The sequence below is a fragment of the Benincasa hispida genome, chromosome 10 (genome assembly GCF_009727055.1).
Source record: "Benincasa hispida cultivar B227 chromosome 10, ASM972705v1, whole genome shotgun sequence".
NCBI lineage: Eukaryota > Viridiplantae > Streptophyta > Magnoliopsida > Cucurbitales > Cucurbitaceae > Benincasa > Benincasa hispida.
This window is the reverse complement of record NC_052358.1, coordinates 4011849-4083937: the sequence shown is the minus strand read 5'-3', so window position 1 is coordinate 4083937 and position 72089 is coordinate 4011849. Positions and strand designations below refer to the sequence as shown.

Here is a 72089-nt window from a genome sequence, read left to right as displayed (position 1 = left end):
TTGAAAGGTACACTAAAAAAAATAATAACAAGAAAAGAACAGGAAAATGCTATGGAATTTTGTAAGAGAGAATAATTTAATAAGAAAAAGAGAATGTATCTAGAGAGAAATAAAAAAAAAAAGAAAAAAAAAGTTAATTAAGGATGGTACACAAATTTTAAAATAAAATTTAAATTTATAAAAAAAAAGGGTGGTTGAGATAGATTAGGGAGACAACAAAAGATTGCAATATGAGCAAATTTTATGGAGAGATGAGTTAGAGACATGAGACATATAATTTTGAGATAAATAATAAATAGAAATAGACATATAGTCTATAGGCTCAATTATATCTTAAAATTTTTTACCTAGTAAAATATATTTGTGTGTAATTTCGATATAATTATAAGTTGTTTATTTTACTATACTACCTTTAAAAATTTATGACAACAAAACGATAAAATAATATATATTTATTACATTTATAAAAGTTTGAATTAAACATTCGATTGATGATTAGTTTTCATAAAAGTGATAACCCGTATGATTTCATAATTATCATATGATGAGTAGTAGCTTTTAGCATTGGACGTTGCATGGTTTCATACATATGCATGTGCATACTCTTCCTCAAAACTTCCCTTTTTTTCACTCCCAAGAAATGATATAAATCAACCAACAAATAATTGAATTAAATATAATGGTTTTTTCACACTAATATTTGTTCTTCCAATATCTACTTAAATTATTACTGGAGATGTGTGCGAAAATTTATATATGATACAAATTAAGTTCCCATATGAAATATGAAAGTAAGCAATTAAGTATATATATATATATAAATACATACACATAAAAATATATGGTCCTATACTGACAAGTATATGCTTTTATATATATTTGCAGCGAACCTTTGGGTTGTTCAGGCGACAAAATCCGGCAACAATTGGGCGGCGAACCTTTTGGTGGTTTGCATTTCGACGTGATCATAAGCGGAATGAGGCGGCGGGGCAGCGGGATTGACATCGGAGAAATCAGGTGGTCCGGGATGATGATGATTGGTGATATCAAGCCTTGATGATCTGCCCAAGTGAAGATTTGGGTTGGAGGATAGGTGATGGTAATTTGGTTGGTTGGCTGAAAGAGAGAGATGATCTGAATTATTATTATGAGGAAGGGCAAGAGTAAGAGAGACTCCATTTGCATGAAACCTTGGAGTCAAAAGCTCAGAATTGAAGGTTGAGCCAATTTCACCAACTGGGTATGTGTTTGAATTACCAAAACTACCCCTATGATGATCATGAACAGCATTGCTGTTGTTGTTTGTGGCTGTACTGGTGGTGGTGGCCGCGGTGGTGGTTCTTGGTTTTTTGGGACTTGAGAGGATGTTGTTGCCGGAGGATGGCGGTACGAGGTTGAAGCCGCCGGTTGTTGTTGATCCTATTCCTAAGATTGAGGATGATGAGATTGAAGAATGGGAAGGGTGGTTGTTCATCAAATTTTCTGTCTTGGAATATTGTGGATCATTATTACTATTATTGTTGTTATTGTTCTGATGATGATGATTATCTCCTGATCCTCTAATCATGTCTTGGGAGTCCCCGTTTTGTTCTTGCTCTTTGATTTCCTCCAAGTACATTTCCTCAACCATTGGCTTCCATAGACGAACTCTTGCATTTATAAACCAATTTGATACCTGCCAAAAACAATTAATACACACACACACACACACACATATATATATATATATATATATATATATACACGTTCAAAAATTTATTAAATCTTGCTTTCTAATTATCCATGGATAGAACAACTAAAAAATACTTATGAGTGCATCATTAGTTGCATCTATCTTAGTATAGTTCATTCAAATTTTCAATCACAAGATACAACGTGTCAAACTTTTCTCTAAAAGAAATACTTTTCCATGTGTGAACAAATGAGATGTATGAAGAGGTGCAGCCCTCAATCTGAAATATGTTTTGAAACAATGATTAGGTATTGCCTAAGCATCCCATTTTCTCATACAGTAAAAAAAATCCAATTTTTTTACCCGTGATGAATTTTTATTAGTTTGTAATCTAAGCTACACGGAGATGGGTGCAACATTTCTTTCTATGTTTTGCAAGATATTTGTCGTGCATGGAAGGATATATAACTACAAAACATGTAATTTCTCTCCTGTATCTTTGACCGTATAAATAAACATGATTCACACTCAATTGACAATGATAAAAGGTAATTTGTGTATCGGTTAGAGATTTTGAGATCTTACTTAATTTCCAAAATGTAGTAAGGATCTTCGACAGACCAAGATTTGCTTAATGTTTATAAAAACCCGTACTAATTCTTTGTGAATCGGTGAACAATTGAAAAGAATAAAAACAAAAACAAAAATTGGACATACATACCTGACTCCTAGTGAGTCCAGTTTGTTTAGCGAGAATAATCTTGTCTGAATCTTTGGGATAGCTAAACAAAGAAAATAGTTGGTTAATTAGAATTGTGAAATGCAAATATATATATGAAAGAAAGTATGTTAAATAATTAAAATGAAAAAAAAAAAAAAGAGAGAGAGAGAGAAAGGACTTACGGGTGAAGGAAATGCTCAAAGAGCCAAGCACGAAGAACAGAAACAGCACGTTCAGGCAAACCTCTTTGTGGTCTCCAAGTATTATGTTGAATCATTCCCAATTGTTGCAAAGCTCTTTGCTGCCTTAGATGATGATCAACGTATCTCAATCTTGAAGAGCCTTCAATTTTTGAACCCAACCAATTATCTTCTTCTCCTAAGCTTTTCCCTGTGGCTTTAATTTGTGCACAAATTGCATCTTTTAAGCAACGGAATTGCTTCGAAATAGTTGCAAGTGCAAGTGAAGCATACGACTTGGCTGACCCTAAACCTGCCGCCTGCTCAAAACAACTCACCACTCCTTGCATTTGTTGGTGGTACTGTCTGTACTTTTGTTCTACCTGATCAAAATCAATTGGTAATGTGAGAAATAAACCATCACATCGAAATACCGATCATTTAAATTGAGGGAAAAAATCATAAAAAAAATTCACTTGTATAGTGACATGACTAAGAAAAAGGCCCGAAAACTAGATATTTTGTGGAATTGTAATAGCAACTAGCAGTAAAATGTTATTTAATGAGACAACTACATTTTAGTACTCTCTTCAATTAATTTTAATCATTAATCAAGTTGAAAAGAGAGATTTTCTTTTCAATTACTTTAATTTTTTGGTATAATAATATCGAACACTATGTGGTTTGAATATTCACCTGTGTAAAAATTGAAGATGAGAATGAACATAGTTTAATAAATTGAAACTATGACATGAATGGTTTGTTGTTCGGGATGTAATTGGATGCATGAGAGAAATTAGTTGTTGAACATGAATATAGGAATATAATGTTTAATTCATAAACATGAAGGACTACAAATAAATATGAGAAAGTAATGAAGAAGAAATGAAATCAAAATAAGCTTAATTTCATAATAATTGACATCCTATCATTGTGCTTAAGAAAAAAAAACAAAACAATGTTTAATTTTTCTACCTCATCAAGCATGCCAATAAGCTTAGCTTTTTTCATCTGAAGGTCTTGTCTTTGAGCAGTACTGAGCTCAGAAGCAGCCTTGGAAGTAGTTTCACTGCCGCCGCCGGAAGGGTCTCCACCAATCGTGGCCGTTGATTCTTTCTTCATCTTCATCTTGTCCTTTGTCCCCTCCCCTTTGTCGGTTTTAAAATTTCCTTTACCAACATGAACCACTTCATCCAAAAGTTCTTGAGCCGCTTTCAAGTACTTAGACCCCAATATCACACTTTGAACCCCCGTTATTCCACTTGACACCACCGACACCGACGTCGGCGAATTTCCTGATACCCGAATTTCATCCCCACTCAGAGCACCACCCCCACCGCCACCTCCGCCGCCGCCTTGAATATCCTGCTCAGCCGATAGTGTCCGGTACAACGACTGTTGGGAGGAGAGGCTTAAGGACAAACCTTGTTGCGTGGTGGGGCGGCGGAAGGTCAAATCGGCAGAATCGGCGGAAATTCCGTGGTGGGCGGTTTGTTGGTCCATAGGAGTCCATAGATTGTAGTGGTAGGATGGACGGGGAGCGTCGGTGGTGGGGAGGGGAATTCCGACGAAGTGGTTGTTGGAAGGCGGCGCGTGGGAAAGAGTTGAAGGGTTAAGCGCGTGAGTTGAAGGATTGAGAAAAAGCATATTGGGAGGCGTTTGAGAGTGGGTGTCAGAGTAAGGTACGTAATTTGGGTTCATAAGGTAAAGAGTGTGAATTCCGTCAGAATTCGCTTGGATTTCTGAACCACCGTGAAAGTACGTCGCCATCTTAATCAAAAGCTGCGGCGGCGCTGTCGGCGGCGTTTTCAGAGAATTTGTCAGTTCTTTCTCCGTACACAAGTGGAAAAAAAACAATTTTTTTCTTTCTTTCTTTCTAAAATAAAAAACCCAGAACAGAAACAAAGACCAATCAACCAAAAAACACAAAGAAATAGAGAAAAATCGTCTTTTTTTTTTTTTTTTTTGATGGGGGGTTGTGAGTATCAGAGAATATAATTGACTTTGATGGGCTTTACCCCACGTTGCTTCTTTACAAATTGGGTTCCAATGGATGAGTTGTAACAGTCCTGGAAAACGAAATTAGTTAAATCAATAACACAAAATATATCATAATTAATAATCCCCCAAAACATTTTCATTAACATAACACCCATGAATTTCAATCAATAAAAAGAAAAAGCAGATCAATATATGGTTATAAGAAGAAGAAACGGATCTAATATTATTCTTCAAAAAAGCAAGTCTTTCATTCAAAGAGAAAAGAAGGAAGGAAAGAAAGAAAGAAAGAAGAATATATAGCCTAATGTTATCTGATTATATATAGACAAGAAATTAAATTAAATTTAAAAGAGGAATTAAGAGAAATTACATAAGAGAGAAATTGGAAATTCCAAAGCCATCATACAAATACAATAATATGTATCTTCTCTCCTTACCCTTTGGAAATAATAATAATAAAAAAATAAAAAATAAAAAAAATGAAACCTACTTATATATTCAAACTCTCTTGTCAGAACTCAATCTTTCTCTCTGCTTTAATTTTTCTATATTTAATTTTTTTTTTTTTCCTCCTTTATGAAAACGATGACACTATATATCTTAATTTTTATATACTATTACATCTTTTTAATTAATTTATATGTGAAGACAGATACATGGGGTTCTTTTGCTAAGCCCCACACCCACCATAAAGTAGTGATCGTTAAGAAATTAAGATAACAAAATTAATGATATATATATCATTATCAATATATATTTATATGGGGTTATTATTCACTAATCTTGATTATGGATATGTTCTTAATCTTAACCATAGATATTTTTTATTTTTTATTTTTTTTTTTGAGAGAGAGAGAGAGAAAGAAAGAGAGAGTCCAGGTGACTTGACCTCCATTTCTCAATTGATTTGATGCAAGCACGTTTGATGTAAAAGTATAAAGAAATTTGGGTATTAAGAGAGAGAAAGGGGGAAAAAAAGAATAGTAACAGAGAAACGAGGAAATGTCAATTTCCACTAAGGCCTAATCATGGAGATAAAAAAGAAAAGAGGTCCTCTTGGCTTTAAACAACTTAAAGATATCTCTTTCACTCATTCATTTTTTTTTTATTTTAAAAATAAATTGTGTGGTTGGACAAATGCTAAGAGGTGGCCCTGAGATATACCACTGGAAACAGGCGGCCACAGCCACTCTTACAAAAACCCTTTTATTATTATTATAACTCTTAATACCAACTACCCTTGTACTCAAACATTAATTACATTGTTATTCTTAATCTTTACCTCTCAAAATAAAACCTGATCTTATGGGTATGTTATAACATTAAGAATAATCTTCTTCGGTGACCTTACAATATTTGGATGTCAAAGAAACTGTCGAATCTATGATCTCTTAGCTCTTTACCACTAGATGAATCCATAATGATTTAAGACAGTCCAATAATTTGAATAAACTAAAAGTTTATGCCTACTAGCCTAGCTTCTCCCACAATTTTTAAAAAAAAAAAAAATGAGATGGAAAAAAAAATACTATTTTTACCCAAAACAGGCAATGGGGGTTTCCAAAATTGTACTATGTACTGAAACTCAACCAAATGAAAATGAAAAAACATGAAATAATATAAGCTCTGTTGATAGGGTTTGGATTCTAAGGTCTGACTATGGTTGGACTTTGTAAATTTAAAATCATTCTCATGTGTATGTCTCTCTCTTTTTCAATTACATTATTTTTACAACAACGTTTGAAGACTTTTCCATCCGACAGAGACTAACGGTCAACAGTTAACCATATCTTAATATTAGGAAAGACTGTTATATGTTATGCTATGTTATGTGTCAGCCCCTCATGATTTTTTTCAATTTTCACTATCATAACTCATCACCCTTTTTCTTATAATTTCAAAAGCTGCTGTCTTTTACCATGATCTTATAGAGTTTTTTTTTTTTTTTAAATGCTTTTTGGGATTTTAATGCCTTCTATTTTTCTTAATTTTGATCTTGAATAAATTACAGTGAGAATGTGATTTTTGGATTGGAAAGAGTTACACACAGTCGTTTGTAGTGATATGTTCATGTATTAAAAATGTTTTTTTAAGGTAATATTGAAAAATTATGTAAGGAAGGGAGGAGGATGATTATTTTTAAGGGGGGGGTTTAATTTAAAGATTAAATTTATGATTTAACTCAATAATAATATCCATAATTGAGTTACTTGACATGGCCAAAACAATATTTTGGCTTTAGCTAGTGCAAGAATCTTTAATGGATATGCCTTTTTTAAAGGCCTTTTTTTATGGTTGGAAACAAATCCAACTGAAAGAAAGGTGTTAAAGGATAAGCTAGATTAGGCCTATTTATTAATTGACCAAATTCTTAAAAATCAGACAAAAAAAGTGGTTGTTTTAATTAATTTTCTTTAATTTCCTTTCTCTCATAGATTATTAGCCCTATTTGCTTATAGACAAAATATTTTCTTTCCAAACACTCCAAAAAGAAATTAAATTAAAGTTTTTACCTTTTTGACGCGTTAATAATTAGTTGTTAAATTGTGCGTGGAGTGGCTGAAGCTAAATGATTATTATTAATTAGGTTATCTTATCTCAAATTTCAACTAATTATTTATTATAATTTCAGTACTTCCAAAAAAGCTTATATATTAATTAATAATATAATTGAGGTTATTAAGAAAGATGTGATCACAAGAGGACCCAATCCCATGTAAACTGATGTATTAAAATATGTATGAACAGTAGCCTAAAAGAAATGATATAATTAAGAATGACAAGTATGCATTATGATAGTGTATTTTATAATTAATCTGTATCATTAATAATAATAGAATATTATTAGATAAAAAGAAGATTAAGTGAAAAGGACTTAGTTTGAAAAGTTAATTATGTTGTCGGTCGGCTGATTAAAAAAATAATAATATTTTTAACCTCACCTAGTACTTTGTAGGATCACACGGCAGTGATGATGAAAGAATATGGTCGGAATATTAGTGGTCGGAAGATCTGACGGCTGTTCCAAAACTACAAACACTGCATGTTCATAATATTACCGTTTTTGAGTTTGATTTTGTGAATGACTGATCAAACATCCTACAATCTCTCTTTTTCGAGATTACATATATTTTCATATCACATTGTCAAATGTCACAGCCATATGATTTTCTCCAAAAAAGTGTAGCCACTTTCTTTTATTAATAAACAAATTCGTATGTGACACCATTTTTTTTTTTGTTTGTTTATACTAATTATTTGGTATTCAAAAATTGTTTCTTAACTTCTTTTAAGTACTTTAATTTAAAAATTTTCATGTCTGTGTTTGATATGTCATTGAACTATGTAAAGTTGGCAAATAGTTTTTTTTTCAACTTTCAATTTTGTATATGAACTTATGAAGATGTCAAATAAGCCTATTTGAAGAAAGCTCGATGTTTTATTAAAATAAAACTGAATGTGTGGAGAGTTATTAGTTAATTAGTTCTTAATCATAATCACATTTGTTTTTTTTTTTTCATTCATTTGCATAATAAGTAGTAGACCTGTATGGTGGGCTTCAAATTTAAAGATGTAAGTAGTCGGTAAGGTGTTAAGATTTCCAAGTGGTTTCAATATATTTTTCAATAAAATGATAAATAAGGATTATTATAACCAATATTAAGGGGAAAAATTTTAGGTGCATTCTGGGTTACACCTATTTTTATATATCAAACGATATGTCTAATCATAATTTGACACATGACAAATTTTTCTTACTTCTTGTTTGAAATATATAAATTCATTTTTATGTGAATTGTGAAATCGAAATACATCAAGATTGGTGCATCTAATATTGCTCATATTAAAATATTTTTATATAAAGTTTTAGAATTATAGTTCTTTTTTTAGAAAAGAAAAATCATCTTAAAAGATGCTGTTTTAATATTTTTGGAACTAACAAGAATTTGAACCTAATTTCTTTTATTTTCAGTTCTAATACGACAATATTTGAGGATGAAAAAGAATTTTTAAACAATTACAGCCTATCTATATTGAAAAAAGAAAGAGACTGTTTTTACCATATATGTGGGAGAGAAGTCAAACCTTTGACTTCAAGGTTGATATTATAAACTTTATATTAGTTGATCTATACTCATTCTGATAAATTAATAAAAATATCTAGTTGTATCGTGGATTGCACTCATTTTTTTAGGCAATCTACTTGTCCAATGATTGTTTACTACATGAGAACTTTTCTTTCTTTTTGTAAAAAAAAAAAAAAAAAAATTATCTTCTTTTATATCATATGATTGAAGTGCATTACAAGAGATAGCGATAATGGATTACACTCAAGTATTGCTTTAAAATTAATGTTAAACATCAAATAGAACAATAACAAAAACTATGCATAAATTACAAAGTAGAGAAGTTCAAATGCAACATTGACTTGTGAATAATCGTCAATTTGAATGTTGCTCAATTTTGTTAAAAGCACAACAAATGTCAACCAAATAATTGTCCACCTCACACGTTGAACGTAAAAAAACATGGTTTATATATAACTTTACATTAATCTCTTATCATTTTTTTATAGGTCAATGCATAAATAATTTGTTTGTTGTCCAATCAGCGAGCCGGGGTCCAGGGGTAGCGCGCCCTGGTGGGGATTCGGGGGCAACACCCCCGAAACCTATTCAAAATTCATATTTAACATATTTATTTATTTGTAGTTATTTACGATTATGACCCTAAGGTCTAAAGTAGTGCGCTATATAAACTCTCTAACCCTAGAGGTGCTATTTTTTATGTAATTTTCTAAAAACATTCTCCCTAATAATACTGTTTTTCCTTTGTCCATGGATGTAGCTAACACATCGTTAGTGAACCACGTATATCTGTGTATCGCTTCTCTATCTCTACGTTCCTTTTTGTATTCTTTAATTGTCGATTTCGTAACATTTATAATAAAAAGAAGTGGATATTTGTAAGTTTTAGTCTTTTAAAATCAACCTAACAATATGACTGTGAAAAGCAAACCACTTATAAAAGCATGATGATTTAGAACAATAAAGAATAAATGAATGAAGGTAGACAAATTGGAGGGATATTAAAAAGTGTAATGATAATTTGGGTGGAAAAAAGAAAAAAATGGTAGATGAAGAAGGGTATATATAAATACAAAGGACCACATTTTGGTTACCTCTTTTTATCTATTTAAGGAGTAGATAGGTTTTTTTTTAGTAGAGATAGTGGGAGAGACAATGATGAATAAAATGGTCCACAGAAGACTGAAATCACTCACTCATTCAACATCCTTGTGAGAGTTTCTGAACCTAACTTAGATAGCCAAACGGAACGCAAACAATCAGCAGAAATAAATCGAAAACAGTAAAAAACACCAAGATATATAGTGATTCGACCAGTTTGGTTCACATTCACTTTGAGAACCAACTTGAATTAATTTACTAATGAGCAATAAAGAAATTTTACAAATTACAGATAATCAACGAAATCACCAATATGTAATTTTTGTATCCACTGATACCGAGAGATCTGCACACAATGTCGCCTTTGAAAACTGAGAACAACCCGCTGCAAAATAGCCCAAAACAATGTGCTACCCGCCTCTGACCGGCGAACCACGCGTAGACCCGCGCCTCTCTCTCACCGCCGACAACCGTTGCAGGACTCAGCCTCCACGGCGAACCGCCGAACCGTCGGATCCAAGCCCACGCCGCTGCTCAGATCGGCGAAGTCCAACCAAGCTCAAATCGGCCGCTGCTCCTTCACGCAAGAACTGACCGGCCGCGACTCTTCTACAGACACAGTCGGCCGCCTCTCTCCAGCTGCGGCGATTCAATAACGAGCGGCTCTTCTATCGTCTTCAGCGGCTGCTCCTTCGCAAGAAAAGAATCCCAGGCGGCTATTTCTTCTCCCTTGCGGTTGCCCTGCTCTGTCCAAAAAAGAGTTACACAAATACTGCCCTATTTTTGAAGAAGAAGAGATAATTGCAAAAATACCACTACTCTATAATTACGATAATGCCATTGGGCCTTTAAATTTCCAAAAACCCAATAAAAAACCACTTAAAAAACTTGTTATTTTCTACAAATCTCCCTCATAACAAGAATATTTAAGTGCCAAGTTGATTCCCCAATCTTTCTATCATCTAGATTTAATATTCAGCCTATCTAATAGGCATTTAAACCTATGGGCTGGAAGAACCTTGGTTAACATATCTGACAAATTCTCAACTGTATGAACTTTGACTAGTTCAACATCTTTCTAGGCCACAACTTCTCTGATAAAATGAAATTTGACATCGATATGCTTAGATCATTCGTGATGAGATGGATTCTTCGCAAGATGAATAGCACTCTGGCTATCACAACGGACGATAGGAATGAACTCCTACGACAACAACTCACCAACTATCCTTTTCAACCACACTGCCTCTTTCACAGCTTCACCCACTGAAATATACTCTGACTAGTAGCAGACAAGGCAACAACTTAGTGAAGAGCAACTTTCCAACTGACTATATTACCAAACAAACGAAAAATGTGACCTGATAGAGACCTTCTTTTGTCAAGGTCTGCAGCATAATTTGCATCTATGAAGCCTTCCAATAGTGTTGATTTATCATAATCCATGCTAAAACACAATGATACACTGGCACTACCTTTCAAATATCGAAGCACCCATTTAACTGCATTCCAATGCTCCTTCCCAGGATTTGACATAAACCTACTTCTCATACTCATAGCATAACCCAAGTCAGGCCTAGTACAAATCATCAAATACATAATACTTCCAACAGCATTACAATAGGGAATATTAGCCATCTCTAACCTTTCTTGTTCAATAACAGGACACTGAGACGAAGAAAGCCTAAAATGATATGCTAAGGGTGTCGAAACTATCTTACAACCAGACATATTATACTTCTCAAGCAGTTTATGCACATAACTCTCCTGCGAAATGGTTAACAAACCTTTCTCCCTATCTCTTTTCACATCCATGCCTAGGATCCTTTTCAGTTCACCTAAATCTTTCTTCTCAAATTCACTACTCAATCGTTTCTTGAGATCACAGATTTCAGAATAATCCTTAGACACCAGAATCATATCATCTACATACAGAAGTAGATAAGTATATGTACCTTTCTAAGATAGTTTCCAGTACACGTAGGCATCATATGAGCTCCTGTGAAACCCCTGTTTCAGAATAAAGGTGTCAAACCTGATATACCATTGTCTCGGCGATTGCTTCAGTCCATATATGGACCTGTGAAGACGACAAACCATGTCTTTCTTTCCTTTCACCTCATAGCCCATAGGTTAAGCCATGTAGATCACTTCCTCCAATTCACCATGAAGGAAAGTTGTGGCGACGTCCATCTGTTCAACAAATATATCAAAGTGAACAGCAATAGATAAAATTAATCGAATGGACGAATGTCTCACCACCGGAGAGAAAATCTCATGAAAGTCAACTTCCTTCTTTTGAGTGTAACCCTTGGCTACCAGTCTAGCCTTATACCTAAGCTTGTTGTCACCTCCTGTACCTGGCTTGATTTTATAAATCCACTTTGACTGAATGAGTTTCTAATTAAGAGGCCTTGGAACCAATGACAATGTTTGATTCTTCTGCAATGAGAACAATTCTGCTTCCATAGCATCCTTCCACTGTTCCTTCGAATCAGATACAATAGCCTCCTCAAAAGTACGAGGCTTTGCTTCAATAATGTCAGCTGCACAAGTAAGAGCATAAGCAACTAAATCAGCATAACCATACCTCGTAGGAGCTTGCCTCACCCGCTGAGGCCTGTCACGTGTAAGTTGATAGTTCTGTAGGTCACTACTACTTGAGCTTTCTTCACTAAAAGCTCCCTCATCAATCAAAGTCCTCTACAGTTGAGGTTGTCTACCATCAGAACTGGATGACTGATCACTGGAATCACCTGAACTAACTGATGGTTGTGCTTTAGAATCAATTCTAACTTCTACCTCAACTTGATCAATTATCTATTGTTTCTGCTGCTCTTTGACATGAAATGGCATCTCTGTTTCATTAAATGCCACATCTCTGCTGATAATGCATTTATTTCTGCCCTCTTCCAAGCACCAAAGTTTATATCCTTTAACACCCTGAGAATAACCAATAAACATACATTTCAGTGCCCTCTTATTCAGCTTCCCTTCCTTAACATGAGCATAAGCTGAATATCCAAACACTCTGAGATGATCCAAGTTTGGAGCTTTTCCTGTCCATATCTCCTGAGGAGTCTTTACGCCTAAAGCAGAAGAGGACTTCTATTAATAAGATAACAGGCTGTTTGGGTAGCTTCCCACCAAAACTTCAAAGGTAATTGAAGCATTTGTCAAGAGATATCTTGTTTGCTCTATAATTGTTCTGTTGAACCTCTCAGCTAAACCATTCTGCTGTGAAGTGTACGTAACAGTGAAATGCCTCGTAATTCCCTCAGATTTGTAAAATTTATCAAATTTGTGATTCACAAATTCCAAACCATTGTCTGTCCTCAGATACTTTACCTTTCTGCCTGTCTGGTTCTCAACCTACTTTTTCCATTCAAGAAACTTCCCAAAAGCTTTATCCTTCTGTTTCAGTGGATACATCCACACTTTCCTTGAAAAGTCATCAATGATCGACATAAAGTATCTCGAACCTCCCATAGAAGGTACCTGTGTAGAACCCTACAAATCTAATGAATATAATCCAAAATTCCTTTGGTAGAATGCTTCCCTTTCCCAAACTTCACTCTAGTAGACTTTCCTATTATGCAATGTTCACAAAATGGGAGTTCAATGTCTTTAACTCCTCTAAGCAAACCTTGTTCTGAAAGAGCTTGAAGACCTCTTTCACTGACATGCGCTAGTCTGTTATGCCATAACATAGATTTATCTGTTTCTTTCCCAGATGCAACAGCAGCACTACCTGAAACTGCAGTACCCTCCAATACATAAAGACCATTCCTCAAGATCCCCTTCAGCTTAACCAAAGAGCCCTTGATAACCTTCAGAACTCCATTCTCAGATTTATAAGAATAACCTGCTCTATCTAATTCGCCCAGAGAAATTAGATTTCGTTTGAGTTCTGGAACATACCTTACATTTGTAAGAATTCTGATCATACCATCATGTGTTGTAATTCAAACTGACCCAATTCCTTTTACATCACAAGAACCATTATCACCGAGCAGAACTAATCCCCCATCATTTTCCTGAAAGTCAATCAAGAAATCCCGATTAGAAGTCATGTGAAACGTGCACCCTGAATCCATGATCCAAGCATTCTGAATGTCCCTACTAGACACCATCAAAACCTCTGCTGAATCATACCCATCAGTAATATTTGTTGCACTAGAATCTCCTACATGCTTGCTACTTGATGCTTTCTTGCTCTTATTCAAAGGGTAATTTTTTCTAAAGTGTCCTTCTTTATGACATAGGAAACATTTTTTGCTTTTCCCCTTTGATTTCGACCTGGATCTCGACTCTTTTCCTTTTCCGTTCTTTTTCTCATTTCTGCCTTTGGCCATGAGTAACTCTCCATCCTTGCGTTCCTTTTTAATCTCGAGATCTCTCGTTCTCAAGACATTCAACACTATATCCATGGACAATGAATCCCGTCCATATTTAATAGCTACCTTAACTTCTCGATATGATTCTGGCAAAGAATTCAGAAGAATGACTGCTTGATTTTCATCCGACATCTTCTCACCGATGTTATTGAGATTAATTATAATCTTTTGGAATTCATCTAGGTTCTCTTCTAAGCCTTTACTTGAGTCCATCTTATATCCAAAGAATTTCTCCTTTAGAAATAATTTATTTGGCAAGGACTTAGTCAAATAAAGACTTTCCAGTTTCTTCCACAACTCCGCTGTAGTAGTAGCCTCATCTACTAGCCTAAGCACTCCATCTGACAGATATAAAATTATCGTCGAATAGGCCATCTCCTCCATATCCCTTTTTTCAGCTTCTATAATTGTTGGTGGAATGTTATGATCGTCTAAGATTTTGGCTACTTTTTGTTGTACCAGAATAGCCTTAATCTTTTTCCTCCATAACCCGAAATCACCTTTCCCATCAAATTTAACAACTTCGAACCGTGTAGACATCAAATCCATTTGTCAAATTAATTCCAACAAAAATCCTGAACAAAGAATATGCCAGCACACACTATCACACACCCTCATTGGATCAACTGGAGCTCTTATAACCTAACTTAGATGACCAAACAGAATGCAAACAATCAACAAAAATAAATCGAAAACAGTAAAGAACACTAAGATATATAGTGGTTTGACCAGTTTGGTTTACATCTACTTTGAGAACTAGCTTGAATTAATTTATGAATGAGTAATAAAGAAATTTTACAAATTACAGATAACCAACGAAATGACCATCTACATTATATCTAAATTGAGTTGCATTATATCTATGCTTTTCAATTTGCACTATAAATCTCTTCAAAACTTAACCTAAACAAAACCCATTTACATTATATTTTGAAAGTAATGTTTTATACTTTGAAGAAGAGCGTTAGAGATTTATTTTTACAAAATCATTTATGAATATTAAGGGTTTTTTGTGTTTAGAACATATCTAAATCATAGAAGACATATTTTTCCATGGTGCAATAATTATAGATATGTAGGGAGAGAAAGAAGAAGAATTCCCTATAAGAAAGTTGGTAGCTAGGTAGGAGGGTAGCGGCAAGTTGCAAAATGGAGAAATTTAAAAAGAAGTATACATAAATAAATAAATAAATAATAATACCAAAGTTGTTGTAGGCTCACCCGTTATAGGCTCTGTTTTGTGAGCTACCCGAGCATAATCATAGACTTTCACAAAATGTCTTGCTAATAAAAGTAGCGTATATTATAAAGTTTTATTATTGGGTCAACTCATTATTATATATGTGTATATATATATATACAACATTGGTTTCTAATAAAGAATTATGTTGAAATAGAGTGAACTCTCCAATTTTATTAACTAACGTCTCTAATTCGATAATCTCAATTATTTTCTCTTTATTTATAGATGTATTAATACCAATCACGTAAATAATAACGAGAGATAGAAGAGGGGCTGAGAAGAAAGTGGGTTATGATGGGCATTATTATTAATTTGGAGAGGTAGGGAAAAGAGAACATTGGGGGTCTTAAATTTTATGTCGTTTTGCTAATGGGAAAGTCTCGAGTGTTGATGCTAAAGTTTTGGTTCGTTGGGTTTTTTTTATTTTTATTATTTTTTTTAAAAAAAATTCAATTAATGGAATTGAGGACATTTCCTTTTTCTACTCCAAAACACACCCACACAACACGTAAAATTTTCAAAGCTTTAAAGTTGTTGCCTTCAAAAAGTGGTGCCCAACTTCTAGTTTAAATACACTTGGGTTTGTTTTTTTTTTTTTTTTTCTTTTTTTCTTTAAATTCTCTCTTCTATATATTAAAAAAAAGCCAATCCAATTCCACTTTCTCTCTTTCCCTTTTCATAGTGCATATTATATGCCCTTCGCCTCTAACTCCACTCCATTCCCTCCCTTTTCCTTTGTTTCTACCATGATATGCTTGTTTCTTTTAAAAACGCGTCTAATACGATAATTTTATAAAGAGGTCATCTAATTTAATATTATTTTCGTTCAAATACGTTTAACGTTAGAATTTTGATGGATTTCAACGTATTAATATTTGTATGATTGCATCTGATATAGTTGTCCATTTTACACTATTTAAATTATGAGAGATTATAAAATTTTGTCTCGAATTTATATTCAATATTTATTAGAAGATACAAATTTTAGAATATACATGCATGCTAGTAGACATATTGTGACAATTTCATTGAATAAAGATTCAAACTTTATCTTAAAATTAAAAAAAAAATGAAAAATGGAGTTTAAGATTCCACTCTATGGTCAATATAGTACAATTCTCGCCGTTGTAGAAAAAAAAAGGACAAGTCTTGAACCAATCCATACAATAAGTACAATACTTAAGGCAATATTCATCTTTTTGTAGTCTACATCAACTACGATAAAAATAAAGTCAATATCTATATATATATATGAAAGAAGGAAGAGTTTTGAAAATGTATTTATTGATATACATGCATAAACAATACTAGTTAGATTTTTGGACCGCACAACATTATAATTATAGTCGAAGGGATGAATGGAACTTTGGTTGTGTTTTAGATGGTTTTACATAATTCAACCATCCCGTTTTTATGATGATTTGTTGGGAAGTTGTCTAGTGTTACAACTTGATAGCTACCAACATCAAGGGGCTATATTGGACCACGGAATACATGTTGTTATATATGTAGATATATTATTCAATGGTTCATTTTACCATTTGCTGTTGAGAAGGGGGAAAATGTCACAGTCAATAGATTTAATGCATGGTGAAGTTTCATGAACAGTTTTGTTACAAACTATTAATTATATACGACTAAGAACGTAGTATGTGTTGGTAATTATATTTGGTATGTGTTGAGGTCAAATAATAAATGGATCAAAGTACTACTATGTGAATAATGTTATTTTGTCCCTTGTTATTTTCAACTGTGTCTAAATTAATGATTAATGTTGGGATAAAATGTTTTTTTCTTTTTCATTTAAATTTATTTGGGAGTCTATTCAAAATAATGTAAATCAAAAAAAGTACTTCGATCTGCTTTTAACCACTTCAACCATTGCTATTTACAATCTTTTTATCACACAAACTTAAAAGGACCACAAGCATCATCATGAACAATCAATCCATATGTTTGAGATTACTCTCATCTATCTTTGTCAACTCTCTTTTTAATTTCAAATGCGTTGTCTACTTAATAAAAGTTAGCTTATATGAATCAATCATATAAAATTAAATAATAAGAAAGTTGCATCTATGTAGTTGTCAAATAAAAAATTGTCATGTGGTTGTTTTTTATTTTTTTAAAAAATAATTTTTTTTCGTCGTGGGTAAAAATAAAGAGCATAGAATTAGACGGCATCTAATCATTGCTCTTAAATAATAATGGACCACTAATTTTATTTATTTAGCATATACGATTAATTTCATCGACAGTAAATATATAATTGTATGATTTTATGATGCTAGTCTCTTTTATAACAAGACTAGTTTCTATGATGTGGTATTGTCCAACGTGGGTTTGGCGTGGTTTTCCGTTTTCGTCCGGCGGCGACAATTGTGTTCCAACGTCCAGTAGGTTGTGTTCGACAGTGAGGCTGCACGTATGTTCGCCGATCAGAGGTGGGCAACAGTACACTCAACTTGGGCTGTTTTTCAGCGGGTTGTTCTCGATTTCAGAGACGACGTCGTGTGCGGATCTCTCGGTATCAGTGGGTATCAAAATTACAGATTGGTGATTATTGTTGATTATCTGTAATTGTAAATTCTTCATTGCTCGTAATAAAACTGATTCAAGCTGGTTCTCAAAGTGGATGTAGACCAGATTGGTCGAACCACTATATATCTTGTTGTTCGCTCTTTATTGCTTTCGACTAATTCTGCTGATTGTTTGCGTTCTATTTGGCCATTTAAGTTAGGTTCAAAACTCTCACATATATATTAATATTCATGTTATGGACAATTTTGGACCAAAGAACATGATTGACACATGAGATATATACCGGAGCAATGAACCTATAAAATAACATGAATCAAGAAAGAGATAGCTCCTCAAGACCATAATGGGCCTAGAGTTAACATGGGTCAAGGCCCAAGTCAACATGCTCGGCAACAGGGCGATTAGGAAGGCATGCCCCTCACATCTCTCCCCACACGATGAAATGAAAGATCATCCTAGAGTAGCTCAAAAACCATGCATGAGAGAACGTAGGTCATCTACCTCTAGATATAGATACATCATTATAAATTTTAGGGAAAGTATATCTATTTCGGGAGTCATTATACCAATTTTAATATGGATTAGTAAATAAATCAAAGTAAAGATCATCCAATACTAATTGACATATATTTTTTCTTTTCAGATCGGAGATTCAAATATACATATCTCACTCATTTTACTTAAAAACAAAAAAAATATATATATATATTACCTCAAGTTTAAAGTTCACTCTTTCATATCTCTCCATTTGTTGAGAAGAAAAATTCTCTCTCTCCTTTTTCCAAAATTTGTTTTGTATAATTTCGTGAGAAATTTTAATTACGTCTCAGAAATTAGATTATAGAAATACTTGTACTTCAAGAATTCCAACATTTCCCGAAGATGAGTTAATAAACCATTCAATTATTTGACTACCTATTAAAACCCCTACTTACATTTACGCATCATTAATGACCACTTACAAAGTTTAGCCGATTTAAATTTTCAATTATTTGAATTTAAATTCTCGCCTACTCTTCAATAGGTAAGACGTCCATTATATTTCAAAGATTGATATGGTTCTATCTCATCGTTGAATTAAAGAAAAATTTAGACTGCGTTTGATAATCAGAAAATTAAGTTTATTTTCTTTCAATTTTTTTATCGTGGTTTGCATATTTCTTAAAAAGTTGAATTCTAGACCAAACTAAAAAAAAAAAAATTAAAACTATTCTTTTAATTTTTAAAATTGACTTGATTTTTTAAAATATTGATAAAAATAGATAACAAAACAAAAAAATTTAAAGGTGAAATTAATGTCTACAAACTCAATTTTAAAAAAAAAAAAATTAAAAGTATATTTATCAAATGAAGTCTTAGATACCAAGTATCTATAATTTTAACATAGTTTAATAAGATAAATCATAGCTTCTTTACTAAAAGGATAGAATTTGACTCTCCTCCCATGTTCTTGGACATTATTTTTTGAAAAAAAAAAATACATTTTCATAAACCACTAACTTCACCGTAGCTCAACTAATTTTTGTTTTGTTTTTTTTAATGTATAATTTAATTAGTTAAAATATTAATTCCTACCCCCACATAGTACTTTAAAAAAAAATACTAGCTACCTTCTCAAGGACATGGAAATTCAAGATATTATCTATGGTAACGGATAAGTGTAAGTAATTTCAATGATGTAATAGGTACTCTTTTATTATTATTTATTACTTTATTTTTTTGTAATTAATATAGATGAAAATTCAGATAGGAATCGTAGATATTTATTGGGTGCTTCTCCATTTCCTTCACTTTTGAGTAAAGGAGGGAACACCAAATAAAAACATTTTGAAATTTGAAAGAAAACGACAACATATCAAAATGTGTGATTTTCAAACAAATATTTGTTATTTTTTTCATTAAACGTCAAGGCACAAATCGATGCATCATTAGAAAAGTTTAAGATAAAGATTACAGTTAATATTTCTTTTCTAGATTTTATCCATAAATATGTATGAAAAAAAATTATAATATAGTCTTCGAGATGAAATTCACTTTTTTTTTCTTTCTTTTATTTTTTTTCAAAAATAAAAAATACATCTCATATGCAAGTTGTTGACATGTTTTGAACCTATTATCTGACACTTCAAATTACCAAGTACGGATTCTTGAATTTCAATTGTATTCATATTCATGTTATTTACGCTATTTATGATTTTGACCGTAGAGTCTAAAGAAGTATGATATATAAACTCTTGAGCATGAGAAGCACATTTGTCATGTAATATATACTATTCTTTCTAATAGTAAAAACTATTCTCTCATCCTGTTCATCGACATAATTGATACACTGTTAATGAACCACATGAATCTCTGTATTGATACTTTACTGTTTATGCTTTATTATTTATCTTCATTTATCGATTTAATAACACAAGTTGTGGAGTTGTTGGCTACCCAAGTGAAGAGCCTGATGAGTCAAGGTTCATGGTGCTCCCAGTTCGAACGAATAGAAGTTGAATGTCGACGTTTTTTTAAACTCTTATAAGCAGTAATGTGGGTTGAATTGGGTCATCTATTGCTCCCTTAGATCTCTTATGGTGCTAGGTTCAAGAAGATGTTTTAATAGTGGTAGATTGCTTGAGGCCAGGCCATCATTGAGGGTCTAAAAAACATTTCTTCTCTTAATCTTTCCCTCCCTCCTGTCATACTAGTTGAATCCACAAGGAGGTGGTAAATTTGATTAACAACTACTTTTCAAACTTAACTAAATTGTGAAATGCACTTGATGAGATTGTATATATTATGAAGAGTTTGGGAATCTTCTCTTTCTTATTTTGTCCTCAAACCAAGAATAGTGTGACTTACCTTATTGCTCGATTTGCTGCTAGCTTTGAGATAATTTTATCTTATGGTTTTGGCTCTTCTAGTTTGAAAGATATTTGTGGCTTTTGTATTTCAAATATCTCGGTTGATGTAATTAATTGTAGCTTTACAGTTCCAACACTCTCTAGTTCTTTAATTCTTTTACGAAGTTTTCTTCCCCAACAAAAAAAAAACCTTGAAACTCAAGTTATTTCATTGCTAATTATTTCAACATAATCTTAGTCTAAAGTAAAAATTTTAGGGGAAAAAATATATATTTACTTAAGAGATGAATACATAAGTCAAATTATTATGATTGATCCTGACCTAAAATAGGGTAGCCATGCCCAAACGTGACACAACGGTTTATTAGAATAAAAAATTTTAGTTGGGAGAATTGTAGATATTAATTTTTAAATGTAAAGGAAAATTTTAATATGCACGAGTAGTTAATAAACAGCCACGTCATTCAAGAACTCGGCTAATTTAACATATTAAAAAAAAAAATAAAAGCAAGAAGCGACCTAATTGGGCTGCTTGAAAAGTAGGCCCAAGGACATGCTCACGTGACTCTCTTCACGCAAGGTGCTCCGTACGACTTTTGCCAACTCGCCTTGGACTTTTGCGGAAAATCAGCGGGCCCACATCGTACGAAACCACTATCCCTTGTGGGTCCCACCAGGGTTATCCGTCGGCTCTTACACGCGTCGAGGGTCGCGCATGGTGTCTCCAATGTGGGTCCCACTTCAAGATTCGGCGTATTCGAGGAGCTTATCTCAGGGGGCTGTGGGGCCCACCAGAGTCACCCGAGGGTGGGGGAAAAAAATAAAAACCAAATTTAATTATTGGTTTCGAGCAGGGTGATTTTGCAAATAGATAAAATTGGTATTGTTGTAGATAAAATTATTATTAAAAAACAATGTCTGGAGGGTGTGGGGACCTACAAGTTTCTTGTCAAGACTTTATTGGTCCACGTTGCAGAACCACAAAAACCCTAATTAGTCGTGTCGCTATCGGAAAACGATAGTTTAACCCCTTCATTAGAGCTTTTTAGACTTGTCCATAAGCATACAAATCCACTTTAATAAAGATGATTTGAAAATTTTAATAAAGTTTATTGCTTTTTCTTCATAACACTAAAATTACCCAAATAAAAAGAGCTACCACTGTCAAAATTTTGTATCTCTCTCTATCTCCCATTAAAATAGCCCTTTGATCTTTGTCAAGAGACTCAAATAGAATGATACCTCAAAAAGTCTCTGAAAGTGAAATTCATTTAAATTATCTTCCAAAAATATCACTGTAGCCGTCCCCAACCAAACTCGATTTCATTTAAATATAGGCCACGCTTACCCTTTCAAAATAACACCAAACCTGATTAAATAGGGCTACTTTTATATTACCATTAATTTATTATATTTTACTTAGGAATAAACGTGGCCCTATTTCATTTTCCTCCTATTTTCTAAATTCATATTTAAAACCTCACATATAGCAAATTGGGTATATTACAAAAAGTTTTTTTTTTTTTTTTTTTTGGGGGGGGGGGGGGGGGAAGGGGGGAATTAACATGAGGGGCTGAAATTAAATTTTAAGTGTGTTTTGGGTAACATATATATCTAAAATGATTATGATTCCCAAAAGTAGAATTTGGTGGGAATTCATAACATAGGAATAAATCCAAAGAGGTTGAGGTGGATGAATGATTTGAAACAAAGAAAGAAGATGCATGAACCTCTTGTATTGATTAACTAAGGGAATTGAAGTGTGAGAGGAAAAAACGGACACACCCAATTACAAATTAATTCATTTTATTAATCATATATATATATATGTAAACAACTTTCGTTCTCTCTAAGGTTTTCGTAGTAACATGTTTTTTTAATAATAGAGGGAAAGCTTAATGTGCTCCTAAAAGTGTCGACAAACCATTTGTCAAAAACACCATTTTATGTCCAATACAATGTTATCTTTTTTATTTTATTATCTTTCTTCTAACACATATTTTTAATGTTTCTTTGTTTTTTCTTTCTGCCTTCTAAAATGAAACGTGCAGATTGATTCAAACTTCCACCACCTTTACTTTTCGCTGTTGTTTAAGAGAACCGGGATGCGTGAAGCCTACAAACGGGCCTTCATATTCTATTCGGCCCAGTGAAGCCCAAACAGTTGCCTACTCAGCTTGGACAGGCCCATTAGTTTCTATCCGGTTATTGTGTTTTAAAACAGGAGACATATTTTAGAGTTTGGTTTTGAAAAATGACAAAATCGACAAATAATAAAATTTATAGCAACTCACATGACCTGGCCACAAATTTTTGTTGATGTCTTACTTTTCCACTTTCCCTCTAATCAAACTAAACATAATCGCCTTTCTCAAAATAATCATCATTCTTGATTTTTCAATGCTAATTTTATTATTATTTTAGATTCTGTTTAACCACTTTTTTTAATTAATCTCACTTATTAAATATACAAGTTTTTCTACCAAATTTATATTTTAAATATCCAAATATTATCATAATTCATTTATCTAATCAAATTTTAAATTTATTCAAATGTTTAAATTGTTTTTTATTACCAACAAGAGCGTAGCTCAATTGGCATAATGCTTGTACTAACCTTGAGGTTTGAGGTTTAATTCCCTCATTCCACATTTTAGTTACAATACCTTTCAATATATATATATCATTATTTTATACATATTCTTAATAAATTAACTTGATACTTTTCCATATTTTTGAAAGTTTAAATTGTTTTATATATGTTATTAGATTTAATTGTACATATTTCATATTTAGTCACTATTTTAGCTGACATTTTGATAATATCTGACTTGTCATTAATTGCTTCGTATGACCGGAATATTAAATACAGTATAAGTGTAGAGCTTTATTAATAACCAAGATATAAATACGATGTAGGTGGAGAGCTTGATTAATAATTGGGATATAAATAAAATATAATTTGAGAGCTTAATTAATAACCCAATTAATCATATCATAATCTAACCGATCCAATTGCAAAATTGAAAATGAGCGTCACTCCATAATTTTCGCTCTCTTTTGGAATTTGAATTTATTTTTAATATTCAAATTAGATTTTGATAACTATTTCAGATTCAAATTAGCTATTTGTTTTTATTTGATTTAACCACTTTTAGAACATATTCAGAATTAATCAATCTTTAATTTATTTATCACCATTTTGATTTTAATTTATAATATATCTTTAGATTTTACATTATTTTATTCGTTTTTTAAAATTCGGATTAAGATTTTACTTAATATCTTATAAATATTATCATAACCAACTGTATATTTCATTTAAATTTTATCATTTTTTTGTATTTTTAACCATATTTTATTCATTATCATCGTGTTATATTATTATATCATTAATTTACAAATAAATAAGTATTTACTTTTGCAGTCTTACTATTTTTGCTATGCCTCCACAATGAGTTAGGTTTCTTTTGTAGGTTTATGGTTGATAAAGTTATAAATACGGTGTAAAGCTTAAATGTAAATGAAATTATGATTACCGTGTAATAGTAACAAATGAACTCAATCTTCTCCCCCAAATTATATTTAAATTTATATTTTATTATCAAAACAAATTTTATTTAACTACTTATCGAATTAATCACGATAAAAAAGAACTTTGTAATTTTTCTATCCAATTTATATATGTATATATATATATATATAGCTCGGTTTATTATTAATATTAATATTAATATCATCATCGTCGTCGTCGTCTTTATTATTTATTAAAGTAAGATAACAAAAAAACCTTAAATCTCATTTTTTTCATGTTATTTACTTAGTCGCCCCCCAAAATCTCTTTTTCTCCTTCAATCTCATGTTTCCGATCATTGGTTCTGCAACCATTTCTTGAATTCCATTGTCTTGGCTTAGCTTTTAACGACCACCATTGTCAGATCATCGACATTTTTTTGCTTGCACACATGTTTTCTGCTTTTGTTTATACTTTTAATATCGTTTTCAATACTTTTAATATCATTTTCAACAATGACATTCTGATGGTGTTTAACGTTGATTTTCAAGATCCTATGAGCAAAATGGTCACATGGAATGAAGACGATGAAACTCCCTAAATTGGTTTAATGTCAAACACAATCATATTTTCAATAATCACATCATCCTAAAATTGCGATTCTTTCAAATACTCACTTGTGAACAACAACTTTACTAGTAAAATTAACTTTGCTCTTTTTCACCTTGGAGGAAGTCCATTGTTGTAGAAACTCATAAGTTTCTAATGACCCTCATCGCATGGTTGTCATCTTCCCTCCCATACACACTTTCTATAGGTACCTGGAAGGACCATATTGGGTGATTTTTAATTTTTGCTTTTGGAATGTTTAGATACTATGTATTTATGATTCTAGAATGTCTAGATCGACTGTATTTTTGTTACTCGTATTGTTTTTGAAACAATGTATCTTTGCATCTTTGTTTGTACTTAATTTTATTGTTTTTGGGTAACTTTGTCATTTACTAATTAGTATTTTCTATTATATAAATTCGATTTGTGATTTTTATAATTTTAAAATATTTTTACCATTTTTCCAAATAGAACTTAAATATTTTATATTTCTCCCCCTTTAAAAGATCCAAATGTTTTCAAAAGTTTGTTAGGAACAAATTCATGCTTTTTTTACTTTTTTTCTCTCTTATGTTTTACAAGTTTTGAAAAAAGAAAAAAAGATTTTTACATAAAAATTTATCTTTGAGCCATATTTTTAAGAATGCCTTCCAGTTTGAATTTTTTCCGGGAAGACTTTTAGTATTAATTTTAGACAATTTTATCATTTTATCATTTTTTATCCATTTTTTAATACATTTTTCTATATCTAAAAGCTCCCTTAACGTTGGAGAGAGAATATACATTTATTTGGAGAGAAAAAATGCATTCAATATGAAATTTTTTCTATTTTCAATTGGAGAGAGAAAATACATTTAATATGATTTTATTTTCCATTTCATTTTCCATGTTTGATTTTTGATATTATGTGATGTTTTCCATTGTTTGTTTTGAGTATTATTTGTTTTCATGTAATATGTTTTATTGTTTGTTTGGTATATATACTCTAAGTATTCTAATATGTATGTAATTATAATTAGATAGCGTTTGTGTCTGTAATATATTCCATTGTTTATTTGGTGTATATATCTCAAGTATTCTGATATGTATGCACTTCTAATTAGGAATCATTTGTATCTATAATATATTTCCCGATGTTCTAATATGTATGTCTATTTCATTCTTTATTATTTGGTATATATATCTCAAGTTCTAATTAGGTTTCGCTTGTGTCTGTAGTATATTCCAACCAACATATGAAATATACTATTAAGATTGATTACACGTTCAACATAAGTCGCACTATATATCATAAATTACATTTATATAACCGTGTATATCATAAATTCTATTTAAATAGTCATAATCCCAAATAAATCAATATTTAACGTAAGCTCTCTAATGAAATTTGCTAATTCCCCATCAATGTGAAAATTTCAAATTTACTTTCAAATCACATAATTTTTAAATAAACAAAATTATATATAAATCATGAATGGAATCAATGTTAGTGTATATATCATAAAACAGAGATTACATATATATATATCGAAAAATTTGAAGAAGTACATTATTGCCCAAAATCATTCCATCTTCTCCATATACCTTCTCGGACACATGCAAACGCTTCAAATTTTTTTTTCTTTCCAGCGAAATTTTCTCCATATTCATTCTTCATAACTGATTCTCCAAGCTTTTTGGCGATTTCAACTTTTGTTGAAGCGTTTCAGCAATTTGGGCAAGTTCCAGTAGACGCATAAAAGAATAGACGGATGATCGATTTACTTATGAGGAGGTGGCGGTGGAGCTTTGGTCTGAGACGATGGAGGAAGTGGTCGTGGAAGCATCATTACTAAAGCTTCTGATTCTCCGTATTTTGAAATAAGTAGAAGAATTGTTGAAGGAAGAAAATCTTGTCGTTGACCAGTTGAATGAGGGAATGAAGAAGCACTACAAGAAAAATGAGCTCCCCGATGTCTAAATCGGTCGTCGGAAAACAGAATCTCTCCCAACGCTGTAATGCACCGTCGAGAATTCCTAGGGAACTCCCAACGTTGTAAAGGCCCGTCGGAACTCCCGAGGCCTAAAGCTACCCGTTGGGAGTTCCTTTTAATCGTAGGAAGTTCCTTAGGAACTCCAAACGCCTTATTTAATCGTCGGGAGTTCCTTAGAAACTCTTGATAGATCTCCCGACACCCGTCGTGCGCCTTCTCCTTCATTTTTTCCCTTCTCAATATCAAAACCCTAGCCGCCGCTCTCCCTTCTCTTCCCTTTGCCCGCGCTGTCGCCTTCTCCTTCCCTTCCCTTTTCCCTCTTCCCCCGCGCTCCCCCTTCTCCCTCTTCCCCTGCCGCTCCCCCTTCGCCCACGCTGCTGCCTGCCGCCTTCTCCTTCCCCCTTCGTGCCGTCGTCCGCCGCCGCCTTCCCCCTTCATTGCTTGCGAATTTGTTGTTTATTTTCAAGCTTTCATTAAGGTTCGCGCACATCCATTTCACTTATTTTCTCTTATTTTGTGAATTAATTTAAGCTATTGTGTTTAATTTCTACCATGTTGGTAATGTTTAATTTCTAAAATGTTGGTAATGTTGGTAATATTTAATTTCTAGCATGTTGGTAATGTTTAATTTCTAGCATGTTGGTAATCTAATGTGAATTATAAATTATGGATTGTGAATGTTATTGTGGATTGAGTCTTTTTTTTCCCTTTAATTCTTAAGGTTAGGGATTACTTAATTTACTATAATAGATGTTACAATTTCTGCAATTTTATGGATTATTGTGAATTGTGGATGTTACAATTTATTATGGATGTTACCATTTATGCAATTTGGTGGATTATTGTCATTTAGCATCCATCTCATTTATTGTTTTTACTGTACAATTTTCTGCAATTTGGTGGATTGTGGATGTTATTGTGAATTGTGGAATATGGATGTTACATGTAATTAATATTATGGATGTTATTGTTAATTTACTATGATGTTTGTATCCCTAAACTCTATACCCCTAAAAACACTTTAGTTTTCAAGGGGAAAAAAATGGACCACTTTTACTTATTACTTAATTTTGGACTTAGTTTAGGGGCAAAAAAATTAATAACATTAGGACAAAAAAAGTCAAATCACCTATTAGAAATTATTTAAAATTTTAAATTCTCCGAACAAACTTGGAATTGTTTATTAAATTAATCAAAATTCATGCTTAAAGACTTTGTACTTTGTCCTAATCTAGGTTATTGTTTTGGATTACAAGTTGGTCAGAAAATATTTTTTTTTAAGGATGAATAAAGAATGGATTAAACTAAGGAACAAGTTATCAATGGAGTATAGAAAATGAGTATCCCAGTTTATGAAATATGGTAGCAATTGGAAAGTTGTTCAAGTAGTCTAAAATGAGCGAATATGGAATGTATCAGAAGTGGATGATGTTGAAAATGCATAACTAGATTTACTAAAAATTGTCGATGGAGTCCGAGCGGATGAAACCATTGAGGAGATTACTTTATACAGAGTTGACGTTGATCCTATAGTTGTGGAAAAACCAATTATTCGACATGGCGATGATGACTTCATAAACGATGATGAAGAACAATTATCTCCCAATAACAGTTTAAATGTTGATGAATAATTTGATTTAGATTACAATGATGAGTAATCATATATCTACTCAATTCTCTTTTTCTCTGTTTACACGTATTTCATATTAATTTAATATTGTTTTATCTTTTTTTTGTGTTTGTATAGATACGATGTCAACCCCTAATAGGCAACAGGAGGCTGATGAAGAATTCCAGGAGATATATCTAGGCAACACGGGATCTTTTGTTGGTGACACTTTAGGTTAGTATATTTTGAAATATATTATGTTAACTGAAATACATCATAAACTATTTTAAATTTTTTATTCCTCAGATAGTAGCTCAGCATCAACTCAAAGGAAAGTTTGAGTTTTATGTGTTCGTTCTTGTTTATGAAGTTTGAATATGTTGTGGGGGGTGCGTAGAGTTCGGTTGTAATCGTTTTGGAGTTAAATTTGTAGATTTTTGTGTTTTTTTTTATGTTCGGGAGGTTTCATGTTTGTCATGGGGTGGGTAGAGTTTGATTATACTCGTTTTGTCATTGAACTTGGAGTTTTTGTGTGTTTATGAATGTTTATGAAGTTCTAATGTGTTGTAGATAGTGGGTTGTGATTGGTTGAGATTGTTTTGGGGAGAAAGTTTGAGTTTTATGTGTGTTCGTTTTTGTTTATGAAGTTTGAATATGTTGTGGGGGGTGGGTCGAGTTCGGTTGTGATTGTTTTGAGGAGAAAATTGAGTTTTATGTGTGTTTGTTCTTGTTTATGAAGTTTCGTTTAGATTGTTTATTTATGAAGTTTGGTTGGACGATTATGATATTTGTGGATGTTTTATTTATGAAGTTTGAACGTGTTGTGGATGTTTAAAGATTATGACATTTGAATGTTTTTGTTTTGTTGTAAGATGTTCAGAAATGAGGTTAGACGATTGTTCAAGATGTTGTGTTCCAGACGTTGTTTTCTTTTTTGTATTTATTGACGTTGTTTTCATTTTATTTCTTCTATATATTTGTGAAAACAAATTTGTTTTATTTAGTATCGACTTTGTTTCATTGTTGGATATTGTAACTTTTCATTTATTTGTCATAGTATGGACTTCGTTTTCTTTGTTTTATTTATTATGTGAATCTGTTTGAGTTGGTTAATTATGTTTTACAGGTTATTTAGATCAAATTTAAAAAAATTACAAATTATAAATTAAAAAAATTTAAAAGACAATATTCAACTAATGAAGAAACTCCTCACGCATATTTTACTGGGATGGGAGTTCCTATAACTCCCGACAAATAAAACAAACTGTCGGGAGTTTGCATGAAACAAGGCATCAGGAGTTAGTTGAAGAACTCTTGACGCATATATAGGGCATTGGGAGTTCTTCGACTAACTCTCGACACCTTGTTTCATGCCTCTCGACGGATTTTTCTCATCAAACTCACAATGATCCATTATTCGTCGGGAGAGGTTCTCCCGATGCATTTTCCACCCTTTCCCGACGAGTTGTGACTTTGGGAGAAGGGCGATTTCTTGTAGTGAAGACTGTGGAAGAAAAAAGGAGTGGGAAGAAGGGAAAAAGAAGAGGAAGAAACGTGAGAAACAAGAGAAATTTTAGGGCAAAAGGAGAAAAATGAGGGATTCAAACAATTAATGGGTACATAGATACATGAAATCCTAAGCTATGCATGGATAGGGGAGATTCACAAAACCTTCTCGCTTTTTATTTTATAAAAATAGTAGATGAGGTCTTAATGGTAAATAATAGATGGAGGGTAGAAAACAATATGTAATATAGGCCTATAATTAAGGGCTTCTACGTAGAAAGTAAAAAAAAAAAAAAATCAATTTTGACCATAAACTTGTAAAGTTATACCGGTTTTTATTATAATTTTTTAATTTAGTAAAATTACATCTCAAAGTTAGAAAGCAATTTTAAAACTTAAAAAGTGTTGGGATTTTAACTCTATAAATTTTCATTCTAAATATCTGTTATATGTTGAATGAGATTTCTAGGGCATTATTTTAATCCGTGAACAAATGAATGAAAAATGAATAAATTGTTAAAATACAACACTTAATTTCATTTATGGTTAAGTTAGATGAAATTGACTTTAAAAATGGTGTGATTGATTATTTAGTGTTTAAAACGCAAGTGAAATTTGTGGAGATGAGTAGTCTTTATAAATTGGTTTTAAAAAAGGAAACCAAGGGATTTGGAGAAATAATGTAATAGAATAGAATGAAAGAGGAGAAAGAGAGGGCCATCAACTAGGGTTTGGCATTGGCTGCCGGAGTCAGGTTGGGAGTTGCCATCCAATACTTGTCTGCTCTTCTCATTCAAATTATTTAACTTTCCAACCTTATATTCTCATCTTATTTTTTGCTGCTATTTTATCATTTAATCCCATTTCGATTACTTTATACAATCATAATTGAGAACCACGATGTTATAAATCAAAACATCCTTGGAAATTAAATCAAAACACATCTCAAACAATATATTAAACACAAATATTTAATTATGAAGGCTTGAGGTTTGGCTAATTCTGGATTATCAAACAGTTAACTTCCTCGTCTTGTCCTTTGAATCCATGTCCGTTTCGTTTCCAACACTCACTCCATCAAACCATTCAATAATTTTCATTAATTGGGCCTTTATTTAATTTATTATGTAAACATCTTTCTCTTTAGATTCTCTAATGCTAAAGAATTTTTGCTTCCAAATTTACTTTGTCGTTTTCAAATACTATGTTATAGATATAGAAAATACTTATGACTATTTATCAAATCTTAAAAATTACTTATGACACGATTTTAATCGAATCATAACGAGTACATTCTAATTTTTAACATCATAAGAATTTAATTACAAATCCATAATATGAATACACAATTTCATGTAGTATTTATCCAAGTTCCAGAAGTAAAGGTATAGACAATGTCGTAAATCGAACAAAACTGTCAAAGTAAATTGGTTCAATCTATAATCAATTTGGTTAATTAATGTTCATGAATTTCATTTTGTACAAATTTAAAATTTTTTAAAAAAAAACATTTTAATGAATCAGACATTGGTTCATTTATTGGGTTTGTTCCATTATTTTAAGTCTATGAAACATAAATACTTCATGTGAGATAAAAAATCCGTATCAGATACGTATGATATTTGACACGCGATTTGGTGTATCTGTTTTTAAGTTGATATTATTTTTTTTAAAAAAAAATAAGCAATTCATCTAATATTTTCCAACCCGAAACCAAATAGTCTGTTTAAAAAGCTCACCGCCCCAGTCCAAAACTTAAAGAAAAATAAATAAATAAAAGATCAAACCCTAAAATCATCTAATCTTCATTTTCATATTTGAGTCCCCACAAAATCTAACAAAACATAACTCACTATCTTCAACAATTTAACAATTAAGATCTTCGTTTATCTTCATACCTCTTCCTCTAATCTCATTCTTCTTCTCTAATCAATACGAGTTCCTTTTCTATTGCATTATGTTGACTATTGTACTTCAATATCTCTGATATTGTTTTTTGTATTGTATTTTGTACTATTTTCATTAACTTGACATTTTCTTATCTTCATGGATTTAATGTATCATATTTAGTATCTTATGTTAAATTTACCTATATCCTAAATCTTTTTAAGAGAAAAAACGTATCTCCAACATATCAGTATCCTAATTTTTTTTAGAAATGGACGTATTGTCGTATCCTATCATATTTGAATCTATATCTGTGTTCATATCTGTAGTTCATAGTTTTAAGTCAAATTGTCATTTTCACTTGATGATCGGTCTAATCAAATCAAATCAAGATTCAATAGGAAAATTGGGGTTTACAATCATATTAAACTTTTTTTCAAAATTAATCAGCAATTAAACTTTTTTCAAAATTAATCAGCAGAGTGTTGAATTTGGTTGAGAATGAAAGTGGAATGGACCCACTTGCAAAGCCTTTTATTTTACCATAATGTCGCTTATGATTTGTCCTATTCAAATGTTATTATATCTCTTTTGTATTGTGCTCCCCTTCTCATTATCCAGCACAAATTAAATATATATACAAATAAAACCATATATTTAAGTAATAAACAATTTTACATAGTATTAAATTTCCATATGACATTTTCACAAATGAATCAACATCTCCTGTCATGACGTAAAAAAAAATCAGAAAAGATTAAAAAATAATTAATATAATATAAATAATAAATATGTTAATGGTTAAGAAACATGTTTATTCATAATTCAAATAAATTTTCTGAAGTTTTTATTTTTATAAATTCACAAATATTTATTGAGATAATCGACTTTTGTCAATATTCATATCGACTTTTTTGTATGTCGATACGGACTTGATAAGAAAATGGGCAAGCTACTGCCAATGATATTTAGCCGTCAAAGCAATAATTTATCATGAAAAAAAAAATTAAAATTAAAATAATACTCTCTTTTAATGACCAAATAAATTAATTTCAGGTCAAACCTAACCTATATTAGGTTTGTTAAAAGGTCGTGTTACTATTTCTTTTCAGAACCTAATATTATATAATGTTTTGAAAAAATATAAATTTATGTTCCAAACTTTAAAAATTGTATCAATTTAAAATCTGAGCTACTCAATGTATCAATTTAGATTTTAAATTTTTATAAATGCAACACCTATTTCTTCTATATCTCGTAAACATCTCTACCTTTGAATAGATACAATGTGGTAGGATCTCTATCACTTCCTAAGAAAAAATATATTTTTAAAAGTTTTAATAAATTATGTTTTGTTATGAAAAAATCAGAAGGTAGACAAAAAAAAAAAAAAAAAAAAAAAAAAGTTATAAGCGATTGTCTCCCTCTTTGTTGGTCTTAGATTGGATTTTTTTTAAAAAAAAATTAAAAAAAAATCAAGATTTGATAGTTGTATTTTTAATTTACATCCTGATAAAATTTTCAGAACTGAAAGATTATAGTATCTATAAAAAGACTTGTAGGGTTTAGTTTTGTTAGTGAGTGGCCATCCTGTTCCTTTCCTAATCTCAATTAATTTTCCTCGCATATTAATCTGTAGTTTAAATGAATAATGCTTACAAATAAGAAGATTAAAGGAAATGGGTGTTTTGCACTAATAAAGGTGGACAAATTGAAATGAATTATGTTGGGGGTATGTCCCAAACTCTGAGGTTAATAATTAATGAATAATGTAATGAAGCAAATTTAGGCCAGCTGTGCAGAAATGAGTAACATTGACTAATGAGTTATACATTTTGACCCAAGATTTAATTAAGGGGGACAGGAAACTTAGATAGTGGATTAATATAATAATCACAATAATGATAATTATGAAAAGCCATGTGCGCATCCAGGTGGCAGGCCACCAATTGTGGGCCTCCACGTTTTCTCCAAATTTGCTATTGTAGTAAATTTTTTAATTCTATGTGAAATTCATTGCAATGATAGATATGGAGAAGCATTTAATAATAATACGATGTTTATAAAATAAATGGATGAGAAATTTATCGTTTGTCTCTAAATTTTAAATAATAAGTATATTTGATCCTTACGTTTTCAAAATATACATCTCGAGTCTCTAAATTTTTAAGAATAAGTATTTTTGTGTTGGGATAAACACTATGTTTTTAGGATCGATTATCCTATTTTATTTGAATCTAATAGAAAATTAATCAACTAGAAACAATAGCAATAATCAATCAAGGATACAAACATGCAATTTCAACCTAGAAAAATCCCTTCAAGGCGAGGAGTATAAAACACAAATCGAAGTCAAAATCTCCACTATAATCAATAATAGGTTACAATGAATTCTCTTTAGTCACAATTAGAGGTATACACAATAGATATCTCAAGATTAATAAATCTTGGCAACAAACGACAACAATAAAGAATAATAAACTATAAAAATATTCACTTGAAATGACAACCAACTATATACTCACTGTAATTTGACCGTTGGCAACTTCAAAAGAAGTCTCTACTGTCAAGATTGAAGATTCTCGTGTCAAGAATATATTGTCAAAATTTTAGGTTGATTGAACCACAAATCGATCCGTAAAATACTGAAATACTTGATTCTACAAACTGACTTTCTTTTATGAAATTTCCATCAATTTAGTTTGTAAGTTTTTTAAAATGTGCATTTTTATTCTAAAAATTTTCAACTCGTACTTGTAAGTTACTTTATTAAGGGTGTGGCCCTATAGAAGGGATAATTGGGGGGGAACCTGGGGACCTGGAAACGACGTCGTGTAGTGGTGGGAGTGGGGCCACGTGGGCGGGCATAGGAGAAAAGCATGTGAGGATGCTAGAGAGAGGTGCCAGCGTGGCATGGAGTAGACACAGCACAGAATTCTGAAACCGTAAGGAGGCAAAGCGCATGTGGCCTTTTTGTTGTTTCACTGCGGCTTGTACGCATTGTGAGATATGGAATATGGATATTCCACTACTCACAAAATATGTACGCCAATCAACAAAAACATTTGAATTACTTTACAACATTCTAATATTTCCTTCATTGTTATTATTAAATAAATATGAGTTAACCCATATTTCTTAAATAATTGTGCTAGAAATCACGAGATCTGTGATTGAAATCTCATCCTTCTAATCGTACTTAAAGAAAATAATAAATATAAAGTTATGAGATCTCTCCCTCTTTTTTTTTGCATGGATATTATTATTTTAACATGTTTTGATTAAAAAAATTAATGCTTTAAGAATTTATTGGAAGTAACGTGATCATAACCATATAAAAGTATAAGAATTAAAATGAAATGAAATAGAGATGTTTTAACCTATGTTTTATATATATCACAAAGGAGGAGAAAATTCTTGCATTTTTCTCTATCACTTTACGTTTTTTAATTTTATTTCATCGCATCATCTTAACGTGTAACTTGTAAGTGACGATGTTCTTAATTAATTTATGTCAAAGTGAGCATAGCTCAATGACAATTAACATGTACTATATTCTTTGTAAGTTGAAATAAAGATAGCCACAGTGTATTAGATACATCCACTAGTAGAGAGAGAGCAATTTATTATTGGAGATAAAATAACATAGTGTAGAATGAGAGATACTAGTAGAGTTAGAGAGTTTGTAACGCACTTTTCTAAACCTTATACCTCGTCTTTGGTAATTTGGAGCATCAAATAATAGATTTAAAACATTAAAACATTTTCTAATATGATTATTTTTACACGGTCAATCTGAATTTAGAAAAGGATAGAAAATGCATTTCTTATATGTATCCTTATTTAATTTTTGGAAAAAATTGTTCTCGCACTTTCTTCTTCTATTTTCCACTAAATTCAGATTCAAGAGAAATGAACATGTCTAAAAAAAAAAAAAAAAAAAAAAAAAAAAAAAAAGAACAATTCATTAGGTTAGATATATAAAAGACATCTATGTATTGGAATAAAAGTGAGAAAGACATAGGACTAGGAGTACTAAAAAATTGAATGATATTATAGATAGGATTATTGTGAGGTCCCATAGAGTGTATAATTAAACCAAAAATTTGGAACAATCCACCCCGCAAGTTGGCAACGCATTTGCTAGCCACGTGCTTCCCCAACCAGCCTTCCCTTATTAAAATATTATTACTTCAATAATATTAAACTATATTATTCATGTGTTTTTTGGTACGTCATTTTAATTATTTTTTACCACTATAACATTATCTCCGCGTTTATTATTTTAACCTACCATACCCCAAACTACAATCTCATTCATTAATCTACCGCTTTATTGGTTAGCTTGACATGTATGGTCAAAATCGAAATGTGCCAAATACTATATATATATTTGACATTAACAACTAAACTATAATAATAATAATAATAAACATCTAAATTCCTTCCAAACGGTTGCAACCTATTCATATTATCTTCCTACGATTATTTTTGTTTTGAGTTGAATTTGTGGATAGAAGGATTCCAACTTTCTAACTGTTTAATCAAAAAAATTTATACGTACTTTTATTTCATTTGAATTATATTTTTATTGACCGCTTAATTACACACTTTTAAATGTTTGATTACATAGTTAGATATAATTATACATATACGGTTGTATGAAAATGTATCATTGATTATTAGATACTTACCCATCTATATGTGTGATAATATTAAACGATTTTTTTTAAAAAAAAAATTGTTATTAAATGTTTTGCGTTTAATATAAAATTTATATTTTGGAAGGTAACATGCATTAATTTTCTTCTTGATTGTTGACTATCCTATTAATTAGAACAACTTGGTTGATAATGAATTAATAATCAAGCTAGTATAGAGTCTAGTAGACGTAATACCATACTTTTACTTTTGAATTGGGTAATGTTTAACATATTTATCCTAATAATGTTAAAAACTTTGCGTTACAAAATCAATTAATTTTACTTTTCAGGTCATGTTGTTGATTTGGAACTAACGAAACTCTTGTATTTTTTTTAATTAGTGCAACACGTTCCTTTAAAATTAATATCTTGAAACTTCTCTTTTATTGGAAAAAGAAGTAAATAAGAGTTTTTTTTTTATTGAATCAAATGAACCAAAAAAAAAAAAAAAAACATAGAATATAAAATAAGTTAAAACAGGAGATTTTTTAGATTAAAAAAATAAAGGAAAATATCTACCCATATAACAAAATTTAATTATAGTTGTGATAAATATTGTTATCAATGTCTATCATAGATAAATACTAATAAAAGTCTATCAACGTCCATCAATGATAGAAATCGATACAAGTCTATCACCGATAGACGCTGATAAAAGTTTATAAGTGTCTATCAATGATAGAAATTGAAAGAAATCTATCGACGATAGAAACTAATAGAAATCTATCATTTATACTATTAGTGATAAAAAATGATACAAATCTATCATAGATAGAAGTTGATATCTATAGTTTTTTTTTTTTTTACTATTTCTATAAATAGTTTAACATTTTCCTAGAACATTTCTCTTAAAAATATCTTACGTTCAACCCCTTAATTTTTAATATTCTATTTTTAATTCATGATTTATTTTAGTCCCTTGTATGAAAAAAATACTTATTATTTACATTAACCTTGAGATAGTCTGAAATAATTCTAAATATATTTTAAAGGGGAATTTTCCAGCTTCGAGAAATAACTAGAAAAGTCAAAATATCAACAGTTAGCTTAAAAAGCAATCAAAAGGCTTGTGAGTGGTTAAACTGCAATTTTCTATTCGTCTTTTTTCCTTTTTAAATTACGTTATATGATGACATACATAATCAATTTAGATATTTATTATTTATTTTGTTTGATTCCTTAAACAGAGTTTCCATAATTTAAGGAAAATTAAAAACATAACGAACAGAAAATTTGGGAGCTGACCCAAAAATTAATAAAGAAAAAAAACTTGATAATGTTGTAACCATCGTCAAGTCATGCATTTATTTACTTCCATGTCAATTCAATTCATACATTTTTATAAATCCTTATATTCATTCATATATTTTCAATTCATTTAATTTAAACGGTCACACATATTAATATGTTCAAAGATTTTTAATTAATTATATCCATGCGTTACATCAATTTGTTTTCTTATACTTAATATTGTCGCTCATTTATGACAAAATTGGTTGAGATCCACCCTCTAAAATACAATAATACAATTTTAATTTTAAAAAGAATAGAGACAAAATTAATTTAAATTTTCTTCATTTTTATGGACAGTAAATTAACAATTCACTTTTTTTGTGTTGAGTTGTTGAAGTTGATTGTCATAAAAATTTTAAATTGCATGTTAAATTAAATTTTTTAATTTAACCTACATTTTAGCTTAAAATCAACAAGAAATAACAATTTATTACACCAATTTTGACAAAAGCCAATGTAAAAATTTAAAAGAAAAATCTACTAATTTCAATAAAGGTCAAAGATGGTACAAAACTAATATCAATAAATACACAAAATTGACACTTGAATAAAGGTTTCAAAATACAACCATTTGCAACAAAAATCTAAATCTAGTGAAATCTATTTTTGATTTTATAATAAGAACATGAGAGTCTTTTTAAATATAAAATTATTTAAAAAATTCCAAAAGTATAAAATACTTTTCGAATTTTTTTTTCATAAATTCTAAATATTTTTAGAATTTTTATATTTATAAAAATTTTCCTACAAACTTATTTAATAATTTATTGAATACACACAAAAATATCAGAAAATAATAATTGCAAGACTAATTAAAATTTAAGTAAAGATGATGAGATGCTTAATTGAGTTTTTTTGTAGTGAGATGAAATTAAATACTAAACAGATATATTTTGTATAAAATGGATTTTACTAGAAATACATTAGTGAATAATGTGGAAAATTACTTTAAATGACAAAATCGTTGAAAATATTTATTTATAAGTAAAGTAAAATATCACTGTTTAGTTGTAATAGACTATAGATCACTATTTGGTTATATCATATAAATATTTAGATTATTTTGTTATATTTGATATTATCCAAATATAATTAACAATTAGTAAAATAGTGTCGGCGAAGGAAGATACATTATCCAAATCCAACACCAATTGTAGTTAAATAAATATCCACCAAACAGTAAGCAGTCCCCACACCCAAAATTCAAAACATTCATCGTTTTTTTTTAAAAAAATCTATTTTTTTCTGTGTTCTTTTTCATTTGTGGATGATTCTAATTCCCCGATTGGTTGTATTTAAGGATGTTTAGTTAAAGCTAAGAAAAATACATAGGAAGTAACAATTTAATAACTATAACTTTAAAATTTATAACAACGAGTAAAAGACTAATGAATTTAACTAATTGTAGTTCATGAGCCAAATAACTATTTTAACAGAACTCTATGAGTTAGATATAGGAAGTTTCTTCAAGATTGGGCAGTCAAATTACTAGAAGCTGAAACGATTATTGAGGATTTGACGTATTCATCTCCCCTCCTTCATTTGTTTAAGTTGTACAATCTAATATTTGGAAGGTGGTCAATATGATTAACAATTGTTCTAACAAATTTTATTGAGATAAAGAATGCGGTTAAAAAATGGTCTATTTTTCTTATGGTTCTTGTGTTGGCAATCATGCAACTCATTGTGTAGGTTTTGTTGTCTTTCCAATTGGAAAATGTTCTTTCCTTGCTGGGGTTTTATCTCATTAGGTTGCCAATGAAGTTATTTTTTCTTTTAAAAAAATGTTCTTTAAAATGATTAAGTGAAGGAGCGTTCATGGCATGTGGGGACTGACTGACTGACTGAGGTACACTACACCCTAAAATAATTTTAAAAAGGGAAAAAAAAAATAAAATAAAAGCGTGGCTAGTTTGAAATAATAACTAAAAGAAAAAGTACAAGAAGGGATTGTGTATTTTTGTTAAAAAATTTCTTTATTTGGGGTAACGAAAAAATTACAACTTTTGGTGGTGATGGGAGGTGGATCAAGGGAAAAAAGAACTTGTCATACAGAAATCGCATTTGTGTTTGGCGGGGAAAGCAAGATCCCAGAATGTTTAATCGCCGAATGATTTCCTTCTCTTTTTTGGAGATTGCCTTTTGATTTCCCATAACTCTCACTGTTGCCTTCTTTCACTAAATGGTTTTGGCCTCTTCGATCTCAACTTTCCAGTTTCCTCTTTTGAAACAGCTTCAGTTTTCACCAATGGAGTGGGTAGTAGTGGAATGAACTTGTTCCACTCTGCTTACAGGCTTTGGGTTTCGACTGATCTCGAGTTGGGTTTTTTGCTGGAAGTGATAATTGATTAACCCAAATCGAGGAAATCAAAGGGGGATGGAATCTCGTATGGATCAGTACGAGATCATGGAGCAGATCGGCCGCGGGGCTTTTGGAGCCGCCATTCTTGTCAATCACAAATCCGAAAAGAAGAAGTCCGTCTCTCTTCTTCTTCTTCTTTACTTTTTAGTCCATTGATGTTTTGATTTCGCATTGATCGATTGATTGATTCATTCATTTGGATTCTTCAGATACGTATTGAAGAAGATCAGGCTCGCTCGCCAGACTGAGCGATGTCGAAGATCTGCTCATCAAGAGGTTTGATTAACATTTTCTAATCCCGTCTTCTCGTTCGTATTGTACTTCATCTCATTTCGTTTCGTTTCCCCAATTTGAATAATAAGTTAAAGAGTTGATGTTTCTTTTTCCGTTCCTTGTATAATGGTAGATGGCGTTGATAGCCCGAGTTCAACACCCTTATATAGTTGAATTTAAAGAAGCTTGGGTTGAGAAGGTCAGTATTCATTTCTTCAATCTTCTTTCCCTCCACGGTGCTAAGCTTTCTCCAAGGTTGTTGATAGTTTTTGATCTCCCAATGTAGGGTTGCTATGTTTGTATTGTTACCGGATACTGTGAAGGTGGAGATATGTACGTTAATTTCTCTTTTTCTTTTCAGAGACTTTCCCAATCAATGATTAAGAATTTGAAAGTGCAGTTTGAATCATTATATTTGATAATTTATCTTCTATAACAGGGCAGAGCTGATGAAAAAGTCAAATGGGATGCACTTTCCTGAAGAGGTGCTTTCATTTTGTCTGTGCTTATTCTATCTGCTTTTTTCTTCCTTCGTTTTCACATTTGATTTTTTGATAATATGATGAAAATTGTAAAACTTGGTAGTTGGGTGCTTGTGTTTTATTGTTGACCAGAAACTCTGCAAGTGGTTTACACAGCTTCTATTGGCGGTTGAGTACCTGCATTCAAACTTTGTTCTACATCGCGACCTTAAAGTATGTGAAGATATCATAATTATATAATGCTTGTACAAATTTTAACTTTTAAGACTTATGTCAATCTTTCTTTGCAGTGTTCCAACATCTTTCTCACTAAGGACAAGGATGTCCGTCTTGGTAAGTTGTACAACTTTCTTCAGTCCTAATTACAGTAGTACTTAGGATGAACTTTTGAATTGTCCTGTTGACTTTGTTTGCTATTGCACGACCTTAATGTAGGGGATTTTGGACTTGCCAAGACATTGAAAGCAGATGACTTGGCTTCTTCAGTATGGCCCCTATACTTAAACTTCTTTATTTTGATTCATTGTTTTCCAGAGTGGGAGATTTTGTTGTATGATATGATAGTCCCTTTTTTTTCCTTTTGTTATTTGTTATGTTAGCAATTGGCTGATGTTAACATTATAGTTTTCCGCTTTCTGTTTAGAGCTCTGTTTATAAATTTGATGGTTATATGTATATTGAAGATCAAGCTTTCAATTTTTTAGATAAGAGTTGAAGTAATAAGGAGATGGCTGAACTATTCTTTTGATGCTTAAAGAAAAATAAAATTGCACTGTTATAGTTCCGAATATTTTAGTCAATTGGGTTTCCATCAATCTTATCCGGCTAACACATTTTACAGCCAATAGATGGTGGATAATCATGAGTGGAATACATTATCTGATTATTTTTCTTGTTTAATTTGTAATTCCCTCAAATTATTTTCTAGTTGTTGGACTAGTACAATTTTCATTGCTCAGTTTCAGAGAAATAACTAGATGAAGGATAGTAAGTTGGAGTAATATGTTTGCCGATTATTTCTTGTCTAAAATTCCTTTTCCTAATACCCAGTCATGCTGCTTATGACTTTGATCAGCGTGAAGGTTTGACAAGTGGCCTTAGCCTCCATTTGTAGAGAGATGAAGATACTTAGGTCTTTATTCTAGAAAATTAATTCCATTTCATATTGGAGATGCAATTTCTGAAGTCTTTTTTATGCCAACAAATTCTAATACTGGACCATAGGTCCATGGAGATTATAAGAGTACTTACTCTCATTTGTCAATCAAATTAAAGTGTAAAAAAGAAATTCCGTGTGTGACTGAAGATAATGGTTGTGTTGTGTGCATTTGTGATTAGGTGGTTGGAACTCCCAATTACATGTGTCCTGAACTTCTAGCTGATATTCCTTATGGCTTTAAATCTGACATTTGGTCTCTTGGTAAGCATTTTGCAATCACACTTAAATATATTTGGCTACGATTTCCCATCACTAAGTTGTTCCTTTTTCACCAGGTTGTTGTATGTATGAGATGGCCGCGCATCGCCCAGCTTTTAAAGCTTTTGTAAGAATTAGTGCATTTCCACTAAATATATTGAAAATTTGGATTGACTGGCGTTAAATTCTATCAGGGATTTCTTGGCTTTTATGCATCATCGAAAAGTTGCTTGGCTTTGTGCATATGATGCTCAAACTACATTGATCTTCTTCTTAATAAATGATTAATTTGACACTGGATAACTGTTTTCAGGATATGGCAGGACTCATTAGCAAAATTAATCGTTCATCCATTGGTCCCTTGCCATCCTGCTATTCACCATCCTTGTAAGTCTAAAATTACAGTTTAGTCAAGTTTATTGCATTAACCATCATGGGTTGGCCTAGTGGTAAAAAAGGAGACAATCTCAATAAATGGTTAAGAGGTCGATGGTTCAATCCATGGTGCTACCTACCTAGGAATTAATTTCCTACGAGTTTCCTTAACACTCAAATATTCTAGGGTCAGCCGGTCAGACAGGTTGTCTTGTAAGATTAGTCGAGGTGCACGTGAGGTGGCCTAGACACTCACGGATATCAAAAAAAAAAAAAATCAAGTTGATTGCATTCTGGTATGTGTTGTGCAAAATCAAATATGCCTAGGTATTTACAAAGTTTCATGGAAAAGGATGAAATAATTTACAAAGGCATACAAAAGAAAAACAAACTCGCAAAAGGAGTCCTTCACTAGCTGCAAGAATGGACTCAGCATTGAAATTGAAGATCTGAATTTAAAAAAGGATGCAAATTGAAATATTTCATTGGCACTTTTTGCACTTTAAATCTTTTTTGTTTCTTCTTTAGTTTTTGAGGAACCTGTTCCATTACTCAAGCCCCCTTTAGGTTTCTCATCTTCAGAATTGTGAACAAATTTTATTATCAAGTGGATATGGTTTGCTGTTCTAGATTTCCGAAAGGTTCATTTGTTATTTTGCATTTGTGACATAAACTGCACATTAGCCAGGGTACATGTTTTTTTAATTAAAAGATAATATGCTTGAAGAGCTGACTTCGTAATTTGAGATGTCTTATTCTTGATTTCTTGTGCAGTCTAATGCTGAAATCCTTACTCTCTTCTACATGCAGGAAAACACTCATTAAGGGCATGCTACGAAAGAATCCAGAGCATAGACCAAATGTTAGCTTTTCTCCATATTAACATTTTACCAACTTTAAGAATTTTCTACCAGCAGGATTTGATGTTATCTATTTTTATTCCTCAATTGGTCAGGCTTCTGAGCTCTTAAAGCACCCGTATTTGCAACCTTATGTTGAACAATACCGTCCTTCCATTAGTCCTACTGTAGATTTTTCGCCAGATAAGCCTAGGCCGGCACGTGATTCTCGGAGAAGTATGGCAGAGAGTCAAAACAGTAACAGTTCAAACAGTGATAGGGACAGTTTGTTTTCGAGTGATAAAAATACTCCGGCCACAGCATCGAACTGTGATGATAAAGTCACTGATAGTGATATGGCATCAGTTGACGATCATGATGGATCTGAGCCCCTCCATCCAAGTGAAGAACAAACTCATAATATGTGCTCTCTCAAAGTGAATGATCCAGTGCATTCTAAACCTTCTCAAGAAGACCAATCTAATACGGAATCAAGACGACCAAAGACAATTCGGAATATAATGTTAGCTTTAAAGGAAGGGAAAGCTAGGGAAAATTATTCACCAGTCCGAGGTAACCGTGTCAAATCTGGAGTTGCATCAAACCAAAAAGCATATGCTGAAATGCCACCTAAAGTCATCAAACTTCCCATGGCAGTGCCTGGTGCCAAGTCTAATCCAGATACACCTATCACGGTGTCTACAAAGGCAAATATTGAATCGTCAAGAAGAAACCAGGTTGTAGCTACTCCAAAGCATCAGGTAGAGCAACTAAGCTTCATTTATCCGAGTTTATCTCTATGGTTTATGAGTCATTAACATTTGTTGTTTTCTTGTTATAGCTACCAGTGGCTGATCCCACACCAAAGACTAAACCAAGACACGATAGTTCTCCCCCTCTTTGTTGCCCGGTGAAACCAATGGAAGATGGACTTTCTTCAAAGTCAAGGCAAAGAACCCCTCCTACTTTGCTTAGACGACCTTCATTTCCGGCAAGGACGAGGCAAGTTGGGCAAGATGTTCCAGATGCAGTAAGTTCCACGGAGAGGATCCATCAAAAGGAAACATCTCCGGAGGAGAGGACTTCTAATAAAGTGCACAGTAGCAACCAAGATCATGTTGTGTCTGTGGAGTTAACAAAAGAGACACAACATACCTCTTCAGAACATTGTTCTAAAGGAATGCAAACAGATAGTAGTAATTCTGTTTCATCTTCGGTGTCAATTCAGGGATTTGAAATTCGTGATGATGCAGCAACTCCATTTGCTTATATAGCAGAGCCAGTTTTTGACCATCAAAGTATTGAACATGATGAAATTGAAGAAACACATCCTCCTGTCTGCTCATCTTCATTGCAGTATGAGATGTCCGAACAAAACCTATTAGGGGTCAAGGGAAACCATGAAGTTTATGACAAACCAGCAGAATGCTCCTTTGAAATCTCCAGCGATATTGTTAATCTTCACAATACTGAAGCTGGAGTTGAGAAAGAGAGTCCCAGTGTGGAACTCGATCTTCCACTGAAATCTGAAGGAAGATTCATCTTTAAAGACGATGTACCCATAAACATGGCAAGCAATAGGCCTAATATGGTATCAGAACCATTTACGATCTCTTCACATGGGGACGACAAATTCACAGTACGGGAACTTCTATCATCCGTTGCGGAACCTACTACACCCTTGGTAGCTACTCCAAGTTCAACAACCCACAAGTGTCTGCTGCCAGATAAAGTAACCACTTTGCACAATTCCTCAGCCGAAAAGCTGGCTGCTAGCCATCTTCCTGCAGCTTTTGATGATATAATACATGTTATACGGCATAGTAGTTTTCGAGTCGGAAGTGAGCAGCCAGTAACAGAAAACTTGGAGGTGGGGGTTCAGAGTGTTGATGTGGGTAAATTAGTTACTGTGGTGAAGGATGAACTAGAGTTGAAGAATGGAACCACCACACCTTTGACTCTCAAGTCCAATAGTTGCTCTGATGCCCTGTGTTTGAAGCCAAATACTTCTGATCACTCGGGTGTCAAAGAATCGAGCGGAGGAAACCCTCCGATGGTGCCGACAACAAACTCCGATTCTTCTGAGCATACAAAGCTCATCACTCCTGTGGTTGAAGAGGAAGTGCCAGCAAAAGAAACTTTGGATGTGAAATCTTTTAGGCAAAGGGCTGAGGCACTTGAAGGGCTGCTAGAATTATCTGCAGAGTTGCTGCAACACAATAGATTGGAGGAACTAGCAGTTGTTCTGAAGCCTTTTGGGAAAGACAAGGTTTCTCCAAGAGAGACAGCGATCTGGCTGGCAAAGAGTCTAAAAGGAATGATGATCGAAGACAATGCCAGGAGTTCATGAATCTGCAGTCAGGTTTTTTCTGATTTCGAACTTAATTATTTGGGTGTAGTCTGCACATGGGAGTGCTGTTTGTATTGTAGACCAGTGCCAATTTTTTTTTTTTGCCTTTATCTGTAGTTCCTTTAATGCATCTCATGTTGTACATAGTGACAATACAAATTAATAAACGTGCAATTCTTTTCAAGTAAATAGTAGTTGTTTTCTTAATATTTTAGAATCAGGTGTTGGAGCCAAAAACATGTTTCACAAATTAATGACATAAATGGATGAATGCAAAAGTTCAAATAATTCACCGCAGTAAGAAACCACTAACTCAAGTTAAATTATAACTTTCAAAATGTCTATTTCAATTAGTGAATTTTTCATTTTACATAGAATCTTCTTCCTTGATATTCATGCATCATTGATGAATCTATATAATTTGACTACATAGTATCACATTAATAAACCATCATTAATTGATTGTCATATTAACATCCTTTAACAATGAGGTATGAACTGAGAGAGTAGATAGTACATGAATACTAGAAATATAAAAAATAGAGAGACTTTTATATGGATGACCTATTCTCAATCTCCTTTTGCTTACGTCAAAATGCATTACCAGTTTTAATATAATATTGCACTAGGGATGACGATCATGGTAGCCCTAACGTGATGATTATGTCTATAGTGAGCTTTATTTTTCATTTTGCCGTGCTTTCGCCGTGAATATTGCGATGGAGAAAAATGAAGATTGAGATAGACATGGACATCGCGTTAGGGCGACAATAGAGATTACCATCCCTAAGTATGTTTTGATGTAAGTAGAAGAGAGGCTACGATAGATATGACCATCACTAAGTGTGTTTTGATGTAAGTAGAAGATTAGATTTCATTTGTTTATGAGGGGCAGGTGATGAATCTGGGGGCTAAGAATGGATCATCTGTTAAAAAAAAAAACTTAGGAAATAAAACATGTGACATTTTTTAGGCAGATGGTCCAACAGAGCACAACATAATCTCCATATTTATTCAGTTACGAGCTATCCACTTTAAATCTCTAAACCATAACCAAATCTAGAATTGTATTTAAAGTTTTAGATATGGAGAAACAGAATCCAAAAAATGCACAAAAACAAGGCTGTCCTCCAGAGATGAGATGTAATATTAGTGTTCATAAGAAAGGAGATGTTGGAAGTTAAACAAATCATTGTCCGCTGCACCACCACAGAGGCCGACGCTAAGAACCTAGAATCTTGGAAAGTGCTTCTTGTATTTCTTATGTACTTAGCAGTTATTTTACTTCCAGTAATTCGATTGGAATCGACTACCCCCGACGATGAAATTCGACAACAGCGAACATTTTGAAACTGTGGTCATTATAAATGTGGAATCTATAAAATAAAAACTAGTTACGGGTAGAGTCACAGATTTCGCTCTCTTAAGACATTTTGTGGTTCTTAACTCGATGGGCAAGCAGGTCAAACAATATTGTCACATCGTCCCTATGATAAAACAACCCCAAAAAGATCTCAATCGAAGATGCACCGTCACTGTCACCGATCGGAGAACTCACGATTTAGACTAATTGCTTGAAAAAAAAACGATCAGGAATATATAAACTAGAAAATAGAGTTGAGAGAGGAAAGTACATAGTATTCTGAATGAATGAAATGGTTGAAAGGCTGAAAGGCGCCTTTTATATTTTTATAGGTAGAATCGCAAAAAGAGACATGTAGGACGTTGAAAAATAATAATAAAAAAAAAAATCTCACACGCTCGTCTCGTCCGACCGCATGGCAGTGCATGGGATTTCCACCATACCTACAATGGTCTACCGATGATGTGGGATTCTCAAAAGCGAATTTTCTTTTTTAAAATCCAATTTTCACCGACAAATTCTCACTCTCTTTGATACTGATGGGTTTCCCAAAATGTCCTCCAAAATCAATTCTTTCTTTATCTGCAAAGAAGAACATTGCGTTCTGCAAAACCCTCTCCATGAACATTGCGTTCTAAATAAATTTTGCTATATTTGAATTTCTTTAAAAACATTTGTATGTATAGGGAGTTGGTGGAGAACATGGCTATTTGGCTTGTAAACAAAATGGTCTTGACTTGGGCTGCCCCTTCAGCATGGTCATCCTGGGGACTAGCTAACCCTAGACCTAGTGGAACCCTAGTTTGCGGTCTCTCGAGTTTCCTTTATTAAGGACTTTCCTTAGTAATTAAAAAATCTACTATTATTTTGGAGATTTGACCAAATAAGAAAATATAAGATGTGAGTAGTTTTTTAAAAGAGTTGATTTCAGGGTTTACACCCTCTTATTGGCCTCATATGGAATTGGTTTATGAATTATATCAAAAATAAATTATTCAAAGAATCAATGATATTTAAGGTATTAGATATAATTCATAAAACTAACTTTTGGCCCACCTATCCATGCAATTCTAGATTTATTGTGAACTTCACCTCTGTTCATGAATAAAAATTAATTGATTAATGAGTTTTACTAATTAATTTTCTATCATTCGAACTTATAATTTACAAATTCAAGTCTCATTATTGCTTTAAAATGTTTCAAAATAATAGTAACATATGGGATATATTAAATAATAAATAAAAGTGGAAAATATATTAGAGATGTCCAATTATATGTATGTACGTATGTTACTTAAAAAAATATAACTTCACCCATTAGCTATTTTCTATTTCTCATCCTAATTTTTTCATGCTCTAATACATTTTTAAGATGTAGATGTTTTAATATTTAAAATTGTGAATGTTGTAATATTTAAGTCGACAATGGACTAGATTATGTTGTTGCAATATTTAAAATTTAACCTTTAGAAACTACAAGATTAGATGTATTTTTGGTTTAACTTTATAGGTGTTTAATTTTGAGAACAAGTCATTTTAATTATATTTTTGCACATGAAATATTATAAGTTTTATTAGATAATTCTATAGTATTTTATTTGAATGAAAAATGTATTAGAAATTACTCATTTAACATAGGAACTTTTGAAATTTTTATTTGGTTGAGAATAATTGTTAAAAATGTAAATATTAAATAAATAAATAACCCAAATTAAACAGTAAAATTTCGTGGAAATGAGGATTAAAATATGAGCCCCATCCTTTGTGAACAGCTCTAATTCAAATAGATTAAAGGGTGAGTAAATTAGATAATATTTTAAAGACGAATAATGAAGTGTATAACAACATTTTTAAAAAATTACAAATATAACAAAATCTATCACAGTTAAACTTTCAGTTTTAATATATCTCAAAGTACTTTGGATTTGATTGCTATATCTGCAACTGTCTTAATATTAAATATATATTAAAATAGTTTATGAGATTTGAATGAAGTAAAATATATGTATATGGAAATAAATGATTTAAATCCCTCTGTGAGCCAACATAGCCAAATAATGTAAAATTTGATTTTTATAAAAGATATTAATGTAATAATTGATGTAAAATTAAGGAAAATTTTCACAGATAAAAAAAATGACAAATTATTTATAGAAATAGCAAAAAAAATATTGATAAACACTAATAGATTTCTATCAACATCTATCAATGATAGACTTCTATCATTTTCTATCACTGATAGACACTGAGTCGCTGATCTAGCTCTCTTTAAGACGTTTCGTGGCTCTGTTCAAGTGTGCAAGCAAGTCGACGAATTTTCCACGTCTTCCCTAGGATAAAATCGATTTGCTCGAAAAACCAAAAAAAATCCCTCACTTGAAAATTTAAATACATAAGAAAAGAGCCACGAAACATATATACGACTGGAAACTCACACCGTTCAAATCAATTTGCTCGAAAAACCAAAAAAAAAAAAAGTTTGAGAGAGTGGAGAGAATGTGATTTAAGGGGAATAATGAGAATGGGATGATAAGAAAACTGAAGGCTTACGTGACGCATACAACGTTCAGCCACATAACGTGTAGATTCGCAAATCACGCGTAGACACAAAACGTGTGCACTGAAGACTTGATTGCGCTCATCGCGACATGTAGAGCGTTGAAAAATATTAAAAAATAATTAATAACAATAATAATTAATTTTTTCAAAAAATAATCACGCGGCTCGCCTCGCCACGTCTCGTCTAATCGGACAAACGGTAGTGGCGTGTATTTCTGGGTTTTCCACCATTGATCTATCTTCTCACTCCCTCTAAAATATGGGTACCCTTAGGGTCCAAACCCAAGGTCCAAGGTAGGAGTATATGAAGGAGAAATCACTTCCCAACTTAACTGATATAAGATTCTCAAAAGCCATTTTTCTTTTTAAAACTCAATTTTCACCAACAATCCCTCACTTGAAAATTTAAATACATAAGAAAAGTATTTTTTTTTTTTTTTTATCAAGCAGTTTCAATCTACACAACACTATGCATAAGCAAAGGTATCTACGACTTGAACCTTTACATAATGTAGATGATTCAGAATATACTATAGTAACCCATGGTTTTGAACTCTATCTCTAAAAACATCTCACACACCATATCATTAGGGTGTAGTTCGAAAGCCCATGTTTTAAGGCATAACATGTGTATCCTGGTTTAATGAATGCCCTAGAGAGTTTACCTAAAAAACTCCATAGGAAGTGGCCCCCACTTTCACATTCACATAGGTGAGTCTATCAAGAGTACTTCTGTAGTTAGGTACCCCACTTAATCAAGTATAGATCTCATTAAGACCTGAGTTCAATCTCTCTTACGCTTCAGGATATCATGCTCAGACTCTAAGTCATAGGAATGGAACTCTGTGCTCGTTTTAGCATGATTCACTATATACAACTTATGATCAGTATTACCCATTAAACCTTTTTCTTGGAATCTTCAGTCTACAGGTTGGGTTTTCTTCATAGTGATTCATCTTTCTATAGGCACGAGTCTCATCCTTTCTAAGGTTCTGAAAACCTTCTCTCTAGCCAGTCCTTTCGTCAAAGGATCTATCAAATTTTCATCAGTTCGTATATGATTCACTCTGACTGCACTAGTAGTGAGAAACTCTCTAATGGTACTGTGCTTACGACGTATTTGTCATCTCTTTCCATGGTAATAACGGTTCTAAACTTTTGTGATTGTTGCAATACTATCGCCATGGATCAATATGGCTGGTACCGACTTTTCCCATAGGGGAATCTCTGATAGCAGACTTCTAAGTCAGCCTGCTTCTTCACTAGTTGTCGCTAGTGCAATCTTAAAGATATAGCCACTTGTAGCCTTTGAATCATCCGAGAGGGAGTTCCAGTCAACATCGCTAAACCCTTTCAGGACAGCAGGAAACTTCTGATAATGAAATCCTAGGTTTTGGGTTTTCCTCAAATACCTCATTTCCCTTTCTATAGCATTCCAATGCTCTCTACTAGGTCTTCTTGTAAACCTATAAAGTAATCCTATAGCATAAGTTATGTCAGGCATAGTGCAATCAACAACCTATTTAGATTACCTATGATGCTTGCATACTCAGATTGATTAACACTGCCACCAGTGTTCTTGAACAACTTAACTCTAAGGTCATAAGGAGTATATGTTAGTTTACTTTCAAAGTAATTATATTTCTTTGGAACCTTTTCTTCATAACAAGATTGATCTAAAGAAATTCCCTTTTCAGATCTAATCACTTTTATGCCTAAGATTATACTTGCTTCTCCTAAGTATTTCTTGTCAAAGTTTGTACTTAATGTAGATTTCACATCATTTATGACATGAAAGTTCGACCTAAAGATTAACAAATTATCTACATACAGACACGGAATGGTGCAAAGATTATTTTCAACCTTATAGTAGATGCGTTTATCACTTTCATTAACCTTGAAACCTTAGATAGAATTAGGTTGTCAAACTTTTCATGTCATTTCTTAGGAGCTTGTTTCAGATCATAGAGAGATTTGTCTAGTTTACAAACCTTATTTTCTTGACCATGGACAACAAAACTCTCAGGTTGTTCTATGTAATTCTCTTCTTCAAGTTCACTGTTTAGGAAAGCAGTCTTTACATCCATTGATGTACTACGAGGTTATAAAGGGCGGCGAGAGAGAATAAAACACGGATTGAGGTAATTCTAGTGACAAAGGAGAACGTGCCAAAGAAGTCTATGTTTTCTCTTTGTCTAAGGCCCTTTGCCACTAACCTAGCTTTAAACTTGTCAACTGTTCCATCAAGTCTAAGTTTCTTCCTTAAGATCCATTTGCACCCTATTTTCTTGCAACCTGGGGGTAAATCTACTAAGTGCCAAGTTCTATTTGACTCAAGAGAGCCTATCTCATCATTTATAGCTTCTTGCCATAAGTTGATATCTATAGAAGGGCAGTTGTTAGGTCTTTAGGACCTTCTTCTACATTATAGGTCTGGAAATCATCCCTAAAATCCTTGGCAGTTCTAGTTCTTTTACTTCTTCTAGGTTCTGGGTTGGCTTCGTCTGTTGACATAGAATTTCTAATAGGGTTAGACTATTGGATCCTAAGCCCCCACTAATTTTTTATTTAAAAGGAAATCTATCCTCAAAGAAGTCGACATCATTTGACTCAATGATCACTTGGTTTACTACATCATAGGACCTATAGGCTTTACTATTTATGACATAGCCTATAAAGACACATTCATAGGCTCTACTAGCTAGCTGCTTTCTTCTTTTCGGGTATGAAATCTATACATAGGCTAGACAACCCCATGTTCTAAAATATGACAAGTTTGGTTTCTTATTCTTGAGGATTTCGTAAGGTGAAGTTGAGTTTTTAGATTTTATGATTCTATTTAGGACATAACACACGGTAAGGATAATTTCACCCCACCAATAAGATGCGACTCCTGAACTAAGTAAAATAGCAACTACTAGCTCGTCTAAAGTTCTATTTTTCCTTTTGGCTTTTTCGTTCATTTCAGGAGAGTAAGGTGCAGTATTTTCATGTATTATTCCATGTGAGTTAAAGAATTCATTAAAGTTGTCTGAGTATTACTCAGTTCCCCTAACACTACGAAGTCTTTTAGCCTTTCTATTAAATTGATTTTCTACTTCATATACAAACAATTTAAAAGCATCAAACACATCACTTATGTTTTTCGAAAAATATACAAAAGTATAATCGGAGTAATCATCAATAAAAATAATAAAATATCTTTTATTGTTCCTAGTCAAGATGCCCTCAAATTCACAAAAATCAGAATAAATTAAATCATGGATAACTTAGGTATCATTTCCGGCCTAATCATGTTACTAATTAATTTCTTTTTTACATGAAAAAGTCTAGCATGCCAAACATTCATAGAACACAACATATACACAGAAGATTTCATTTTATTAATGTCTAAATTTAATTTGAACATTCCCTCAGTTGCATACTCCTTCCTTACGAATACATTAGTAAGACGACATCTGTTCCTATAGTTCCTAGCCAGGTGTCCAGGTTTATTACAATAAAAACAAAGGAACTGTACCGTTTCTCCTAAAGGGATTTTCTGCTTTTTCTATTGGTTCTAGTTGCTAGAACCACAATTCTGACCTTTCCTTTTTGTCCTCATCAATCCTTAGCTGGGTTATAAGACTCTGAGCTTCCTCCTTAATCCTCAGCCGGGTTATAAGACTTTCCAAGAAAAACTCCTTGGTCTTATGCCTCAAGGTGTTTCATGGGCTATCTTCTGTAGTTCATGTGATTGAGCCTCCACAAATTTGTCATCCTTTATTACAGGTGGATCGTCTTAAGTTGTTGGAATCGAAAACCCTCTGGTAATCACACACACTCACCTTGCCTCGCCACATCACGTTCAGACTTCCATCGTACCTACATTGGTCTATCTTCTCGCTCCCTCTAAAATATGGATACCCCTTGAGGTCCAAAACTAAGGTCCAAGGTAGGAGTATATGAAGGAGAATTCATTTCCCAACTTAATCGTTATGAGATTCTTGAATGTCATTTTTTTTTTAAACTCAATTTTCACCAACAATAAGGGAAGGTAGTGAGGGGTTGATTTTCCAATAAAGAAAAGCAAAATATTGAATGACTTTTTAAGATACTGCAAAAAGATGAAAATAAACTTCTAAAAACAATCTCATATCTAGAGTTGATTTTCGAAAGCCATTTTTCTCTTTTAAACTCAATTTTCACTAACAATAAGGGAAGGTAGTGAGAGGTTGATTTTCCGATAGAGAAAAGCAAAATATCGAATGACTTTTTAAGATACTGCAAAAAAATGAAAATAAACTTCTAAAAACAGTCTCATATCTAGAGTTGGATTTTTTATTTTTTTTTTCTTTTAATAAAGTTGTTATTGAAATTTCATTTTGTTATAAATCCAATAAACAAACTCATGGCTATAGCATGAATACTTAAACTTTATGTAGAGACATAAAAGTGGATCAAGTTTTAGTTTATAGCCAAAAAGGCCTATAAGTATATGGATGAGGTTGGGTACCTCTTCTTGGGGACACTATGGATGCAATCCACTTTGTTTATTGATACAAACGATATGATCCTGAGATTGTTTATGTGGAGACATATGAGTGAAGGCATCCTATGAAAAAGACATTTACATAAGACTGGACCACGAAATAGTCACTTTTCTTTATTACTACTGTTTACTGTTAAAACTGACTATTTCAATTCGATGACCTAAGTGAAGGAACTCTTATTCAAGAGTATCTACGAGCGGAAACGGATCTTTCCAATTCATTATGACAAAATTTCTACATATATATTCAAACATACTAATATACATTCATAACGCTAAAATACTGACATGTGCAAAGGAACAATAAATAAGAGATCAAGAGATCATACAAGTTGAAGACTTATTCTTCACAGAAAATCTCACTTTCGTGAAGCGGTAAGCTATCGTTCAGCAAATCCCAATCGTCTACCTCCAACAGTCTCCACACGAACAGAAGGAAACGGGAATGACACAACCACTCAGAGCCATCAGTATTCTCGGAGTGATGATCCAAAGGGTAGGCTTTGTTCGGATTTGGTAGAAGGGAGGAAGAGGAAGGGAGATCGTATACAACGATCAAGCAAGTGGGAGAAAGGCTCGTCTATCGTATAGACAAAATGCTTGATCATTTAAGTAAAGTATACAATCGTATAGGAAAAGGTAAACGATCATCTAAACAATCATGTAGGAAAAGCTAAGTGATTGTCTATACGATCATTTAGTAAATATCGGGCGCTAAACGATCGCTTAGGAAAAGGTAAACGGTCATTTAGTAAATAACACGCGCAGGTGTAAGCGTTAAGCGATCGCTCAACACTATCATATAAGTAAGCGATCGTTCAAGCACTAGTTTTACTAAGGGATGACACACTTCAACACTATGTCTACGCATTCAATGCTTAACACACCGTGAGCTATTTAAGCGTCTCAAAGCGATTCTTCAACTTACTCACCCGTTATGAAAACAGAAGACATGCCGACCTATTATCCCTTAACCGTCCAATTGATAGACAATGAATATAATCACATTATATTCATAACCTATGGATTAATATCATATATTAATCATATTGTTTTTCCTCCACTAGATATAAATCATATTTATATCCATTTTCCTCCAAATTAATTTATCTCATACATAAAGTTAATTATATCATATATAATTAACTAGTTCAATTATATCATATATAATCGACTCTTTCTTGTCAATTTGAACATTTTAAACTGACCCAAAAATTGATTCTCAACTTGTATCCAAGCTACCAAGGGTTTCTTTTGGACCTATGGCTCGAAGCTCCAATGGTACGTGAATAACTGAATAAACTCTTTAGCCACGATATCCACCATCTGTTAACTTTCAGACATTCCACTAAAGACCGACAGTTGAACTCTTCTTACCATAGATATATTTCTATGTCCATTGGATATAACCAATCATCAGTATGATGATCCTTCACAGATGCTTGTAATTACAACAGTCAAATTTACCATTTTGCCCTTGTAGTTACATATTACTCCTTAAGTACCAATGATCCCTCTAATGAACAATACAACATAGTTCTACTATGTATGAACACCTCTCGAGCCATGAGAAGATGTGTGACACCACATCGTTCAAGTCCTGGGATCAATCCTTAAGAGAGCAATTTATCTACTTACCCCTACTTCAGGGAATGAGTGAACTTTATCTTGTGAAGTACCATTGATCCCTCTAATGGACAATAAATCATAGTCCAACTATGACCAAACCCCTCTCGGGCCAGGAGAAGGTGTGGCGCCACATTGTTCAAGCCCCGAATTAGCCCTTTAGAAAGTAATTTGTCTACTTACCCCGACGTCGGGGAATAAGTGAATTTCATCTTGTGTAATTATGTTCCCAGCTCCTCAATTAGACGAATCCTCAAAATGGTAGGTTTTTTTTTTTTTTTTTTTTTTTTTGCATAGGTATTGTGATTAAAGTGTGGGGTGGGAGAATCAAACCTCTGACCTCAAGGTCGATAGTACAAGCACTATGTCAGTTGAGCTACGCTCGTGTTGGCAATGGTAGGCTTATTGAGTCGACAATTTGGCCACTCTCACCCATACAAATCAAAGGACCGCCTTCATAGGCAGGAGTTCGCAACTCACTCAGGATTCAGGTCATGTCACCTATGGTCATCTTGGTGAAATGTAAGTTTCTATTATGAAAGGTATTATATAATGAGACTAGTCATTTTATGGTCTGGTCTTATACAAACTCCTTTGTATAGAATACTCCCGCTCACATGTCTCTAGCAGGCTGTATTCGTAGTGTCACTAAGATAAGGTACCTAGTCTTATCCATCTACTACAGACCATTTAAGCTGTCACTTTCATATTTTATTAAATAAATAAAATGTTTGTATAATACAACTATAAACTAAAGGACCCTGTGCGACTTAGGGCATCAACTGCATCACATGCATCATAGGAAAATTCCCAAGAGGTCACTCAATATAGGATTGCTCCAAGCTAAGCACGCTTTGATGGAGTAAACTAATATGTAGTGGAAAAAATCAGAATCAATAAGCAGTCTAATTACACTAAATTTGAGTTTAAAACATGCTTTAGAAATACTATTTTACAAGAGGGTTTGCTGAACACAATACCTTTGATGAATCCTCTTTAAAACTAGCTGAGTTCCATGAAATGATACTTCAATCTTCAAGTAGACTACCACAAAGATCATCTCTACTATTCTCTTGCAAGGACTGTCTGGTGGAAACACTAAATTGAGCTGAATTTGAAGGACTTGAAGAAGATGACTTGAGGGTTTCAAATGCTGCAGAATTTTGATAGATATTCTGAATACATAACTCATCATTCAGCCTAGCACTCCAATTTATAAAGCTTTTAACATGCAATCACAAAGCTTGCATGAAGGCCAACTCCTTCTTCATGAAATTAATGGAGATTGAGTGGAACTGGATGAATAAGGTGCTTGCACTTTTAATGGAGATTTTCAACTTTTGACATTTCCCTTTTGTTTTTCAAAATTGATTTCTAAAATCAATTTAATAAATAAACTGATTTGTTTGTTTATTAGTTTTATAAAAATTAATTCAATTAATTAGTTTTTAGATAAAACTAATTAATTAAACTTTTTAATTAATCTGGTTAATTTAATATCTAATATTAAATTAGTAAAACATCAATTTCACTACAATGAATTTAATTTAGTGTAATTAATATTTAAATCATAATTTAAATATTAATTGATTCTCCAATTTTGTTTAATTTCGATAAAATTAAACATTTCAGTTGTATCGAACACAATTAATAGAAACCCTAATTGAATATTTCAAATTCTAAACCCTAATTTCAAATCTCATCAAGATTACTCAATTTACTAACCCAATTTACGAGCTAGTAGAGGGACCTTATGGACCTACAGATCATGAGCTCCAACGATTCGTAATTAATCGATTAAACTCTTTAAGCCGGATTAATCTATTCGTTAACTATCAAGACATACCACTACAGCTCGATAGTTGCACTCTCTTCACTATAGTTATATTTATGTTCATTTTCACCATAATCGGTAAGTCAATCCTTCACAGGTCATTCGTATTTATAGTTGGGTCAAAGATTACCGTTTTACCCCCTGTAAATACATCTTGCTCCTTACGCTCCCACTGATCCTCCATTGAACAATTGATTTATAGTCCAACTTATAAATCATAACTCTTTCTATCATGAGAGGGTGGGGCCTGTTATTCAAGACTAGGCATCAACGCTTAAAAGAACAACCTATTTACTAACCCTAAGTTGGGAAGGAGTGAATTTCATATTGTAAAGCTATGTCCCCAGCTATCTATCTGGTCTTATCCCCAAAATGGGAGGCTTATTGAGTGGTGGTGTTGGAATACTCTCACCTATACAGATCAAAGGATAATCTCAAATAAACAGGAGTTCATAGTTAGCTCAGGATTAAGATCGAGTTACCCTAGGTCATTGAGTTTGAAATAGTCAGTTTTTAACATTAAACGATTTGTTACAAAGAAAAGTGACTATTTCGAGGTCCGATCTAATGCAAACTCATTGCACGGGATGCCCCACTCACATGTCTCTACATGAATGATTTTTGGATAATATAATTTGTATCAATATACAAAATGGGCCGCATCTAATAGTGTCATCAAGATGAGGTACCCAATCTCATCCATATACTTATAAACCATTTTTAGCTATATACTAAAATTTGATCCTCTTTTATGTCGACACATAAAGTTAAAGTATTCATATTATAGCCATGGATTTGTTTATTGGATTTTTATAAAAGAATGCAATATCAACAACAATTTATTGAATAAAATACTCAACAATATTTTTATTGATAAATAGAATATGTTAACAATATTTACGAACTACGAGTTTAGGACATTCCCAACACACACACTTAACTTTGGAGTTCCTATGATTAAACCATCGAAAAGGAAGGTTCACCTTGTTGGTATAGGTAGTAACTTCCAATTCTTTTAAGTCTTTCTTAACCATATTTCCCTGTCCTCAGAATCCTTCTCATTCGAATGTGATATCGGTTCATTCATGTACTTCTCCTGAACTCGGAGTGTTACGTACCGAATAGCTTCCGCTTGGTTCGTCCCTGAACTACATCCTACTAGAAGAGATTTCACTATGATACCATTCGTAACGCCCCAGGCCTAGGATTTGGAATCCAAATTCGACATCTTATTTGCCCCAACATTCCCCTGNCTAGAAGAGATTTCACTATGATACCATTCGTAACGCCCCAGGCCTAGGATTTGGAATCCAAATTCGACATCTTATTTGCCCCAACATTCCCCTGCATCTCTTGCAACACTACAAGAAATCTAACTTCTCCTGATGTCATAATTCATCGGGAAAGTGTGGGAAATGCGTTGGGAGAGGCTCTCCCAAGAAATAACGAGTCGCCGGGAGTTTGGTCGGGAAAACCCCGTTGGGAGAGAAACTCCCGACGCATGAAAAAACGGCGTCGGGAGTTAGTCGGGGAACGCCCGAAGCATGTATAGGGCATCTGGAGTTCCAGTAACTGCCGACACCTGATATACAGCGTCAAAAATTGGGGAACTCTTGATGCCCTATACATGCGTCGAGAGTTCCCTGATTAACTTCTGACACCGTTTTCTATGTGTCGAGAGTTTTCGAACTCCCGATGGTTGTTTCATGTGTCTGGAGTTCCAGAACTCCATACGGTTTATTTGATGCGTCAAGAGTTATAAGAACTCCCGATGCAAATTTTCTATGAAATACTTTTAATTTATAATTTGTAATTTTTTAAAATTTGATCTAAATAACCTGTAAAATATAATTAACCAAATAAAGATTCACATAATTAAACAACGAAAATGAAGTCCATATTATAACAAATAAATAAATAATTACAATATCCTAATATAAAACAAAGTCGATACTATAACTTTATAAACATTCATATCACAAATACATAGAAGAAATAAAATGAAAACAACGTCTAGAACACATCTGGAACACAACATCTTCAACAATTATCCCAGCTCATCTCCGAACATCATTCTACAATAAAACAAAAACATTCAAATGTCATAATCGGTAAATATCCACAACACATTAGAACTTCGTAAACATTCATAAATAAGACGAGTGTAATGAAACTCTACCCACCCCCACGACAAACATGGAACCTTCCGAACATAAAAAACACACAAATTGAGTAAATAAGAACCAACACACATAAAACTCAAACTTTGTCCAACTAAACAACTTTCCACTTCTAATAAATCTAATTGTGCGTTTTCAACATCATCCACTTCTGGTACATCTCATATTCGCTTATTTTGGACTACTTGAACAACTTTTCAATTGCTACCATATTTGATTTAAAAGACTTGTTGTGCTTGGATAGCAAAAATGAAAGGCTCATCGACATACCAAAAGTGTGATGTATTGATCGATTTATATCCTAAATCCACATATGTCCTATTAATTTTGTGGTTATTTGTATCAAACCATCTACACTTCAACAAGAAAACACATCTTCTGTTTGCATATTGAAAATCTAATACTTCGTCTACAACACCGTAGAAATTGTTATGCACACTTGCGTTCTCACTGATCTCCCCGACCACTAGTACTCCACGATTTTGTGTAGCTCAACTATTATCACGTTCTACAGTGTGAAACCGTACCCCATTACTAATGCATCCATTGTAAGAGTGCATCTAAGACGAAGGTCCCATTACAAGTGAAAAGAAATCATCGGAGATATCTTTTCTCTCGCGCCGTTGTAGAACCTGATAATTAATTATACATTAAAAATGACTACAAAAAATGAATCATCTCTAACCTATTGGCTACAAAATGACAATGCATGAAGGATTTCATACTGAGAGTTTCATGAGCGTGTTCGAATCGCTCCGATCTCATAGTGACCGAAATACAACATTATACATTCAACACATACATTTATGTAATCAAAATTTAATTAACGACATGCTATGAACAACAAAAACATAAGGGAAAAAGTTTCATACCAATTGAAGACTATCTTCAAACTTTGGAACTCCAACGCAGCGGAAACCCTTCAAGTGTTATACCAACGTTCGGCGAAAAACATCGACTGTAGCAGCACGAACAACGCGAATTCACGACTGCAACGGGGACCACACCACCACTAAAGAGCCACGGGTATTTTCGAAGTGAAAACCCAAAGGGTGGGCTTTGGTGAATTTGGTAAGGGAAGGAGGAACACAAATCGTGTAGGCGATAAGCAAGTGGGAGAGAAAATGACGCTATCACATAGCAGAAGTGTTTATCGTTTAGAATGAGCTACATGATCGTGTAGGATTTATTGAACGATCGTTTAGGAAAATGTATACGATCATTTAGTTAAATCGGCACACTATACGATCGTTTAGAGAAGCTATCGGATCGTGTAAGCGAGAGTGTGCGATCATTTAGCGCGAGATGGACTATCGTTTAGGCGAAGAAGCGACTATCATATAGTATCTCAAGCGATCGTTTACTTTCACCAACGCGTGCTTCCAAATTCTCTTTGGGCGATCTGACGAAGAACTATCGATTGCACGATTCAAAAATGAAAAGTATTTTCATTTTAACCCATTGGTTACCATAACCGACGTTGCCCACTAATCCACGTCCAAACATGATATTAGGATTAATTATCATATAATTAATCAATTAATTAATAAATAAATATAATCATATTATATTTATATCCTATAGTTTGATATCACATATCTACTATAGTATTTTCTCCACTACTTGATATAAATCATATTTATATCTAATTTCCTCCAAAATAATCTATCTCATACATTTGCCAATTATATATAATTAACCAATCCAATTATATCATATATAATTGAACTTCCTCTTGTCAATTTAAACATTTCAAATTAACCCAAATACTGGTTTTTGACTTTATCCAAGCTACCCAGGGGACCTAATGGACTTGTGGCTTGAAGCTCTAACGGTACGTGAATAGCTGACTAAATTCTTTAGCAACGAGATCCACCATCTGTTAACTGTCAGGCATTCCACTAAAGACCAACAATTGAACTATTCTTACCACAAATATATTTTTGTGTCCATCGGATATAACCAATCATGAGTACGATGACCCTTCACAGATGCTCGTAAGTACAGCTAGGCCAAATTACTGTTATGCCCCTTTAGTTACATCTCACTCCTTAAGTACCACTCATTCCTCTAATGAACAATACAACATAGTCCAACTATGTGTGAACACCTTTAGGGCCAAGAGAAGGTGTGTGGCGCCACATCGTTCAAGCCCCGGAATCAGCCTTTAAATGAGCTATCTATCTACTTATCCCTGCTTTGGGGAAGGAGTGAATTCCATCTTGTGTAGCTGAGTTCCCAGCTCCCAAATCCAACGAATCCCCAAAATGGTAGGTTTGAATCGGCGACCTGGCCACTCGCACCCATACAAATCAAAGGATCGATCTCAATGGAAAGAGTTCCCAACTCACTCAGGATTGAGGTCATATTACCTATAGTCATCCTAGTGAAGTGAAGTCTCTGTCATGAATGGTGTTATATAACGAGACATTAATACTTCGTGGTCAGGTCTTATACAAACTCTTTGTATAGGACGCCCCCACTCGCATGTCCCCAACACAAATGATCAGGATCAGACCATCTGTGATAAGTCACAATACTTGTGATCATTCTACAAAACGAGCCGCATTCGTAGTGTTACCAGGATAAGGTTTGCCTCTCATATCCATATACTATATACCATTTTGGTTATCACTCAAGACATGATCCACTTGTATGTCACTACATACATACTTGAGTCACATACAGATAAACAGGGATTTTATGTTTATTGGTTTGTGGTAAAGTAAATAAAACAAGTAACCGAGCAAAATTACAAGATGTGAAGTAAATATCATATATTAACGACACAAGCGTTCGTACATACTGTTTACAAACTACAGGACACGAGACTTTAAGGCATCAACCCCAAAAATGTATACCTGAGATATGAACCAAGTGGGAAATTTATATTGATGTTTTATATATAAGTCAGAGGTGCTTTGAGCTTCACGACGAATTAACCTCAAATGGTTCCTACAAAATTGATCATTTAAATGTTATATCAAAGGGTTTACCCTAGAACTTAGAAAATGAAAAAGTTTGAAACGTACTTGCGATAGTCTGTTATTTCTTTACAATTGTTAAGAATGTACCAATGTGCAATACACTTTTCTTCCGCTGATAGCGTCCGTAAAGTTAACGCCCCTACTAATCGTACCCTCTGCCTAAATAATTCAAATTCACCAAATATCTTATGATCGGGAATGTTATCATCATTTCATTCATGTTTATTGAATCTCGTTTCAATCCCACTTAGATATCGCGAGCAGAAGTTCCATGATTCATTCATTGCATATGCTTCCGCTATAGACCCCTCGGGACGTGCTTTGTTCCGTACAAATTTTTTTAATGTTTGTAAACTTCTTTCAATAGGATACGTCCAACTGTAACTAACTGGACCCACCACTTTGGTTTCATATGGTAAATGAAATGCAAGGTGTACCATTACATCGAAGAAGGCAAACGGGAATATTTTCTCCAACTTACAAAGTATGACTATGATGTCTGCTTGTAGACTGTTCAAATCACTACACATATTGTCTTTGCACATAAGTCGGGAAAGAATGTACACAATTTAACAATAGCAGTGGATATGTTATTCGATAGGTATGTTCGAATACCAATAGGGAGTAGTCTGTGAAGTAACACATGACAGTCGTGTGTTTTCAGTCCCGATATTTTTCCATCTTTGTCATTCACACTTCGTGATATGTTAGATACGAATCCATCAGGAAATTTTACTGATTTCAAATACTTACAAAACGAAATCCGTTCACCATTAGTTAATGTGTATGCTGCGTGTAGTTTTACAAATCTGTTATCGACCTGTATCAAGTGTAGGCCCATCCTTATCTTTAAATCTTATAAGCCTAATCGAGCGTTTGTTGTATCATTTGTCTTTCCTTCAATATTTAACAATGTGCCCACCAAATTGCCGCATATGTTTTTTTCAATATGTATTACATCCAATTTATGTCGTAACAATAGTCTGGACTAATATGGAAGTTGGAAAAAAATACTTTTCTTAGTCCAGTTTAGAATTCGTTTTCTTTTTTTATTTTACTTCGATGGTTGTTTGCTAAGCACAGAAAAGTTTAGCGTATTTATTTGTTGTAAGATCTCTTTTTCATTCATTACGGCTGGTGGAGGTCTACGTTAAACTTTTCCATAATGTTGTCTACTTCGACACCAACTATGATTCTCTAGAAGATTACGTCGATGTTCCATAAATGATATTTTTTCTTATCCCGAAGGACGAATTATCTTCTTTGCATATTGGACATGCTTGATAACCTTTTGTACTCCACCCAGATAGGTCACCGTACGCAGAGAAGTCATTAATCATCCATAATAAGGTAGCATATAGTTGAAAAAAACTTACCAGTAACAAAATCATGAGTGGTTTATTTTATTCACTGATCTGAAACTTAGCACTTGATTGTTCATTGGGAATTGAAGAGGGGAGAACGAGCAGACATCGAACTCGTATACCAATTGTCCATAACTCTTTCAACTCTTCAATCAATGGCTGCAAGTAAAAATCAATTTCCTTTCCAGGAGATTTTAGACCAGGTATGAGTAAAGACATGAAGAAGTTTATTTCCTTCATGCATTTCCAAGGGGGCAAATTATAAGGAATTATCACCACAGGCCACATATTATAAGATGTGCTCATATTTCCAAACGGATTGAACCCATCTGAAGCTAATCCCAAACGAACATTTTGGGGATCTAAAGCGAAATGAGAAAATTCACGATCCAAATGTTTCCACCCATCTGCATTAGTTGGATGTCGCAATACATCCTCTGTTTCAACTCGCTTATCTTTATGTCATCTCATGTCAGAAGCACCTTCTTTTGATGCAAACAATCGTTTTAATCTCGATATCAATGAAAAATGACGCACTACCTTATGTGGTATTTTTTTACCATTTCCATCATTAACTTTGTACTGAGACTCACCACAAATGAGGCATTATTGCAAATTTGCAAAATCTTTCCAATACAACACACAATCATATTTACATGCATGAATAGACTCATAACCTAGGCCTAAATCACGCAATTTTCGCTTGGCTTCATAAAAGGAAGTAGGTATAGAGGTGCTAGCTAGAAATGCTGCTTTTAACAATTCCAGTAACATGTCAAATGATTTTTTACTCCAACTGTTGAGAACTTTGATATGCATCAACTTCACTAAAAAGTTCAAGGACGAAAATTGTGAACAACATGATATAATTCATTACGTGGTCCGGTCATTAAATCCTCGAATAAGTTCATAGTATCTCTTTCTTGACCATTAGAGGACATTTCATTCTCAATCCTTCCTTCGTTTGCATTTTCGTTTTCAATTGGAACTTGTAAATCGTTTATAAGATTCAACATCTCATTTTCTTTGACAGCATTACTCTCTATACTATCTACTTCAACATTCTGTATTGAATGACTTGTATGACTTTCAAAACTTCTAGATAAGTTTACTGACTCTCCATGATATACCCATTCACAGTATGAGGGAGATATTACATATGTTAATAGATGTCGTTCCACAATATCTATCTTTTCCCAAATTGAATCCATACAATTCTTGTATGGACATCTTATTTATCCGGAATCATTAATATGAAACTTTTTCATATCTAAAAACTGGGATACTCCTTCTCTATTCTCCACTGATAACTTATTCCTTAGTTTAGTCCATTCTTTATTCATCCTTAAAAATAAATCTTTTCTGATCAACTTGTAATCCAAAACAATAACCTGGATTAGAGGACAAAGTACAAAGTCTTTATTAAGCATAAATTTTAATTAATTTAATACAAAATTCCAAGTTTGTTCGGAGTATTTAAAATTTTAACTAATTTATAATACATGATTTGACTTTTTTTGCCTCTAATGTTATTGATTTTTTCCCCCTAAACTAAGTCCAAAATTAAGTGAATTATAACATCCATATATAATAAAAAAAAATGCATAAGTTGAAACATTCACAATCCATGGCTTAAATAAAAAACAATGTTAATTAAAAAAAATCCACAATAACATCCATAATAAAAAAAAATTGCATAAATTGAAACATCCACAATCCATAATAACAACTCAATCCACAATAAAATGTTATAAATTAATCCACAATAACATGCTATAAATTAATCCACAATCCACAAAAAATTGCATAAATTGAAATATCTACAATCCACAATAACAACTCAATCCATAAATTAATCCACATTCCACAATAAAAACTTAATCCACAAAAAATTGCACAAACTGAAAAATAATTATTTAAATTAATATAAAAAATAAGAGAAAATAAAATGGGAAGATTACTGGCAGGCGGCGGCGGCGACGACGGCTGGAGACATTATTTCTCCCGACGACCAAACTCCGGATGATCGATTTAGGCATTGGGGAAACTCATTTTTCTTGTAGTACAACTTGACACGTTATCCTCTTATGCTTCCAAGATTGAAGGATATCCCCAGAAACCAACACTGGTCCTTTCAATTGTATGCTTTGTCCTCACTCACATGCATCCTAGGAAATTCTTAGATTGCTCCAAACTAAACACACTTAACTTTGGAGTTCCTATGATTGAGCCACCGAAAATGAAGGTGTACCTTATTGGCATAGGTAGTCATTTTCAATTTTTTTGCCTTGCTTAACCATACTTCTGAAGGAACCATAAGCGGAAGCGGAATTCCCAAGATTTTACATAATCGAAATTTTATAGCGAACATAACGATAATTATGCATTCAACAACAAATAACTACAACATGCTAATAACGAATTTATAGAAAAACAAAATGGGTTTGGAACCCTTACCTTTGAAGACCAAATTTCACATAAAATTTATCAATCTTCAAATGGGCACAACGACAAAAGTTACCACGGTATTCTTAGGATGAGAACCCAGAAGTAGTGAGGCTCTGACTATTTTGGATTTAGAGAGGGATAGAAAGTTGAGAGAAAGGAGAAGGAAGAAAATCTTCATATAACACTGTGTAGAGAGAATTTCTTAATCCCTTTTTTCACAACACTGCAAAGAATGAAGGGGCTTCCTCACTGTCACATTTGAGAGAGTAAAAGGTGGGAACTCTCTCCCATAATTAGTTTTTTTTTTATAAAAAATAAGATTAACAAAAATAATTTTTTTAAAAAATTATATATATATATATATATATATATATATATATATGATAAATACTTTATCATATAATATATTAAACTATATGTTATATCAAATATAATATATAACCTATAGTTTGATATTGTGTCCCGTACAATATAACCTATAGTTTAATTCTCTCAATAAAGATATAAAATATGAACCCCATTTATATTAAATTTAATTATATAAATCTAATTCACATAACTCATATTTGAATCATATGCAAATATATATTTCTCTCAAATAAATACTTAATATTATAATGTGTCAAATAACCTTATAGTAATTATATTATATATAATTAAAATTTAATTAATTATTTTATATATAATTAATTCCCTCAATTAATTTGAACAATTCAAATTAATCCAAAAATTGATTCTCATTAATTTTTGTTGAGCTACCGAGGGGGACCTCATGGACCTGTAGCTTGAAGCTTCAACGGTACGTAAATAATTGATTAAACTATTTAATTAAACTATTCACCATCCGCTAACTGTCGAGCACTCCACTAAAGACCAACTGTTGCACTCTTCGCACTACAGATATATTTTTGTGTCCATCGGATAAAACCAATCAATAGTACAACGACCCTTCACAAATTGCTCGTAAGTACAGCTGGACCAAAATTACCATTTTGCCCCTATAGTTACATCTAACTCCTTAAGTACCATCGATCCCTTGAACAATAAATCATAGTCTAATTATGACCAAACCCCTCTCGAGCCAGGAGAGAATGCGGCGCCACATTATTCAAGCCTCAAAATTAGCACTTAAGGGAGCAATTTATCTACTTGCCTCGACATTGGGGAAGGAGTGAATTCATTCTTGTATAGCTATGTTCCTAGCTTTCAAATCAAATGAATCCCCAAAATTGTAGGTTTGTTGAGTTGGCGATCTCGTCATTCTCACCTATACAAATAAGAGGATCGCCTTGAAGGATCTCTTACCGAAGAGTTCCATGAGTGCGTTCGGATCGCTTCGATCTCACCATGACCGAAATACAACAATATGCATTCAAACGTACAGTTATGCAAACAAATTTTAATTAACGATATGCTATGAACAACAAAATAACAAGGGAGAGAATGACATACCAGTTGAAGACAATCTTTAATCTTCGAAACTCAACGCAGCGGAACCTTCCACCTGATCAACCAATGCTCAACAACAACGTCGACTATAGCAGTACGAACAACCGCACGAACACGAACGTCGTGAGGACGACACCACCAGAAAAGAGCCCCGGGTATTCTCGGAGTGAGAACTCAAAGTGTGGTCTTTGGTGAATTTGGTAGAGGAAGGAGGAAGCATGGATTGTGTAGGCGATAAGCAAGTGGGAGGGAAAAAGGCGCTATCGCATAGCACGACGCTTATCGTTTAGGACACACTACACAATCATGTAGGTTTTACTGAACGATTGTTTAGGAAATGGTATACTATTATTTAACAAACTCGACACACACTACGATCGTTTAGAGAAGCCATGCGATCGTGTAGGAACTAGTGTGCGATCGTTTAGGCGTGAAGTGGACGATCGTTTAGGTAGAAGTAACTATTGTATAGGCTCTCAAAATTCTTAAGCGATCGTTTTTCAATTCACCAGCACGATCTCTCTAATTTCTTTTTGGACGACGAGTCAAAATGAAACTATTTCATTTTTATTTTATCGGTTACAATAACCGACACTGCCCCACTAACCCACGTCCAAACATGATTTTTGGGTTAATTATCATATAATTAACCAATTAAAATATTAATAAATATAATCATATTATATTTTTATCCTATAGTTTGATATCACATATCATATATAATCGAATTTCCTCTTGTCAATTTGAACATTTCAAATTAACTCAAACACTGGTTCTTGACTTTATCCAAACTACCCAAGGAACCTAATGAACCTGTGGCTCGAAGCTCTAACGGTCCGTGAATAGCTGACTAAACTCTTTAACCACGAAATCCATCATCAGTTAACTGTCAGGCATTCCACTAAAGACCAATAGCTAAATTCTTCTTACCACAGATATATTTTTGTGTCCATCGGATATAACCAATAATGAGTACGATGACCCTTCATAGATACTCGTAAGTACAATTAGGCCAAATTACTGTTTTTCCCCTGTAGTTACATCTCACTCCTTAAGTACTACTGATTTCTCTAATGAATAGTACAACGTAGTCCAAATATGTGTGAACACCTCTCGGGCCAAGAGAAGGTGTATGGCGCCACATCGTTCATGTTCCAAAATCAGCCCTTAAGGGAGTTATCTATCTACTTACCTCTGCCTCAGGGAAGGAGTGAATTTCATCTTGTATAGCTGAGTTCCCAGCTCCCAAATCAGACGAATCCCCAAAATGGTAGGTTTGAATCGACAACCTGGCCACTCGCACCCATACAAATCAAAGAACAACCCTCAATGGCAGGAGTTCCCAACTCACTCAGGATTGAGGTCATGTTACTTATGGTCATCCTAGTAAAGTGAAGTCTCTGTCATGAATGGTGTTATATAACGAGACATTAACACTTCGTGGTCAGGTTTTATACAAACTTTTTGTAGGACGCCCCCGCTCGCATGTCCCAATAGGAATGATCAGGATCAGACCATCTGTCCATCTGTGACAAGTCATAACACTTGTGACCATTCCACAAAGTGGGCCACATTCGTAGCGTTACCAGGATAAGGTTTCCCTCCTATATCCATATACTACAGACCATTTTAGTTATCACTCAAGACATGATCCACTTATATGTTACCACATACATGCTTGAGTCACATACAGATAACTAGAGATTTTATGTTTATTGGTTTGTGGTAAAGCAAATAAAACATGTAACTGAGCAAAAATACAAGATGTGAAGTAAATATCACATATTAACAACAAAAGCATTCATACAAACTGTTTACAAACTACATGACAGGAGATTTTAGGGCATCAACCCCAACACGCCTTCATAGGTAAGAGTTCACAACTCACTCAGGATTCAAGTCATGTTACCTATGGTCATCCTGGTGAAGTGTAAGTCTCAATTATGAACGGCGTTATCTAATTAGGCTAAACATTTCATCGTTCGATTTTATACAAACTCCTTTGTATAGAATATCCTCGCTCACATGTCTCCACATGAATAATCAGGATTAAATCATCTGTAGCACTTTCCAACAATTGTAGCATCTACAAAGCGAGTTATACTCGTAGTGTCACCAGGATAAGGTACTCAACCTTATCCATCTATTACAGACCATTTAGATTATCACTTAAACATGATCCACCCGTATGTCTCTGCATACATATTTAAGCTACAAGATAACCTTGAATGTTAGTTTATTGGTTTGTGGTTAATGCAACTATTTTCTAAATAAAAAAATCATATATTTTATTACATAAATAAAATATTTATACGATACAATTACAAACTATAGGACCCTACGAGATTTAAGGTATCATCCTTAACAACTTCCATGTCCTCACGATCTCTCTCATTCGAATGTGATATTGGTTCATTCATGTACCTCTCCTGAACTCGGAGTGTTACAACATGTCTCCACATGAACGATTTGGATCAAATCATTTTAACACTTATAAAGTGGATCGTATCCATAACGTTATCAGGATAAGGCACACAATCTTATCCATTTACTATAGACCTTTTAGGTTATTTATTGAATACGATCCACTTTTATGTCAATCACATATTGTTCAAGTTACATTAAATAACCTTGAATCTTAATTTATTGGATTTAAGTTATGCAAATAATAAATAATATTTTATTTATTTCAAATAAATCATACTCTATTTATTTCAAATAAATCATACGAGATTTAGGACATAAATCCCAACAATTTTTCACTTGTTCTAAAGCTAATGGGATGTAGAATACATGAAAATAAATTACAATAAACTAGGGCATATATCATATACCCAGTAATATATCCCACTTGCCTTAGTTAATGTGATACATATCCCATAAACCTATACACTCTAGATGACCTTCGAACACTTTAGTAGTGAGAGCCTTTGTAAATGGATCAACAATGTCGTGCTCCGAAGAAATTTGCATGATGATCACATCTCCTCATTACAAAATCTCCTATATCAAATGATACTTACTTTTTATGTGCTTTCCTTGCTTACGACTTCAAGGTTATTTTGAATTTGCCACAATACTATTGTTATCATATTAAAGGGTGATAGACGAAGACATATTTGGAACAACTTCCAAACCAGTCAAGAACTTCCTCAACCAGATAGCTTCCTTATCAGCTACATACTCTGCCTCCATGGTAGAGTTAGGAACACAACCTTGTTCGATGTTGCGCCAGACTATAGTTCTTCCATTAAGAGTGAACTCTGATCCTGATGTGAATTTCCTAGATTTATTATCAATCTGAAAATCAGAATCAATATATCTTGTAAGGATCAAATCCTTACCGCCATACACAAACATAGAGTTTCTTGTTCTCCTAAGATTCTTGAGGATTATCTTTTACTGCAGTCCAGTGATCAAATCCTAGATTAGATTGATACCTATTGACACAATCCCATCTGCATAGCATATGTCAAACCTTGTACACAACAAGACATATATAAAGGTTGTTCACAACCGATGCATAGGGTATACGTCTCATCTTCTCAACCTCTTGAGGTGTCGTAAAATATTGTTCCTTAGACAAGATAATTTCATGTCTGAAAGGTAGATTAACTTTCTTGGAATTCTACATTGAATATCTGACAAGCATTTTATCAATATAAGATGCATGAGATAAACTAATGTTTTATTCTTGCGATTTATAATAATTTGAATTCCAAGAACAAATTGCACTTCTCCCAAATATTTCATTTGAAATT

General features: G+C 32.9%; 2 protein-coding genes across 3 annotated transcripts; one reads left to right on the top strand and one right to left on the bottom strand.

The window, feature by feature from the left end:
- Window positions 1-739: 739 nt before the first annotated feature.
- On the bottom strand, window positions 740-5189 carry LOC120087811 (BEL1-like homeodomain protein 1). Of its 2 annotated transcripts, none has more exons than XM_039044721.1 (5): window positions 5064-5189; window positions 3548-4641; window positions 2576-2955; window positions 2394-2454; window positions 740-1675 (listed from the first exon to the last, which is right to left on the bottom strand). In XM_039044721.1, exons 2-5 carry the CDS (start codon window positions 4340-4342, stop codon window positions 902-904), a joined length of 2010 nt encoding a protein of 669 aa, XP_038900649.1. In that variant the 5' UTR covers window positions 4343-4641; window positions 5064-5189; the 3' UTR covers window positions 740-901. The 2 variants fall into 2 exon arrangements, with proteins under 2 accessions (XP_038900649.1, XP_038900648.1); XM_039044720.1 differs by having other exon boundaries at window positions 4944-5071.
- A 34658-nt stretch (window positions 5190-39847) lies between these two features.
- Window positions 39848-46176, top strand: LOC120088161 (serine/threonine-protein kinase Nek5). Its single transcript, XM_039045272.1, has 14 exons — window positions 39848-40364; window positions 40461-40527; window positions 40658-40723; window positions 40811-40857; window positions 40964-41009; window positions 41139-41219; window positions 41297-41339; window positions 41442-41491; window positions 42345-42426; window positions 42501-42550; window positions 42737-42810; window positions 43609-43660; window positions 43754-44398; window positions 44479-46176. Exons 1-14 carry the CDS (start codon window positions 40267-40269, stop codon window positions 45985-45987), a joined length of 2910 nt encoding a protein of 969 aa, XP_038901200.1. The 5' UTR covers window positions 39848-40266; the 3' UTR covers window positions 45988-46176.
- The last annotated feature ends 25913 nt before the right edge of the window (window positions 46177-72089 follow it).

Excerpts from the sequence above, each read along its gene's own strand:
- LOC120087811 (XM_039044721.1), bottom strand. The coding sequence starts at position 4,342 with ATGGCGACGTACTTTCACGGTGGTTCAGAAATCCAAGCGAATTCTGAC. Across the intron at positions 2,455-2,575 it reads TTTGAGCATTTCCTTCACCC|CTATCCCAAAGATTCAGACA; the intron begins GTAAGTCCTTTC and ends TTCTTTGTTTAG. Across the intron at positions 1,676-2,393 it reads CTGGACTCACTAGGAGTCAG|GTATCAAATTGGTTTATAAA; the intron begins GTATGTATGTCC and ends TGTTTTTGGCAG.
- LOC120088161 (XM_039045272.1), top strand. The coding sequence starts at position 40,267 with ATGGAATCTCGTATGGATCAGTACGAGATCATGGAGCAGATCGGCCGC. Across the intron at positions 41,220-41,296 it reads TTCTACATCGCGACCTTAAA|TGTTCCAACATCTTTCTCAC; the intron begins GTATGTGAAGAT and ends CTTTCTTTGCAG. Across the intron at positions 44,399-44,478 it reads TAGCTACTCCAAAGCATCAG|CTACCAGTGGCTGATCCCAC; the intron begins GTAGAGCAACTA and ends TTCTTGTTATAG.